The sequence below is a fragment of the Cucumis sativus genome, chromosome 5 (assembly GCF_000004075.3).
Source record: "Cucumis sativus cultivar 9930 chromosome 5, Cucumber_9930_V3, whole genome shotgun sequence".
NCBI classification, from domain to species: Eukaryota; Viridiplantae; Streptophyta; class Magnoliopsida; order Cucurbitales; family Cucurbitaceae; genus Cucumis; species Cucumis sativus.
The window spans coordinates 4,548,529-4,619,295 of record NC_026659.2 but is presented as its reverse complement, the minus strand read 5'-3'; the positions used below and the strand labels follow the sequence as shown (position 1 = coordinate 4,619,295).

Below are 70,767 nucleotides of genomic sequence, written 5' to 3'. Positions count from 1 at the left end.
CTTTGTAACCACTCAAATTATGCTAGAACATAAACCAAAGTCTAAGTTTGATTCAATAATACCAAAAAATCTTCAGAAGTAAATCTAAAATAGTATCGAACTTAATTTTTTTTCGTGTGTTAATTATTTAATTTCAAAGGTCCAATTTGACTAAATTTTGGCTTAATTTTGAGAATGTAAACGAAAATAATTGGAAAAATATAAATTTTATTTTTATTTTTTTATATGAATAGGAAAAGGGAAAGGAAGGACGCTGGAATGTTCGAGAAGATTTGATTCACTAAAAATGGAAAAATGGAAAAAGAAAAACAAGAAAAAACTTGAACTCGGCTACTCACTCAGTACAAAAAGAGCGTGTGAACTCAGCCACGCGGTTATGTTCTCATGCTGACGCGTTTATTTGATCTCTTTTGGTTAAAATGACAAAAGTACCCTCACTCGTTTTTTTATTTTCAAAATATTTTAATACCCCAACCTCTGGAGCTCTCCCTCTTTCTTTGGGTACAAGAAAGCAAGGGTAGAGATGTCATTTCACATTCTCAACTGACTTCTTATTCTCTCTCCTCACCTATATAAATATAACCACAACCATTCCAGTTCAAAAGTCTATTCCTTCACTCAATCGAAACCAAAAACGCCATTTCCGTTTCTAATTTTCTTCACACAAACAGAGAGAGAGAGAGAGAGAGAGAGGGAAATTACATTTTCCAATATTCCTTGCTACCTATCATCATGAAGAGAGAGAGAGAGCTCGAGAGCATAACAACCATGGCGAACTGCTTGATGTTACTTTCTCGTAACACTGCGCCAGATCATCATTTCGAATCATCTACTTCTTCATCTTCTCCCAATCGTGTTTTTGAGTGCAAGACTTGCAATCGGCAGTTTTCGTCGTTTCAGGCGCTTGGAGGACATCGTGCTAGTCACAAGAAGCCGCGGATTGTTGGAGGAGATGGTGGAAACTCTGATGGATCTTCATCGCAAGGTTCTCCTACTAAGCCGAAGACGCATGAGTGTAGTATTTGTGGATTAGAGTTTGCGATTGGTCAAGCGCTTGGAGGACATATGAGAAGACATAGAGCAACAACGCTGTTGAACGATGCTCGATTACTTACAAATCATCCTAGAAGTCCTCCTCCGCAGCAACCGCCTGTGGTGAAGAAGAGCAACGGCGGTGGGAGAATTCTGTGTTTGGATCTGAATTTGACTCCGTCTGAGAACGATAGTAGGTTTCTGCAGCTTGGAAAGAGTATTTCCATGGTTGATTGTTTCTTTTGATTCAATTTAGAGTACATATTCAAACAGATCTCGAAACAGGTTGAATATGAGTTTTTGTTTTCCCTTTTCTCTTTTTTGATACTGTAATCTTCATCTCTTTGTTCATTTACAATATATATGATATACAGTATATATATATATATATATGATTTTCATATAGTTCAATTCAATCTGATTCATCTGTGTGGCGTTTGGTTTAATTTTTGGATAATTCAATATGTGTATGGAAAAATCTGCTTTAGACGAGGACGATCAATTTGATGTACAGATCAAATCTGAATAAGCACTTCAAATTCAGAGGTGATTAATGCGTGCAATTAAATTAATTTGGTATGCGATCATTATACGATCTCTTCAAATTCAATTTTAATTCATTATTATGCTGTGTGTTTGGTAAAATTTGATATTCTATCATTATAGCATAAAAAATACTTTTAAATCCCTATTAATTTCAAGAAATAATTCATCCAATAATAATCAATTTCCCCCCATGATTTCTTCTTCAATTACATTGCACGTATATACTTTCAATTGTACTTCAGCATTTTATTTAATAAGGATTTTATTTTTTTAGAATCATTCAATACCTACTAACAATTTTTCCTTTTTTGTTCCTTATATGTATCTTCTAAGAATTTTATAAACTTTATTTATTTATTTATTTATTTATAAAACACATGGATTATACAGATCGAGTTACTAATCAGTAAAACTTTTGGTGTATTTTCTAAAAAAATTTACCAATCAATTTTAGATTAATCAAAAAAATTAATTTTAATTTTGAGGTTGTTTTTTTAATATTATTTTTTTAAAAATTAACGTAAATATTAATTAATTAATGTCACTTGACTGACTCCATTTCATAACGCTGAGTGGATAATTACTAAAAGACGGACTCTTAATTAATATTTGATTTTATGTGTTAATTAACTAACAATTCTAAACACTTTCATGATAATTAATGATTCTTTTTTTTTTTAAAAAAAAAAAAGTTAAAAACCAAACAACATAAAAGGAAAGTTGATTCACAAAGCTTAAGCTAATTAAAAATTATAAAATAAGAGATCTCATGATAATGCTTTCCAATTCCAAATATCAATTTCAGAAATAAAAATAAAATTATTAAGTGAGACTAAATATTTTAATAATTAAATCAACTCTACTCGAGGGAGGCAGTGATATATTATTTAGTCAAACGTATATATTTATTATTTAATTTTTTTTGGGTAGATATTGATTTAAAAGATTAGTAATATGAATTGGGTAGTTGCATATATATATATATATATATATATAAGTTATGAAATTAATTAAATTGTAAATTGGATATGATATATGGTAGCTGCACTATAATCCCAAACCCCTATACCTACGCCAACACTTAATATAACAAACCCTTTTCTCACACTAACCCAATTTCCAACCCTTTTCTTTTTCTTTCCAAAGTTTTGTTTAATTATTATATAATTTATGATTAGTAAGACTATTTCAATTCAAGGTCATTCCAACTACGGTTTTCTTTTTTCGTTTATTTATTCTTAATACACAACATATAAAGAGAGCGAATGGTAGAAAAATTGTCCAACCAAGTTTTATCACTATTTGATATTTATGATGAAAAGAGGGTTAGGGTTAGGGTTTTGTTGAATAGTAAAATATTATTAATATAATTACAGTACATTAGAAACATGACCTAATAATCTTGTTAGTCTGGTAATATATATATATATATATAATTAAATGACCAAAATACCAAAAGTATAGGTTTTATAAGAGTTGTGTGAAAGTGAGATTAAATTATATATGGATATTATGGATGGTAATTAGTGAGTTTTATTCACTAATATTTTATGGTCAAATTAGGTAGAGAGAAATTATAAATTAGAGTTTAGATATGAATTAAATGTAATTGATTAAATAATATAATCCAGACTGAAAAAGAAACCTAACTACTAACACATGACATGACGACTGAGACACCCTATAGGGGCTTTGATCTTCACATCAACTACAAAACCATATTTTATAATTTGGACAATGTATTTATTTTTTACAAATGAATTGTGCTTGTTGTTACTAATTTCTACCATTTCTTTGGTTTTGTTTTTTTAATTTAAATAATAGATAAATATGAAATTTTAATCCACAAAACTACAAAAAAGAAGAAGAATGATGTGTATCTTCTTTAATTTATTATGATTTATCTTTAGGTGCATATATGTGCTAACTTATCTTTAGAAACTAAAATAAGATATAAATAAATTATATAAAGGATATAGACTAAAGAAAAAATAAAGAGTTATATGTGATACGTAATGAATTGATGGTGAACAAACTTATATTGAAATCTCGGAGTGCTTGAAGCAACGAACGTTGTAATGGACTAGACCATGATCAAGCAGTAGCGTTTCCTTTCCAATTTACAAAAAATAATCCATGGTAGAGGGCATTCCATATATTCTTTTGAAGGAAAGACATTACCACACAAGACTTTATGTTAAGACGGTAACTGATACTCAATTTTTTGTTGAGTTATATTTGATCAATTTATCACCTAATATATATACATTTTACAAAGATAATGAAAAATGAAGCTCCAACTTTGGAGAAGAAGTGAATGTGAATTAAGAACTAAAGTCACTTTGAACAAATATTTAATTACGTAATGAATTGAGTTAGGGAGTAGTTTACTTTTCTTATTCAAAGAAGGTTAATTAGTGTAACATAATTGATAATACCTAATATTATTTAATACAAATGAATAAACTACTTCAGGTTAATTTGTCCCATAAATAATTACGCCTAATAATATCTTTACAAAAATATCTCCAACTTCAATTTTAGGTTTATTTATTTGAGAGATTAGGTACAAATCTCTAAGTTTTTCTATATATCCTATTCTCTTATTTTATCATCATAGCGTTTATCATACCAATTTCGAAGTTACAGATTTGATTCCTCCACTCAAATTATTACGTATCATTGTTATTTTCTTTCTTTTTTTGGTTTTGATGTATTTCTCAATTAAAAATAATTTTTTTTTAAAAGAAAAAAAGAATTAAACTCACTTGACAACTTAAATTTGTGTGTATATATATCTTAATTGGTACATGACTTTCTACCATTAAGGAACACTTGTGACCTTGTTGTTGCGCTTCGTTCTTTAACTCACTTAATGTACCATTCTTCGCGAGGTAAAATAACGTATTGATTATCTCGCCAAGCTGGCAAAATGCCTTGTGGTTAGAACACAAAGCTTCAAAAACGAAAATTAGTTAGAAGGTTTCACGCCTCTGCTTTTTTGTGCAAACAAAATTATAGCCTCGTCATCCCAGGACAAAACAACCTTTTGTTCTTCAATTGATTTTACATAGAAATCAATTGGAATCTCAACACTCAGATAAACACACACTAATGCTCGATAAACTCAAAGAAGAAGTTTTAGAGAGTTTTTTCTTGCTTATGAAAATTTCGTACCAAATGAAAGAATAAGGAAAGTGTATATAATGTGAGGAAATCAATAGATAGTTGGAAATTAATTTGTAATCTTTTTTTATTTATGGAGGAGTTATGTTGACTTATTAAATGTTAAACGGTAATAAAACGTTAGATTCTTTTAATCATGTGATAAAGATCATGACTTTAATATTTATCATCATATTTGACCATCTCGCCTAAAATGTCAACATATATAACATTTTCCATGTTATCTTGCATAGCTCATGTTATCACATAGTCATAATGAATATTACATAGTTGAAAAACTAAAACACGAATGACTCTCAAGTTTTCATTCGCATAGCTTAGTCTTCTCACATCACACAAAGAATTAGCATTTAAATCATAGCTATATTGCATAGCTTGGTTTTCTCGCATAATTTTTTTTTTTTCATTCAACAGACCTAAGTATCAAACAAAAACACTGACAATTGTTAAGTATTTGGGTGCATCGTGTATTACAACTATTTATAAAAAAAAGTTTACCACTTGACAAACTGTAACGAAACAACTAAAGGTATGTTGTGTAGGAAGTAAGTAAAATCCACGATACACCTCTATTTTGAAAACAAAGAAAATCCCCAAATAGAAGACAAAAGGAAAAAGGTCCAAACTTTAGGTTGCATGAATTTGTTAGAAACTCCATCATTAGTCACAACCAATAGATTCGCAGCATTTGTCGGTATCGAATTGGGTTATAAAAATATGTCATTTAGTAATAATATAGAAAGTGTGAGTTAGCTAAATAATTGGTGAAACTTCAAAAGAAGTCTCTTAGCTTTTTCTTTGGAAAAAGCCATTCTTCTAAATGGCTTAATGGTCAAGATCACCAACTCCATTTCCATCTCTATTCCATATTTGGTTTTGAGTTTGAGACAAGTTTTGAGTTTGGTAATTTGACAATCAATTATATTGTTATATAGTATTTTAGGGTTTACTCTTCTTTTCCAAAGTGCATTTAAACAAACGTTTCATATAAGATCAAGTAAATTATGCGTTTGTTTTAAGAGAAGAAATTTGATACAAATAAAAATTTAGAAACAATTATTAAAGATTGACCATCGACGTTTTTTTTTTTTAAATGCATAAAGATAAAAGAAAATAGAAACCAAAATAAAGAAATTAGAAGTATAATAATAAATTATATATGATGATTATAAATTACGCAAAAGAAATAATATTGGAAAGTTTTACACTCAAGAGTTAGATTCACCACCTCCATATTTCTTCTCTAATTAATAAATAATAAATACTAATTGGGTAAGTAGAAGAAATAATTTTAGAAAATATTGTTAATACATACATCACCTCATTAATATAATTATTATTAAATTATTGAAAGAATCATCTCATAATTAATTAGAAAAATTAGAGTTAAAAAATTACAAAATTAAAGCTGACTTTTTAGAGGATTTTTTTTAAATTTTAAATATCTAAAAGTAAGTAATGCCAAAAGTAAGCACTCACACGTGTATTGACATTAAACTTGGAATTCCTTTCAATATTAAATTTATATATATAAAAAAAGTTCCATAAATTATTTATTTTTTGACTATGTTAAAATCTTTGATTTAAAACACCCTATTAATTAATTGATTTCAATTATTTGTTAATTATAAAGAAATTTATGATAATTCTATGTATTTATTTGGTAGGAAGTGACCCACGTCAGGGCTAATTTGAAGTGAGCAAAACATTCAAACACATAATAATCTTTTCTTCAACCATCACTACCAAAGATCTTTCGATTTCATTTCTTCTTAATTTAACATCAACTATAAGATTTGCTCAAATCTTTTTAAGTTTCCTTTGGGATTTTTTTGTTGTTTTGTAACTTTTAGCTTTATAATAGAACAAGTTGGTTTACATCTGTTTGGGAAATAAATAATCTGCTTCTATAACTGAATCTAAAAACTACTAATTAAATAATTGATTTAAAAATTATGTGAAATGAACATGAGATTTAGGAGTGATTTCACTTAGATTTAATCATAGTTTTGATAAATATGTATTTTTTGTTGATAAGTTTTAAAAATAGACATTTTTAGTCTTTAAGTTTGTGATTACACATATTCATCAAAACCTATGAGCTAAAAAGGTAATTTTTCAAAATACTTTTTCTAAATATTATATAAAATAGAGATGTGAACATTTGAACTTAAAATCCTTAGTTAGATTAATCCTACCATGACATAAGAATGTAGGAAGCATATACTTTTTTTGGTACATATAGTATGAAAGTCGTGTTCCAAATTTATTAATTTCACTGACGTTGAATCTTAAAATTAATCCCAAGCAATAGTGTTAGTGTTGTTCCTTGTTAAATTTTATATCATCCATTAGCCTTCCCAATCAGTATCACATAAAAATTAACATCAAACAAAAACTTACCAATTGAACATTGAATATAATTAAAGGGGAAGTTTTCCAATACAAAGAAACAAAAAAAAAAAAAAAAAAAAAAACATTGGAGGATGAATGAAAGAAAGAAATAGTAACAAATAGAGGGAATCTGAAGCAAGTAGTGACGTTGAGAGTAGAAAAAAAATGAAAAAGCCAAAGACAAAAAGTAAACTCAGTAGTTTAGTCATTTATTGCCTATCAATGTGTATGACCACATAAACTGCTTCAATCAATACCTCCTTTTCTCAACTGTGTATCTTCTCTCTCACATCTTCCTCTCTCTCTTTCATCATTTTTTTCTTCTTAACCTCTTTCCAAGCATTACTAGGAAAACTCTCCTGTGTAAAAAATGACCAAACATCAATAAAACTCACACCCGGTTTGTACAAATACAATAGGCTACTGATATCATCGTGTTACTTGCGTTAGATGTTTAGGGGTGGGGGGGTGGGGGAGGCAAAAGCTGAAGTCAAAGAGAGGCTCTAAAAAAGTCAACTCTATGTGTTCATCAACAATTCATATTAGGATTGGTCCACATCATATAATTCTCATCTTATTTATTGGTGGCTTGGTGAGAGATATACATTGACTTAAAGCAAGTAGTACTGACTTTGGTGTCATTTACCACTAGGATTTTGAGTTTATCAAGTGTAGCTTTTATTTTCCAGTAAGCAAACTTTTTGTTCTTATCGATCAAATTGTTCCTAGAAGCCTATAATGACAATTCAGGTGATCTTAGCCTCATTTCCTTTCCATGGTCAAATGTCAATAAGCACAGTCCAAATTGTAATTGGACACTCCAATCTCCTAAAAACTAAGGGCAGCTACCACTTCTCATTACAAATGATCATCCAAGCAGGAAGTTTCAAAGGTTTTGACATCAAATAGAAAGATCAGAATTACTACTACCTGTTTCGCTGGTTGTCTCAAGATCTTTCGCAAACTGTTGATGTTAACGGGACGGTTTTGCCCTCAATTCTGGACTTTTAATATGGGTGGGTTGTTTAGCAGCACACCTGGAAAACAGTAACAACCAAACAAAGAAGGCTACTTTTTAAACTACCAGTTCACACAAATATAAACCAAAAGTCAATGGCAGTAAACAATTAAGCCACCTTTCTGGAATTTTCTACAAAAGGTACAAAAATAAGACTATAAACAATGGTAGTTGTAAATTTGTTGTTAAGTTCCCATTAAAAAAGAGAGATTTTATGACCATAGCCATGACACTACTCGCCAGTACTTGTATGACCACAAATTATGAATCAGTTGAAAAAAAAAATGAGTTACTTGGTCTTGCAAAGGTATATAATTAACATAAGGCTTAGCAAATGATTAAGTCCCTCGACACCATTTTTCAATTTTGTCTTTAATGATTCGAAAGTCTAGAAATTGACAAAATGGTACATACATGATAAACAAAATTGAAAAAATGGAATTATATGTTATGGCCTAGATCATATATCTAACCATACCAGATTGTTATTTTGGTTTATGTCACTTTGAATGCCCCAAAGGCCAAAAGTAGCTTTCATAAACAAACCTTTCAGGAATAAATACAAGAGGTCCAGTCTAACTTTACTATTAAACAAACGAAAGTCCTTAGTCTTAGGGGCCAAACATAGAGTTTCTAAGTTCCATATCACAAGGCAATACCATAAACATTTATAAAATTGGTTTAAACCTTGAAAATTATGTGAAGCTCCGTATCTTCCACGAAACAAAACTAATTCTAACTGCCTACTTTCCTCGTCTGTGATGAACGAACAATACCGTACGGACTCCCTTATTCAGCCATATAATACAAGAACGCCATCTTTCCTTGAACTGCAAAGTCAAACAAGAAAAGTTCCATAAATATCATCTACCCAACAACTAGCTTTTTTTTTTACCTTTACACACGCGACCCACACTCTCATGACACGGCTTTTATACAAAATAATGCATTCTTTCTTCCACCCTGTTTAAATAAAGTTCAATATAAAGAAGAGTGGTCAAATGTTCTTATCACCAATATTTGATCATCATACAACGCGTGACTATGTATTTTCTCACAACATTCCTCATACTTTTAACTAGTCTCTGTTCAGATTGATGACAACAGAAACCTGTCTCTTCCTTCACCAACTAGTTCCATCAGAAGAATTTTGCTTAATATGAATAAAACAAAACTTTGAGGCGGATTTCTTGATACCCCACCAAGAAAGAAGAGATTCATTAACCAAAACTAGGGATTTAACAAAGGCAAAACATGAGATAAACGAGAAAAGGGATGGGTGAAAAAAAAAAAGCACTTGTGATATTCAAACAAAGAAAACCCAGTTCCTGGTTCATGCTAACTTCAAATGGTAATTGGAAATTTGATGGTATTTTAGGACGATAATCAAATTGTGACATATGATTAGGTTTAATACCTAAAATCGGCCAAAAAATTCCAAGGGTGAGAGAAATTTGAAGCAAAAATTAACAACTCGATGGGGATTAAGAACAAAAGAGCTATAATTATGAGAGGAAAATGCGGGGAAAAAGAGAAAAGTGGTTTACTGGTAATTGACGACTTAGGCGGACTAGAAATTCTCGTCTTTCGTCAAATGCTAACATTACATGATACGGAAAACTTGAATGTTCAATCATCATCACAATAAATATCTTCGCAGCCTGGGAATTGTCCTTCCCTAATCCACGTTTCTTCCATTGATATCGTTTTTGAATTCGTTCATAGATCCCAAAATGAAATCGGGAAAATCGTACGGATAATCAAAATTTTGGGATGAACTTTATTTGATGTATTTTATAAAGCACAATCATTTTGGTTTTGTTTTTGAAAATTAACTCAATTTTCAAATTCTTAGATAACATTGTGTGATTAATTGATTATACTTGAATTTCATTTTCAACTTTCTAGTTTCTCATTTGTTTATACTTTGTTGATCAATTTGAAATTAAGCACCTACTAATGTTCTCATTCCGTTCTGGTCTTCCATTCCTATTCCTTCTTTTTCTGGAACTATAAACAAAAATGTGTTTGATAACGGTTTCTATTTTTGTTTTTTTTATTTCTTGTTTCTTGAAAAAAAGAAACAAAAATAGAAAATGTGTTTGATAACTGTTTCTTGTTTTCTGATTTTCTTTGATTTTTTATATTTTATTCACATTTAGTTCAATTAAACATCCAACAAAAATATATGTCCTCCATTAAATATTAAAAAAAAATTATCAAAGAACACCTTCTTGTAATCTTATGGAGAATGAGATGAGATTGAGATTTGAAAAATAGAGAGAGGAAGACAAAAACTCAAGGCTAAAATACAGATCTAACAAAAACCCACAAATTCGATGAAAGCGCACAGCTAAAAAATAATTCTAGAGGAAAACTCAGATCCAGTGAAGAGGAATTCATCGTGGAGAGAAAGACGATGAGAGGTGAAGAGGAAGACAACGAAGATGATGGTTATTTAGAAAAGACGATGGAGATAAGAGAAAGAAAAAAGAAACCACGTGAACACTGAGAGTTATTTGGGGAAGAAAATGGAAATAGGAGAGAAAAATGAAATCACACTAGCAAAATGAAATAGAAAAAGAAGGAAAATGAAACCAATAAAAAAAATTGAGAAAAAAACGAAAAAAATCAAGAAAAATAAAAAACCAATATAAATAATTGAGAAAAAGAAAAAAGAAATCAATTGAAATAATTGAAAGAAACTATTTTTTTTCCAATAATTCCTTATAAAATGATAAACGTTTCTACTTTTTTTTTTTAAACGAGAAACATGGAAAGTTACCAAATACTCCCATTTCTTAAAAAATGAAAACATAAACAAAATATAGAAAACGAGAATGTTACCAAACAGACTCTTAATTTTTATCTTTCACATCCTTCACTACTTGATACGTTTGGACGAATGAAGAACAAATTTTTTTTTGAAAGAATTGAAAAAGACAATTTAAAAATAATAATTGAGTAGGAAGAACTAAGAGTTTTAGTCCTCATGCATGCAAACAAAATTGCTCAATGTCAAAGATTCCAACTTTCACCTCTACAATAAAAAATAGTTGTAAAATTTACGTTTATCAAATTGCATTTGAAAGAAAAATATTTACTGAAATGGGTAATCTCTCTAATCCCTCATTGGGCTGGGCCTTTGAAAAGCCCATGAAGATGGCCTACTTAAACTCCCTTACCAAATTTTGAAAAATACCCCAAATATTCTTTTTCCTTATTTCTATTTCTTTCTAAAATTTGAGAATCTCTTTAGATTGAGTTGTAGTCGTTAGCTTTCAAAATTAGCTATAGAACTTTTGGAAATTGGATAAATTATCAATGAACTAAAAAGAAATTGTTAGGGTTAACTTATAAAACTAAAATTGCACCCCAACAAGAGGGGAAAAAAAATATATATATATATATATATATATATATTTTAAGGCCTACAATGGTAAATTAACCATTTTTGAAAAAAAAATTCAGATGTCTATTTGTTGATGTCACGATCACATGAAGTTACGATATTGTATTCTTTCTTGATATATTTTTTCTCTCTTCTTCTTCGGCCTTGCCTCGTCTTTCTCCTTTCCTTCTTTTCTTTCTTTGCCCATCGTCTTCTTCAGCACAACAAGTTCATATAAGCAGCTTTGATGCAACCAACTCTAGTTAGCAAAAGCTAGAGAAATTATCAAAGAGAGACAAAGAAAACGACATGACTGAAAGAGAGCAAATGATTTGTAAAGGAAAAAAGAAAAGAGAGAGCAAGATGAGAGAGAGAGACGAGCGATGGTTTGTGAGTAAGACAAGAGAGAGGGAGAGAAAGATGTTTTTCTCGGTGGGTGCAAGTATATTTTAGTAATTTCACTAGAATTTGTCAGCAGAAGGTCATTTAACATTAAAAAAAGAGAAAATAAACCTAGTTATTGGTCGTATGTTTCCAAATATAAACTATCTTATTACCACATGTATATCATTTATGAAATTGTTACAACTAAACCTACCTTGGAAAGGAAGGATTTAATTGCAATGTTTTTGTTCATGTATTGTAGTTGTATATTAAATTACAAAGTTCACTTTATCAATCCAATTGTAAAGGGCAAAAACTAATATAGCAACATGATCCACATACAATTTTGAATTAGAAAACACCTGTACAACATTCAAAACTTAAACTTCAACTTGAAGGAGAACACTTGTGTAAGAAATAAAATTATCAATCGGAGTTTAGCTCATAGGATAACCCACCTATTACCATCACAAAGCTTGATACTTCGATTTTAGAAATGCATTAAAATGTTAACACATAGAAAAATGCGGAAACAAAAAACTATCAGTGACACAAAGTTATAAAAACAAGCAAGTTGAAAGTGGAAATTATATCAGATGAACCATTGTGTAAGGGAAATTTCTTCACCTCAAAGCTCCAAACAATTTGCTTAGATCTCCAAATAAAATCTGAGATATCATAAATAATCAAAACAATAAAAAAGAGAAAAGGACCACAAACAGGACAATGACGAGCAATATAGATAATGAACTATGAATTAAATTTATGTCAACCATAACACTTACATTAGTGAATAACAATTTGGACAGAAAGAGCATCACAGTTTGAATAAGCAACAACACAAATCAATCTATCAAAAGGGAAGAAAGGGAGGAAAAGAATGTTCTCTTAGGGTGGTAGCTTTCCAGATAAGTACATGGAAAGCTTCTCCCTTGAAATAGAAGCGGTGTTGTCAACGAATTCGCAACTTTGTTGTCGGTAACTAGGGTCGTGATGATGAGACAAAGGCATTTCGTCTTGCACCTCATCCTCCATATCGATCACTATATTGTGAAGTAAGCAGCAAACAAGAATGATCCTTGGTAGCCTATGTTTGTCAGGCTTCCACATTACCCCTTTAATGATCTTCCACATCTCTTTCAACCTTGTCAATGCCCTTTGAGCCACCAACCTGGTGGCAAAATGCCGCTTATTGAACTCAGCTTGATAATCCGGAAGGCCTTTCCCTTGATAAGGAGTTAGTAGCCATGGCAAGAGGGGAAAACCAGAGTCTCCTATAATATACTCTCCTAGTTCTGAACTTTCCGAGAGCTTCATTTTTTTGCCGTTTAACCGTTCACCATCCTGTGAAAGTTTGAAGAATCCTGAACTTTGGAGCACAAGAGCGTCGCTCAAACTTCCTGGCCAACCTGTGATGATGTCACAGAATCTCATCTCTGGATCTACAATCACTTGCAGGATCATACTGCAGTTTTTCTCACGATCAAGCCAGATGCCGTTTGCAGATTCTGATGTTGGCAAAGTCATCATAATGTGTGTCGTTTCAACTACACCGCAACAATTAGGGAGACCTCTGATTTTCTTGAACTTGGACTTTATCTTATCCATATCTTCTTCTGTTGAAGGCCATGAGAGATGGTGGAGGCCTTTCTCTTCCATTGCCTCCACGAAACGCCAAGTTATTTGAGAAACCGATGATTGATTCAGTCCAAACGAATCACCAATGTTAGATAACGATTCACCGGAGCAAAGTCGCCTAAGAGCAACAGCAACTTGATCATTTAGAGACAAAGGCTTCCCATTTAAGTCGGTAAAACTTGAAGTTTTAGCCATCATAACTTCCTTAACTAGAGAACAGATATAGCTGAATGTCTTTCTGGAAATTTTGAAAACTGATTCAAATTTTGTATTCTTTGACTGAGATAATGGCCCTGATTAGAGGCAAAAACAACAATAAACGATATTATCAGTCCCTGCTGCAATTGTTCTGTTCCCAAGAAAAACTCTTTACTCCATGCCATTGCACTTTCTCAGGTAAGAAAAAATGAGAGATAATTCATAGTAAAGATGTAACATTTGACATTATTACTGAAGCTAACTAATATCAGATCATGTCATCCAACTTATTGATAACTAAATAAAGATTAAAGTAAAATTTTGTGACCAATAAACCAGAAGAAATGCTATAGTTATATTCAGATGAGAATCTGATGAAGCCATTCAATCACACGTTTAGTCAAATGCTTTTATTTAAACTAATAGTAAAGGTTGACTTATTGCATTGTAAATCGTGGACAGAACAAAGTAACTGCTAAATGTGATAAAGAGCCTATGTAGACTAATGCTACAGAAAAACTCTGATAATAAAAATTAAAAACCTTAACATGAATTAATATGTAGTGGACATTCAGTTTACGAAGTCCAAATCATTTTAAACTGTAACCAACATTTAAGAACCATGGAATAAGAAGATAGAATTACTAGTATCTAATAACACTGAACTTGCGCATGTGTTAGTTTTTGGTACCTGAAGCTAATTTGATCTTCTGATTTTACTAACGTGAAACAAAATCTACCCACTTTGATCATGCTGTTGGGTTATCTAGTAACTTAAAATCAAGAAAAATTAACCTACTGTTTCCGTTGCCAACTTTAAGTATTTCTGGGAATTTGGATTAAAATTTGCTCCATTGCTGTTTGGTTGTTAGCTCATCTAAGGTTTGTTATCTAAAAATACAATAGTCAACGCATATTAAAAAATGGTTGGGTCCCAATAGCATGAAAAAAAAAAATTCTTTGCTAAATAGGTGCATGAAGCATCTTTTTAGTATAATGGAGAGCAAACTGACATGGAAGAAGTATAGGTCCAATTTGAAAAGAAAGCTGACACACTAAAAAGACAATGGGGAAGAAAGGAGGAATAAACTAGATATAAAGGAAGAATGAAGGACATGAGACATGAAAAATGGAGGATTGATCATGATAAAGCTAATGATTACTGCTAATGGGGGAGAATCTATTGACTGATAGATTGTGTATAAACTATGACCTTACTTGAACATGATGCATTCAGGGCTGTACAATTCAGGGCTGTACTTACTTGAACAGATTATAAATAAAATATGCGTTTCAGAAATACCAAAAACAAATCTTGATCACTTATCCATATCAGTAGGTTGAAACAAATCTTGACCATGTGGAAGAGATCTCAAGAGTACGGTTTCTACGCTATTTTTTGCCTTGCAGCATTACTAAATTGAATCAAATTTGGACTTAAACATACCCTTTCCAAGATGCCTCTAAAACAACCAGATAATTAAGTTTATAAAGGGGTTGCCTAAGATACAAAACTCACAACAATTTCTCTAGAATAATATACTCAAATGCCACCTAAATCAGGTTGCATTATAGTATAAAAACTACATATAATGAATTGAATTTGACGGCCATCCACCACAATTATATTAACAATAGAACAAATAATACTAAGTACTATCTACAAAAAATTGGCTCTCTAGTTCTCATTGTTTAGCATGCCTTCCAAATTCTAACATACTATATTGACATGAACAACATATTAGTTTATTTCTCTTGTTTTCCACGGAGAACACATGCTTTTAGTCAAATCCTGTTCATCCCCCCTATATTATCTAAAATTCTACATTATTACTTTCAGAGTCATCCTTCGATTTCCACTGGCCTTCTTACAACTATCAGCAGATGACAGATTCTAACTTCAATATACCATACTCAAGATTGACATCTTTAATATGAATCATAAAGAAGAAAGCCAGAGTTGAGGATCACGGTGAACTCAGTTCCCTAAAGATGTTTATTGCCAGCAATGCTGAGACAAAAGATTTGTAGGAACTTTTAACTGATGACAGTGAACTTCTAACTTCTTACTGCACCATCTTCATTATCAAATTTCAACAGTTCAATTAGGAGAAAAAGAGAAGATCATCACAATACAACACAAGTTAACACTCTATAAACTAGCTAAGTGAGTAGCCACTACTTGTACGCATCAATTATCAAGTGAACTAACATATCTAAGTCAATAACTATTCCTCAACAGATTTGATCCATCTCCACAGAATTCCAAAAGCAGTACTACTTATAAGATCACTTCAACAGGCTGCCCCTTCTGACCCTCTCAAAGTTATAAGATGTCAGAAAGAGTTGAAGATTTTACAACGATATCACGGTTCTATAATCATAAAACTCAAAATTTAAACGCATAATCGAAGATATATGATTACTGAACACTACATTCAACCCCCGTCCAAAAACCTCACGAAACACGAGAATTCAGTCGAGAGGCCCAATAAGAGCAATGGCAATGGACAAATTGAACAAAAGAGCAAGAGAGAGTAAAATTAACAGGTAAAAAAACTAGTTTACCAGTAATCCTTTGGGAGAACTCATCCCACCAATCCAAAGGCTGGAGTTGAGACGATAGTGAAGCAGAAGCGAAGACATTTTGGTCAACCTTTTTCTCAACCTTCTTCTTCCTCTTGAACCCTCTAATGGGTCCCATTCGAAAGTCGAAAAAGAAGCAGAAATAAGGCAAAAGATGAAACACCCACAAAAACCCAGCAAGCGAATCGAAGAATAGAATAGAATTCACATGAAGAAAGGTCTCAGATTTGAAGTTAATAGAAGAAAAACAGAAAAGGGTAGCAAAAGAAGGAGAGAAGCATTTTGGAAAAACCAAGAGGGAAGGGGAAGATGAAGTAGTAGTGGGGTGTTTTGAGGCTATTTGGGTTAAAAAGATATGTTTGGTATTGATGGGTATGTGTTGTTTCTTCTGGTATTGATTTCAAAGCATGCAATAATAAATGGAAGAATATGAAATAGAGAGAGAGCTTGGAGAAAGGCAAAGGCAAAGGCAAAGGACTCAAAGGAAGTTGTAAAAACAAAAGAGAAGAAAAGTTATGCATTGGCCAATTACATCATGTTGGGGAAAGGACAATGTAGCCGAAGAAAAGGTTAAAAAAAGAAAATTGAAAAAACGAGAGACGGATATGGGCGACTTCATATCTCTCCTTCTTTCCTTCTTTCCTTCTTGTGTGCGTAGTTGTTCATCAAATTCCTTTCCTTTTTTCCTTTTTTTATCCCTATGTTCTTCTAATCTTTTCGTTGGCACAAAACTTATAAACTATACTTCAACAATTTTTTGTTGACATAATCATCCCAACACAATATCAATTTTATATAGTTTCACATTTTTGGAACCAGTCCTTCAAAAAATATTTTACAAATTTAAAATTAAAATCTTCCTTTTTGATGTTGATATTCATATTTTTATATTTCTAAAATATGGATATCATCAATTTTTTCTTTTTAAAATTTTAAAATAATATAAACATCACACACAATACATATATGATCAAATTGTTTTTACTTTTCAAACTAAGTTATATATCTTCTTATTAGTTTATATCTTCATACTGAGTTTATAAAAGAATTTGAAGTTTATAAATCAAAGATAAAGGTTAATATTTGAAATTGTTGTTGAACCCTCCTTTGGCTTTACATATATACCCACATATTTCAAGTATAAACATTATTGGTATTTCTTGTAATATAATGTTTTATAAAATAAACTTAAAGAAAAAGATGTTATTTGTTTTATTGAACCTACAATTTAGTAGGAGAGATGTAATGTATGTATCTATGAGGCTATGACTACTTCAATCATACTCTAATTCACATATAACGATATAAATACTGTTTTGTGAAGAAAATTTTAAAAGGATTTTGTTTTTTAATAAAGTTTTCTTCACATCACAATATGTTTCACATATTGATCACCTTTAATTTGAAATAATTGAAACTTCAATTTTGCAGTATACATATAGTTTTTTTTAATCATATTTACTTTATTTTAATGGTTACTTGTAGTTATGTGATGATATATATTAATAACATTTTTAATTTGTGATGGTATGAATTATATGATGTGTGAGCTTATATATATATATGATAAAATTGGGATGAAGAAAATTTTACTTAAATCATGAAAAAAAAAATATTTTTTAAAATAATGGTAATAATATAAAGATAAATTATGTATTGCTCTTTAATAAACATTATAAGTTGAAACTATATGCAATAATAATAAAAGTAGTTAAGATGGTATAATTATCGAAAGCTACATTTGTTTTTTAAACAACCTAGTCTTTCAATAAAATTGCTTTTGTAGGAAGGGGTTAATCCTATTCAAGGGTGCATTTATTAAGATGTGAAATTTAGTCCTACCATGATCGTTTTGCCCTTTATACATATGTCTTTTAGGTGTTAATACTAACAAGAGGAGTTGTCACGATAGTAGGAAAGAGAAAAATCAACGATTATCTCTTTTTAAACAATTTACATCCTCTACTATGTATTAGCAGGTCTTTGTTGTTTAGTCATTTAAATAGTCAATCTTAGACGACTTTTTCATTAGTAACTGATCAACGCATGTGTGTCAAGTAGTCTAGAGAAAAAAAAAACAAGATAGTAAAAGAAAATCATGCAAAAAGCAATGAGCCAACATAAAGAACCACACATACGTAACAACCGAGAGAGATCCCTATGAAGTGATCCATATGTACTGTAATCGTCCACTTTCTTGCATTACGATCAAAATATTAATTGAATTGCATCATATTAAGTTAACTATATATATAGATAGATATACATATATATACAAAGGGAGCCTTATCATGGTAATCGAAATCATTGTATATATCTTGCAAGTATATTAATGCCAAGAAATCATAAAACCATCTTTTTATTTTGTTGGGTCTAAATTTCATATCTTAAAATTACCTTTTGGAGGGGACTTATTCTGTTCTAAAAAACAAATGAGAGATCTTGATAATCATTATTAGTATTATGGTATAGTTTGATGATAAAAGTATTGTATTCAATTATTGTCAAACATAAAAGTAGAGAGGACGTCCTTGAAAACAAATGATACACATACACAACTTGTGAATCAACAACGTTTAAAGAGAATATCTAATTTATCTCCAACGATCATTTCTCAAAATAAAATTGAGTTAAAAGTATAACATTTTTCAAAATAAAATTTCTATAATTATTACCGATTTTACTAACTGTCGACCGAATGTCCCATTAGTCATTAAAATTTCTTTTTCAAAATTTGACCATCACAAATTTATTATCAAATAAGATATGTCAACTATCTTTTTTTCCTTCTCTTTCTTGTTTCATTATTGTGTATTATTTTATGGTGTTTTTTTTTTTATATATATTTTTGAAGCTGATTCGGGTGAACAGCCTAAAATCAAAGAAATAAAATTATATTTTCTTTTATTAAGATTCTATTTTTGTTAATATTAGCAAAATTTTGTAGTTAAACAAATCTTTTCTTATATTAGATTTTAAGAAGAAGAAAAAAATGAGGATTATTTGGCACCATTATTTTACTCAATTAATTTAACTTAAATTAAGAGTTATGTTATGATCCAACCGTAATACTATCTTGACATTAAATTTGATATATTTTTTATTACACATTCATCAAATCTTTAAAAGAAAAAAAAGGATTTATTATTGTTTATTCCTATATATATTTGGAAAAAAAAAATATTAGATATTCATAGTATCTTTGAAGTTTATAATTTGATCCATTGATAAAAGATAATACCCATCAAATCTTTTATGTTTAAACTTTCAACACTTTTAAAATACCCAAGTTAATTTTGATTAGGGGGAGAAGAGTGAGAGAAATTAAAAAAGTCTTCTCATTTAACTTAATCAAATTTAATAAATTCAAGAAATGTAAAACAAAAGTATTAATATTAATATCACATATATCTCAAAAAATTTATTTGGATTTATTCTTAAGTTTACTATAATAGTAATATTGGTGATGTTTAATTTATATATGTGTGAGGGTATAGTTTAACTTATTATTATTATTATTATTAATTCTTAGGTTAGATATTTATTATTTAAATTTTATACACTTTATATCCCATTTGTTTAAGAAATTTTAGCAACAAAAATTGATCTTATGTAGTCACGTGCATCCCACGTGTGTTAAAATTGGTTAAGTGTTTGTGAGTTAGTTGGGCTTTGGACCTTTTAACGCTGCTTCGACTTTGGGCACAATAACCTCAAACCTAATAAATTTTTGATACAGTTGTTCACATGGTTCATACCAATTTCCATTTTCAACTTTTAATTTCATGAAATTGAAGCTCTAAAACTTAGTTAATTGAAGGGAAAATTGATCTATTTCCTCTTGAATTAATTAAAAATACACATAAATAAGATTAGGTTTTTTTGTGGGTGTTTTTACTTAAAGGAAAGTCATACTTTAGTGTAGATGTAGAGAAGTGATTAACATAGTTGAGATGGAATGGATACTCAATCCATTCCAATTTAGGGCTTGTGTTATTCTACATATATGCTACCTATATAATTCTTCGACACCAGCCTGACGACGAGAACATGAGATCGAGTGAAACTTAGATGAGAAAGGAAATATTCTTTTGTAAAAAGAGATTGGTTAACAATTGTTAGTTTAAATAAATGCTTCCTTCCTCCAATTGGAAGGGAACATTGTATATATCAAGACATCAACTCATATTATGAGTATGCTTCTCTCCAACAGCTAAATTTTGATTCATAATCTTATTAATTCTTTATCCTAAGTCAACCCAGCTAGAAAGTATGTACACACTAATCTTTTGCACATTGTGAAAATGTTAGGTTGGAAATGATATTTTGGCCTTTTGGTTTTCCAACATGAGATAACTTAAACCGTTCACATGCAGTGGATCATTAAGTACATTAACTTAACCTGGCTGTGAATGAAAGTTGATCTTCTCCTCTCTTAAATTGGTGGACATTTAACATCGATAATACAATGGTAATTGTTAGTCAATCTAGTGGTATTGGTTAGGTACTCAGAGATCATTTCATCTATAGGGTTCATAAGTTCATCCATGGATACTCTAAAATCCAGAATCTGAAGGTTGGATCGACGACTATGAGACTGACTAATTGAAATGGTTCATCTCTTTCATGAAATATAATTACAATAGAGAGCTCTTTCTTAATCATATTTTAGAATAAGACAAAGGTTGAGTATTAACTTCTCTTAATCTTAACATAAAATTTGGTTATTTATCGAATGGATGACACCTAACATTTAATTTTGGATGTTACACTTCATCAACTGCATCAGAACCGTTGATGCTTTCCACCTGTTACTCTTCCTCCCCGTCCGATCCCTCAAATCCCCCGCTCCATCACAATCTACACTCTTCATCCTCTCCGTTTTTCCAATTCCAGATTTTGAAACTCCCTCCCCACCGCATTCCTCCGCCGCTACACTGTCCGTCCATCTCCGTCGCCTCTCACCCGTCTGCGTCCCCGCGTTCATCCCGCCTTCGCCTGATATTCTCGCTTTGTACACTACGTTCCGGCAAATATCTTCCACCGAATTCCACGACTGATTGCTCTTATTCACCCCGACGCCAACCTTCGAGTCCGTGCTCGAATTGTTCGTCTCTGAAGAAAATTTCGAGTCCGAAAATGACGATGACGTTTCACAAGATCGAAAACTCGAAGACCCCTCTAGCAATTGCACTTCCGATCCTTTGAGAATGTACTCCCGGCCTTGAGATGGATGTATCAAATCGTCGTCCGATAAGTCTTGCCATACATATCCGTTCTTGTACTGCCTGAAATCGTAACTAACTAACTCCTCTATCAATTGCAGTTTATGAATTTAATATTCATCTTCGATTTTAAGAAAAAAAAATCAGGAAATAAACACAGAATCTGAAAGGCGCAATTACCGCTTCGAAGACCAGGAATACAATCTGGAAAAGCCTTCTCCTCGGAGGATATCCAGTCGTTTGATCACATCTAAGAAGAAAATCAGAGTGGACTTTTTCTTTTTTTTTTTTTTGAAAATTTAAAGAAATGGTTTGATGAAGTGAAGAAAAGGTTGAGTTTTACCTTTGAGGAGGAGTCCTTGGGAAGAAGAAAGAGGAACTTCAAGCAAATGAGGATGCTGGAGTTGGCCATGTCGAGTGAGGTAGTAGATTACAGGGATAGTTTCGGTAGGCTCTGTTTTCAATTCTGTCATGGTTTTGGTTTCGGATTGTTCAGAATGATGATAGAGAATGGTTCCTCTGATTGGCCATTCACTTGATGTTAATGACTGTCTTCTTTCTTCCATATGGACCGCCATGAAAATGAAGAAGAAGAAGAGGTAATGAATAATTGTGAAGCTTTAGGGTTATAAATATTACTAACTTTGTGCCTATGAATGTATATTATTGACTATAATCCTAAATAGGATAGGGAAGATATGATTTATTTAAATATAAGTTTTCCTTATTTCCACCAAATACGAATATAAATGTTTATGTTGAACATAGTTTAATCATCAAGGCATCATCTTATATAGACTAAAGATATCTACACTAAACATTTAAAAGTTCGAACTTCTAATCATAGTGTTAACCTAGCTCAACTACAATAAATTTGTTCCTTTCGCCTCATATGTCAAAAAAAATATATATTTTCAATTTAAATTCATATCAAATAAATTTGTTAACTTTCTTTTCATTCATAAACACGATATTTGATATGGTATAAAAAACTTATGAACTTGAACGATGAACTCACAAGGATTGACTCAATTAAGAAGCATATTAAAAGTAAGGAGTGTGAATTGAAAGTGATAGTGATAGTGATAGGGAGTTTTGTTTGGTGAAGAACATGACACTAAAAATGAGGGTTTAGGATATTTGAAAAATCCCCAAAAGCTGAAAGTATGGAAGTTGATAGAACAAAATTCCAAATTAGAAAGGCATGCTCAAATTAGGGAACGCCGCACCCACCAACTTTCTTCTCAATTATATATATAAAAACCACACCTTATGTTTGTTACGTAGGTTTACTAATTCCAATTTTAGGGTCCGCTAATTATGATATCTTTTTGCAAAAGGCTAACTATTTAGATGTTTTAACTTTTTATTTTGAAATTGTATGTCAACCACTCCTAGATAACCCTTGAAATACTCTCAAATTTTATTTCAAAAAGAGTTTAAATAAATATTTCTTTTTCTTCTTAAAAAAACACCTTTGTGATTGAATTTAATTATTTGGAAGTGGTGATGTTAGATGATGGTAACTCTCTTTAGTTTGTTTATTTATTTGAACATGAAATAAAAAATAATCCAAGCAACCTTTTCACAAGGTCTTTTAAATATACTAGTTATCGGAGACGGATCTTGTTTGAGGACGATCGCTCTTGTGGAGATGTATGCAAAATGTGGAGTGATTCATATGACAAGTCACAACATAGAATGCGAAGGTAGATGGTGTGGAACACCTGTACTTGAAAAGGCTCCTCCATCTCTTTGATAAAATTAAAAAGAAGGAACAGCAGAGTCAAATTATATTACATTTTTATCTGTCACTCACGAGGATGAAAAAAAGACTATGGATTGGAGGCTTCAATGGATCACTACAGTGCTATGGTCGAGCTAGGAGGATCAAAGAAGTCTGGGATTTTATTGAAAACATGCCTATTGGTTTAGGGATTACTGTATATGGTGCTACGTTGGGTGCTTGTAACATTCACAAAAATGTTGAATCGGGGGAGAGCCGCTAACAAACTGTTTTGAGTTGAACCCTGATGAAGGTGAGCATAACTCATTCACAATTCAAGAGAACATATGCCTTTCTGGAAAAACTTGGGGATGAAATCAGTGTTCTTTGAAATAGTAGGCTCAATAACAACAAAAATGATCTCCAATTTGAAGATAATGATGCTGAAATTTAAACTATAAGAAGACTATTAACCTACAACTTTTTCAATCCTATAGAACAGAACTGGTTTCGGCTGTGACATTGCCTCGATATATGTCCATTAGCTTTGGTATTTCATCCAAATGCTTAAGAACATAATTCTCCACAAATTCACTCTCTCCTCGTACAAGGAGGGGAGCAATTTTTTTGTTCTTAAGAAGATTCTTGAGCTTCAAAAGCTCAAGAACTTTGTACCTTGGCCGGAGCCGCTTGTCGACTGAATACATGAATAACCTAGGATTAGAAATTACTGTTCCTGGATCCAATTTTATAGTGTTGAAACAGAAATCTGCAACATCCCTCAGTGCCTCCTCTGAACGAGCTAAAGACATTGGCTGTCTCTTAAATAGTGTAAAAATCTCATTCTCAGACCATCCTAAACTCTTCAAAACATCTATTTTCTTCTTCCAAGTTGATTCACTCATTGTACTCCTTACTTTCAGTGCATAAACAAACATACAGGCCTTTGGTTCAATGCCCAATTCTTTAACCGTTTTCACTACTTGGATCATTCTATCAACCTTTCGCATTATACTTCTAGGATTCAATACAATCAATTTTGCTATATTCCTAGAAGGTACTCCTTCACTAGCTAAGACATCAATGCTAGATTTTAAAACACCCTTAAAATCACAAGTTAGAAGAAATGGAGAATGAAGTATAGCAGCAGTTACTTGTTCATCCGATTCAAGCGTTTGCTTTAGGAAAAATAAATGATGGTTTTAACTGAGAATCTAACCTCCTGTGAAGAATCCAAGGGTTTGATAGAATTAGCTTAGAAAGTAAAGGACCGACGAACCCGATTTCCTGGAGGAACTCGAATTTAGGCTTCAGATTGGTGGACACTCTGGATTGAAGAACGAAAGGTCGCTTAGAGACCAACTTGGCGATCTGTGAAGGGGGGAAGAAGGAGATTCTGAAGAAAGGCCACATGAATTTTTGAGGAATTGGATGGTAGAAACAGAGGCCAAAGGCAACGTAGAAGTAGAAATGGTGTTCAGAAAACGTTTTTGAATGAAATGTAGAAGAAAAGTGGAGGAAACTTTTAACATTTTGGGGTTAGATTGAAGAAATTGAAGTAAGGGTTTGGGTAAGGGTTTTGAGCTTCACCGAACGTAGTCGTCACCACAGAGTGGAAGCCGGAAAGCCTCTTCACCGCTTCTCTATTAGGAATAATAAGAAGAATTTTGTTACTTACTGGAAACCTAAGTAGAATTCGTTTTTTCAACAGACGTATTTAGTACAAAGTGGGAAGCAAAGAGCAATAATTTTGAAGGGATTTGTTGTGGTTGTTTTGTTTACATTTAATTTAATAACTCCTCCTCGTAATTAAAATACTATTTGCCTATATATATTTTTAATTTTTTTTAAAAAAAGAATGATATTTAAACACTGTAAACTTTAATGTTAGTTAAATTATGTTATTGGTTTAATAAACATTAAAAAAAAAAAACCACACAAGAGTATGATTATCTAACTAACATATTTAATATTTTTGTAACATTTTCTTACAAGTTCTTGCTCTATTATTATTTTTTGGAGGTAAGTTTGACTCACAATCTAAAAAAGTTACAAGGCAAATAGTGTAAACCTAAATAGAATTGAATATTCAAATGTTTGTTAAAAAAAAACAAACACTTCTTTATATAATTGTAAAAGATAGAAAAAGTTATCATTCTTAAGTATTTTTTAAAAAAGGGTTTCATTGAGCATGTGAGGGTGGGTTTCTTTTTTCTTCTGATTATAAACCCACCAAAATAATTAATAAGAACAATTTAGGTCTAAAAACAAATAATAATGGTAAGGTTTAAGGTTTTAACAAATGGGTAAAATACGTACAAAATGATTCACTTCTTAACTAGTTTTTAAGATTAATTTGTATTTTTTTCCCCTATTCTTTTATTTTTTTCCCTATTTTTTTAATGTAGAACAAATTAAAATATGAAATAACAAAATTCTACGCTTTATTGGGTTAACCTCACAATTGAAGTTATATTATATACCATTTTCTTGCTCTCTTACATGAACAAAAAAAAACAATAATTGTAATCATACACTAACAAATTAAAAAAAAAAAAACTTTGCTTGTTAACAATTTAAACAATCTAATAGAAATTATAAGGTAAAAAGTGAGTAAAAAGAAGAAAATTAAAGCAAACATAAGTAGAACCGAATATTAAAATGTTGGTAAGAAATATGATTTAAAAGAGTCTTTTGAATAATTGACAAAAAAAAAACGAAGTTACATAAAAATTTAATCATTGAAATAAAAAGATAGATTTTTGACGTTATATCTTCTCTATCTCTTAAATTCTTACCAGTTAAGAAGGGTTGTGAAAATGAAAAAAGATAACAAATAATTAGATTTTTTTATCTAATTAATAATAGTAATAGTAATAATAAAATAATTTGAACTTAAAGTTTTAAAACAAAATATTAAAACTTAAAAGATTATAACTTTTATGCTACAAAAATCTAAACTTATGAACAAGTTCGAGATGAGATAATGAAGTATCAACTTTGGATGGCACGGCTGTTCCTCAGTTGTTGCAATGTTCATATTTATATTTCAATTGTTCACGTTAATAACACAAGTTTAAAGTATGTAAATTTAATCCAACGACATAATATAAACTCTACTTCAAGAAAAGCATAAGCTAAGACATAGATGGGAACAATTAACCTATGTTTCAAGAAGCATATTACAGTCAATTTGAATATACTTTCTATGTTATCTAAGAATATTGTTTTCTTTTCACTTAAAAGTTAAAAACACAGAAGGTCATTTCAAACATACCCTTTGCAGCCTAGGCCAAGTTTCGGATGAAGAAACAAATTCTTGAAACACATTATATTCTGAACTCATAGTCCACATGTAAATTAAAATGAGAGAAAAAATCAATATGAGATGGAACTAATTCAATGTAAAAATAATTTTTCTCCTAGCCAGATTAAATTTATATTAACCTTTCTATAAGTGAAATTCAAAACATCAGATTACAATTAGCATACAGTGCAAAAGAAAATTCTCAACAGTTCAATTTTGCTGCCAACAAGAAACAAAGAGAAGGCATTCATTGTACCTCAACTTGTAACTGAATCCGCAAGCTGCTTATTTGGGCAGTTGGAAGAAAGATGGCCTTTTTCACCACATTCGTAGCATGTTCTTCTTCTTATCTTACCACTAACAGCGCTTACTACACTTACAGCAGCTTCCTTCGTTTCCGGTATAGGCTCTGGATTCATTTCTGGATGCGTTTCTGCTCCTGCTACTGCTCCTCCTCCGCCGTTTTCTGTCCCTTTCTTTGGAACTGCGCATCTAATCTTGACAGGTCTACCGTGAATTATTTTCTGGTCTAACTTCAAAGCCGTTTTTAATGAGATACCGTCAGAGAAATCCACGTGGGCGTAGCCACGAAACTCCCCTGTTTCCTTGTCCATGCCAAAACGTATCGAAGCAATCTTGCAGTTTACAAATAGTTTCTTTAGATCATCCTCAGTTACATCCCACGAAAGATTCCCTATATAGATTCTGTTGTAGCCTTCCACAAGTCCTGGAGAGAAATCAGCTGCTCTATTCTTTCGTGTTCCTTTGTAGGGCTGTACTTTAAGGAAGAGTCCCCCCCTATATAAGAATAATTTGTAATAAGGTGGTGGAATTAAGTAAGAAAGTATAATGACGACAAGAGATCAAATTGTTCAGATTCTCACATGTCGGCTCCATCACAGGCTAGTGCTCGTTTCGCTGCAGCTTCTGTCTGTGAAAGGGAAACAGTGGTAAGGTAGCAATAAAACCAAAGGAATCTGGCCTCCGGAAATTCAAAATTGATTTTATGATAAATAAACATTTCACTGATAAACAAAGTCAAGGAAAACCCCAGAAAGCCTATAACAACTATAGGAGGTTACAAAAGAGATTGCCGATGGGTTACTAAGACAGCTGACTTAAGAGCCGGTCTCTGTCCTTATAATTGCTCAGTTAATTCAATCGTAGATATTAGCCAGTAGATGTACACTAGGCAAAAAGGGGGAGGAGATCTGGCCACTATCAGTTCAGGACAAAGCGAAGTACAAGTCCCAAGCTCTCAATTAGAACTTGACAGTCTGACTCTGACATGCTAATTACACAGAAATCAATTCAAATGACATACTATATGTTTTTTAGAATAAGAAAGCTAATTGTATGTTCAAGTGAATATTCTTTAGTAATGTTATATATATGACACAATATTTGGCTAAACTTTGGAAATCCTAGTGTCATAATGCCTTTTAAATCTCATTTCTAACCTCAATTAACTTTAAAACGGAAGTTGCACACTTGCAAGCAATTTGAGTGCCAACAGTTGCACCAACTCACACTCAGTAAGACTAAGATCTGGCACAAATCACCAATCATGAACCATTCAAAAGTTGTTTGATCTTCCCTACTAAGAGGAATGAAATTACATATTAATCAGATTACCATACCTTGAAACTCAATATAGCAATGCCTCTGAACTTGCCACTCTCTGGAAACTTCATACAATCAATTTCAGTAATAGTGCCACAGCTTTCAAAAAAGCTACAAATATCGTCCTCGGTTGAATAATATGGAATGCCTCCAACATACACTTTTGTAGCCAAATTTTCATCAAATTCACTGTAGAATATTGAAGAGCACTAATAAATATCAGCAAAAAGAAAAGTCCACTTTCACATTCTAATCAATCAAAAGGAGAAGGGCAGCGCTAAAGCATCTACCAATCTAGATGACACAGCTTGGACTAGGGCAATACCATTAAAAATTCCTCAGATCAATATAATAAACACTATTAGAGTATCAGATCCATAGACACTATTGTGCATACAATATCTACAAGGGAACTAACACGAGAAAGAGTTTTAACGCTTAATCAAACTCAAGCCATTCCCCTAAGAAAGCAGCAATTCATATTCGAAATGCAATTTCTCCCTCCTCGAGCATTGACAGTAAATCATCAAAGGCAAATCATTTCCAGATCAATGTCTAACACTAGCAGACTAAAACAATCAGAAGCATAGTCCCTCAGAGAAATTTTCATAAGCAATTAATCATAACTCATCAATGTCATTCAATCTAAGAGTTCAAAAGGAAATGTGAAGCTACTGAGATATATAACAGCTGAGGCAATAGCTTAAATGAACTACCTGCCTATATTATAATGAGTTTCTTCAACCTGCCCTTTCACGTCATTCCCACTTACATCTCCCTGCTTCTCCTTCTCCTTCTCCTTCTCCTTCTCCTTCTCCTCCTCGCCATTGTTTTCCTTCTTATTACTCTTCTTCTTCTTCATCTTCTTCTTCTGCTGCTGCTTCTTTTTATTCTTCAACTTTTTGGCCTTCTCATTATCCTCTTCCAACCCATCAACCGCATTCTTCTCCTTCACCCCTTCGTTTCTTTTCCTCTTCTTCTCTCCCAATCCCTGATTCTCATCTTCCTTCTTCTCCTTCTTATTTCCATCCGAACCCGTCAAAACGAGCGATTCTCTTCGTTTCTCTCGCTTGGACAATCTGGGCCCATTGCCACTAGCGGTGCCTAATAGCTCTTTGAGGGATTTTCGCGGAGATTCTGTATCCCGTTCACCGGAAACACCAAAGTTGGTATCCCTTCCGGCGACTGATGAAATCAACGACTCGGCTAGCTTCTCTCTCAATTTCTGCTTCAACTTTTTGTTTGATAAAACCATCTTCACAATGGTGGATTCATAAACGCCTGAAATTCGAACTTGGAGGGTTCCTAAGTTTCCTACTAAAACCTATTGGCAGCGGCCGGGGTTTATCCCTTTTAGTTTCTTTTAATTCCATATGGTTTAGCATTTTTTTTTAAAAAAAAAAAAAAATTAGTTTTGGGGAGGAAAAATAAAAGAAAAGAAAAACAATTTTAGTCATAAAACCAAAAATACAAATTTTAAATTTCATCCAATTCCACCATCTAATTAACTAAAATAAATGAAGTATTCCAATTTTAACCCTAACACTTCTAACTTCAAATTTCGTTAATTTTTTTTTTTTAATTTTATGTCAGATTATCGAAGCAATTATGGGTTATATTGTTATTTTCAATACATCATGTTTGAATTTGATTGTCTATAGGTCGTTAGTTAGCCTACTCATTAAAATTTTTCTTATGATATTTTTTCATAGGTTGTGTTGCAACTATGTATTGGCATATTTTTTCTCTTCTTTCTATATCAGTTTATACATGTTGATTTATATGTAGGCTTTGTTGTTGCTTATGTAAAAGAAAAAAAAAAAAAAATATATATATATATATATATATATATATATATATATATATATATATATATATATATATATATATATATATAACGTAAATGCAATTTGAAATTAATAAAGTGAGAGCTATTCTTGTATTGAAATTTGTGAATTTTAGTAGGTGAACTTATTTGACTAAATGATAGAAAACCATCTTTAACTTTGTACTAAACAAACATATTTACTCCGTAACAATAATTACACTATCAATATTCAGAACATGATTTGATTCTTCTATCTCGTATTTGAAAAAAAAAATTATTTGTAGTAAATTAAAAACTTTAATATTATAATATTTTAACAGTAAAAATGAGAGTTCGAACCTCTTATTTTATCACACATAGTTAAATTGTACTTAGTGCAAAATAGTAGAAGTTTTTTTTTCATCGATACGAACAAATGGAGTTTACATATGAATTATTCAAATATCTTTCCTTTCACTCAATCTATTTTCCTCTTTTTCAACATAAAATATGATATTAAATTAAAACAACTTGGCAAATCTTAATTAAATAAATGAATTTGACAATAATTAATTACAAAGCCTTTCTCATTTTGAAATATTATACTTCACTAGGAAACAATGACATAAAGACATTAACTTGGTCTTTTTTTTATATATACTTTTATTCACATATGCATGGGTGCAAATAATTAAACTAATTGCCCAAAGTTTAATAAAATAGTTATGTATTAACATAAACCATTTTCTTGAAAATTACAAAAGAAATGTTCACATTGTAAGAAAAAACAAAAGTGTCCAATCAAACTTGTTAAACGTATTTGTAGAAGTTGTGTGTGAACATGATCGTATGAGAGTTTTGCCACAGCTATTTGAACTAAGCCATTATATTCACAATTCATAGATTTGTTTGAGTTTAGAAAAACATCATTTACACTTTGGTTGAGAAGTTCTTTCAAATAATTAGTTCATTATGGAGCTATGTTTATAATGAGAGCATCTCACGTTGAGGAGTAGACTAAGGACAATATAGTTAAGATAGTCCTCTAACGATATAGTGACGAGCAAATCTCACACTTGGAGAGAGATTTTTAAGTTATCTTTCAGTGTAGAAGTTGTTCAATAAATGAGTACAACATTATAATTGTTTACTTTATATTAATAAAATATATATCTTATGCTCAAAAGTAGATGATGCTTGTAATACTAAATATGATTTGTGTAATTAGATACGTCTGCCATTGTTTTCAAACTTGAAAGGTTAAAAAGTTTGGAATTTCTAATCCCTAATATTCTTAATTCAACGCTAAAACTGCAACCATCGTAATCTACATATATTTTAATTACGTATTACATGATTGAAAATGCTTTTTTACGTAAGTATGTGAATGAAATAATTAAGTCTAATTAAAGTTGTATAAATATAAATTTACATAAACAAGTCCAAGCAAGCTATGACTCGTCCCTCGTGGCAATCACGTGACAATTTATATATTATTCGAACTTAAATGATAGTGTTGATGTTGAAAATTGGTACCAACAAAATATATTTACATAATAGACGAAAAACTAACAAGCTAAGGATGTGATGTTTGGTCACTAACAATTCAACAATCAAGTGAGTAGTCTATGATAGTTTTCATGTGTTAACTTCCATACTCAAACACTATGGCCTGATGATTGACTCTGTAGGTCAGTCTCCATACTTAAACATTATCTTTTTTAGGATTGACTTTAAGAATCGACCTCTACGAGCTTCTAATCAAATATTGAACTGTAATTTTATCAACGATAGACAAAAACAATAATATTATTCAAATGGTCTCGATACACCAAGAAACGTTAGATTTTATTATAGTATACAAGTTTTAAAACAAATAGTAAAACAAATTATTCTTGAAATTGGAATATTGTTGGATCACACAGTTTAAAAATACATAATGTAATATTGATGTAAATGGATTTGTTTTTATTTACAATATATCACACTCAACCTTGCTTTCATTCTATTAAGCGGTGATATAAAGTTAAAAAAATAAGTTGTAAAGGTCAAGGCAATTGAAGGAGTCAAAAACGTAAACATATATATAATTTTTTTAAAGTAGTAATCATGTATATAAAATGTTTGATTTCAAATTTTTGCTAACAAAAACTAGTAACGCCAACAATTGTAATTGCATAGTCGTGAATAAAAAAAAATTGAAAGTCTAAAAATTATTATAACTATTATAACCTAGGACTATAATAACTCACTATTTGTTTCAATTGTGCCCTAAAAAGGTGTTTCACGCTTTTAGCCATTGAAGTTGATAAATACAACTTATTTACGAAAACATAACCTTGTTTTACTTTTTCCAAATGTCATTAAGCATAGTTACTTAGCTACCATTAACTTAAAATCCTTTAATATTTTGCTATTTTCAACATTATAACATGTGTGTCAAGTATATATTGGGTGTATCAAACGTATATTGAATGCATTACGTGACAAAGTTATAAATTTTTAAACTCAAATTATTACCCAACGTGATTTTTTTTATATTAAAGGTTCTCTTTGTTTGCCAAACTGTGGAAGCTAACAAAAAAAACTTTTTTCCTTCTGATAATGGCCTTTAATAATAAAATTAATCACAAGGCTTTTCATTTTTTAAAAAACTAATAATCAATTTATAGACAATTCACGACTATTCGAATATGACCGTAAATTAGTTCACGGATATTTGTGTTATTTTCTCCTATCAAAATTTCATTAAAGTTAAAGTTTGTTTCACAAAATAATTTTTGTTTTATAATAAGATAAAAGTGAATTGACTAGAGTTAGATGGTTGTGTTTCCAATATTTATAAAGCAAATCTTTGAATCATTTCCGCAAGAAAAGATGTTCATAAGTCTTCATCTATTATCTTATTTGAAAGTCCAAGGGTCAACCATCTTCTTCAAGTTTGTTATTAAAAAAAATCCTCACCGACGGATTTTTAACTCCAAAACAAAGACGGTTGGTAGAGGATTGGATAAGACTTCTCTTCTTTTTGTGAACCTCTTTAAAAGCTGTATTCTCAATCCCAACTTCACCAACAATCCTTAAGATTCTCCAAACTCAGAAACAAGGTTTTTGATGGATCCAAATGAGAATGATTTGATAAGCAATTTACCTGATGAAGTTCTTTACAAAATTTCATCTTTTTTACCCTTTGAATCAGTTCTTCAAACCACTTTCCTTTCAAAAAGGTGGAGAAATCTTTGGAATAAGATCTCTGTCCAAAATGGAGCTCTTGAAGATCTTCCAAATGCAGCTATAAACTTCCTTATTCATTACTTCAATCACTTCAATCCATTGAATTATTTCAGAAAGCTCCAATATCAGTTTGACAATGGCAAAGCTCTCTTTCTGTCTGTTTTGTCAAATCAAAAACTTCACTTACATTTCTCTTCTCATAAACATGAAGTTCCAAGTGAGTTCGATTGGAAATTGAATCTGAATTATGATCACCACCAGCTTTCTCATTCGACTTTCTTTGTCAAAACTCTCTGTCTTAAATCGGTAAGCCGTCTCACGACCGAGGCGGTTTCCTCCTTGGTTTCAAGTATTTATTCCCTTGAAAGCTTGAAACTTATTGAATGCAATGGATTGCAATCATTTTCAGTCAGTTCTAGTTCAAAGCTGCGAAGCTTGACCATCTTAGATTGTTTGCAGTTGGAGTTTCTTCACATTGGATCCTCGAAACTCCGGTCGTTTCGATATAGAGGGTCGTTTCCTCGCATTCAACTTGATTATCATTTTAACATGGAAGATGTTATGCTTGACTGCAGACAAGGTCCTGGATACCTGTATAAGAGTAATGAGTTTGATCCAATTTTGTTGACAGTGAAGAATGCCGAAACACTCACCATATGTAAATGGACTTTTGAGGTATTTCTTACTTTATTTTGCACCTCAACTAGTGTTTGTCTTTTCTTTCTTTTCATCTGCTGGGTTTGTTTGAGTTGTGAAAGATATTCTTGGGGATGTGTAGCCTTTGGTCCGAGTAGATTTTTAGACCAAGCAATCACTAAACTGACTATAGTCAGTCTAGTAAATGTTTAAACCGAGTTAGACCGTCAATGACTAATAGTTAATCAATTTTAGTTGGTCGGTTTTACTCTTTATTAAGTATGTTTAAACTTGTCCGTTTGGATTTTTTCCTCTATCAAACCAAGTTTTTAGTTTATCATGTTCACTTCTAGTTGTTGTTGTTGCAGGCTTTGATATTTCCTTCTCTTTCTTGGAACTTCCAGTTCTATAAGTTGAAAGAGTTGTGGTGGATTGATGACTTAAAAGAAAACTTCAATGTCAAACCATTGATTGCTATCATCAAATTATGTCCTACTTTGGAACGTCTATTTGTTACGGTACTACGTTAGGCGTTTTTAAAAGTTTTTATATATTTGAAAGAGCAAGTGTGAAAACGACTTTTCAAGTTGAATACAACCTATAGTTAACTAATATTGTATGTAATTTTTTTTTACTGTGTAGTTTGATCCTGAAAGTTACCGCATTTCAAGCACAGACAAAGAAGTTCGACTCGAGCAACTCAAAGTTGTAATCTTGAAAGGGTTTACAGGCCAAGAGGATGGTTCCTCATCAGAAGAGAAACTAAAAATTGGAAATTTCTTTATGAATTTTACTGAAGTTTCTCCATTGCAACTAAAGTTGAAAGACGTGAGTAACTTGAAAGTAGGTCAAATATGGTCGGAAAGGATTGAGTCATTTCCTAAACATTCTCATTTAAACATATGGGGAGATACTAAAGTTTTAGATTGACGTGTTTGAAGAGTTTATGTTTCTTTAGGACCTGCAATAATGTCTTGATGCATACTAGTTTAACTCTTAATAGGAACTATATTGTTGGGCATTTGCCTCCAACCTTAAGATAAGAAGACTCTTCTATTGTTGTTAAACATTTGAACTATAAATGTTGATACTCTCGATGATTCAAAAATTAGCTTTTTCATTTTTTTTAGAATAGAGATTTTGTAAAAACATGGATAATTGTCATTTGGGTTTTAAAACCTCGGTTTGGTCCGTAAAAATTACAAATTGATCTTCGGATTTTTGGTTTCCAACTATTTAGTTCTTAAACTAATTTTTTTCCTTTTAGTCTTTGTAATCGACACTTATAACCTATTGCATTTAAGTTAATGGTAAATCTATTTATTTTCATCTACTCATGAAATAATATATTCTAAGACAATATGACTTGAATCAAACTTTGTGTTTCTTCAAATACGTTTACCGTTAATTTTACCAACTCGTTATTCGCCGAGTTCCAAACCAAGTATTTTTCAACTAAAAAATTTCAACTATATCATTAACATATTTTAAACTTCAATGACATATTTGACCTGTACTTATTTTATGCTAATCATATGATTGTCTAGATAATAAATTTATGATCAAATCACACAAATATTAGAAAATTTGAAAGGAGAAAAAGAATAAAAATTTAATAACCCAAAGTCTTTCAACATAATATTTAATGTTTTACTGATAAATTTTAAATTTAATTTCTACCTGAACTTTTAAAATATAAAGATTTTAAGATTGATTTTAATTTGGTTTCTATATATCAAATTGTAACATTTTAATATTTAAAACTTTACTATCAAAAGGAAACTAAAATAGAAATTGAACATTATTTTAGAACTTAGTCACTAAGTATGTTTGTTGGTGATATAATTGAGTTTAATAAAAGTTATTAAAATATAACATAGTGTCACTCTTGTGAATCTTACCGATTGCGTGACAAAATTTTATATATATTAGTATCAAACTATATTTTATCGTTAATAAATCATATAATAAATTTAAGTGTTATGAGTTTTTGTTTTTTAGTAGTTTTATTTATCGAAAAATGTAAATAGTTTGTATCTTTTAATTATTTTTAAAAAATTATTATTATATAACATAAATTTACTAATTTTTTTTCATATTCAAACTTGCCCAAGTTGCATTATCAATTCATCATGCTATCCAAAATACCATAAAGAAGGAAGTGTTGGGTTAAAGAGTTGGAAGAGTGGAAATTGAAAATAGTCTAGTTGTGAGCTTTACTTCTCCAAGAGTTCCTTGGGTTTGACGATTAAAATTTATTAACTATATATTTTCTTAATTTTTTACATCGTGGATTTCAAGAGTTTACATCTCTCCTATTCGTTTCAAACCTAAATGTTTTTTAGTACAACGTATCTATGATCAATGGACAACATACTACAAAACTTAAAATTTTCATTATTACCTTTTAAATAGTATGAATTTGAAAGAAAAAAATCATTTAAAAAAAGTTTGAGATGTCTCGTAATTTTTCAAAATGAGATGAAAAAATAATCTAACAAAATTTTGAGAAAATAGATTTTAAAACAAATTTATGTGTATAAATATTTATAAAAAAATATAATTAAACATGTGGGTGGTTAAATTTTAAAGTAAAGTGAAGACTATTTTTGAAATAATCTGCATTATTGCATTATTGAAGGGTGGAAGTTAAATTAATGGGATAAAAAAGAAGTTAGTAATTTCTATTCTAAATCATTGTCACATAGGTCTTTTTTTTTCCTTTTTTATTTGGTGAATGAAAAATCAAATGTCAGATTATGGGATTAAAAATAAAATATTTGGAGGGATTTGTTTTAATGTCACAAACTGTCACATTCAATATTTGTTTAATTGTATTAAGCGATGGAGAAAGTCAAGCCATTTGAAGGCGTCAATAAAAAAAAAAGTCCAGCTCAGATGCACCCAGGATTTTCGTCGGATATGAATCGGACGGTTGTGATCGACCCAGATCACTATTGGGGCAAATCTCATCATAGCAAGACCAACCAAATGCACCAGCCGGGAATTGAACCCGGGTCTGTACCGTGGCAGGGTACTATTCTACCACTAGACCACTGGTGCTTCTTGTTTGTAAATTAACCTTGTATTTATATATTTCTTACATCTTTGTAAATCATCCCCTACGAATTTATTTGACACAGAATGAAGTTTAAGCTTTTATTCAATATTATATCTAACAAATAAGTTTTTCTTTCTTTTTCTTTCCTTTTATATAGAACTCTTCAATACAATGTTTGAAACAAAAAACTAACTTCAACCAAGGTTCTCGTCAAGAACAGTAGACTATTACAGCAAGAGTCGAGCAATCCACAAAAGTACTAGAAAGCATAATTATAGGTTTTTTTGGGTTCTTAGAAAATTCTTTTTCTACACTTCCAGTTTACTTCATTTTCTTGAGTTGAATTTTGTTCTCTTTCTTGTTTAATAAAATATAGATTTTTAGGCTTAGGCTATATTGTATTTATATATGATTTAGAATGGATCAATATTAGTATAGTTCATACTTAAACTTATAATTGTTGTCTAAGTTTTGACATACGCCCATTTCTCTGACTCTATTTATTTATTTCATTTCACATTTGAATAATATAATACTGTTTCTTGCTTTCAAGTTAACATTGAACTTATGCCGTTTCTAGCTACCTCTCCAACAAAAACCTATTATTGGAGAAAGATTGCAACTTAAAATATAAGGTTAACAAAAACACAAACACTTTGAAAATCTACTAATATGAACAACGTAAGAATACAAACATTTCGAAACAAATGAACCAAATTGAACTAAAACCAAATGCAAAGCCCAAGCTAATATTAATTACGACTCAATAGTAATATATATGATTGCAGAACACTAGACAATTTCTATCTTTGCATACTTCATGTTCTTTACGTATAAATAAAATCGAAAAAACAAATTTCGAGGGTGGAGTTGAAAACATTAGTTCTCTGACACTGAAGCCTAACTATAAAAATCCTAATACAGCACTTCAAGGGAAAGACCCACTACATAATTCAATTAGCATATTGTTATGTTAATCACTAATAACATTATACTCTATAGTACATTCATACAGCACAGAACAATCCCCAAACATTAGGATAAAGTGCTTGGTGACCAAACAATTGGATGGATACTATATATTGAAGAACCAAAGAGAAGATGTAAAGACCAAAAATTCAGTAATGATGTAATGGAGTCTGAAGCAAACTATAATGAAAATGGTTGGAATGCATGTTCCAACGTTCCAAGTATTGTGAACCCAGTCTATCTGAGCAAACAAATACCAATACATATTAAAAAGGAAGCTAAAACAAAACTAGGGTCCTCCTACTACAAAATCCTCTCCAAAATTTAAACATGTAACAAATTGCAATTAAAATGCTGGCTCCAAGCTCTGAAGTTTAGATGATACCAATCTTGTTCGCCACATCAAGAGCATCATAATCTGGAGTTAACCTAACATATGCCTTCTTCGTTCCGTCGGGTCTGCATACCAGGAATGTTGAAGCATACATTAAGTCATAAATCAATCATCATCACAATGGATCAATCAATAGAGTATTTGTACATTTAAAGGTGTTAAGCAAGATAATAAACAAAATCAGGCTCAAACAACAAATGATTCGTAGGTACCTGATTAAAGTGTTAACTTTCTTGGTCTGAATATCATACATCTTCTTCACAGCATCTTTAATATTTTTCTTGTTGGCACGAATGTCAACAATAAAGACGAGGGTGTTATTGTCCTCAATCTTCTTCATTGCAGACTCTGTGGTCAATGGATATTTCAGAATTTGATACTGATCCAACTTGTTCCTTGGAGTAACACTGATTCTAGGATACTTGGGATTCCTATCCTTCTTCAATGTCTTTGGCCTATGGAATGTGACTGAAGTTCTAATCTTCTTAGCCTTCTTCTTGAAAGTTGGGCCAGACTTGACTGCCTTAGCAGTCTTCAAGGCTTGAGCCTTGGGATCAGCCTTTTTGCTACTATCAGCTGCAAAAGAAGAAACAAAAAGCCTTACATTAACAACAGAAAGAGAATCAAAAGCTCAAAACTACCCATCGTAGTCTAGATAGCTCAGATTCAATTGAATACAATTCACACATATAAAAACTCAAGTAAACCTTCTCAAAATGTTGTTCTTCCATCTAAAACGCTTGAAAAGAGGTGAATTAAATAAAACAAAATAAAATAAAAGATTTGCATACAAAGCAAACTGCAAAATCTAGATGGGGTTTGCTCACTTCAACTAGTTTCTCTCCTCCAGTTCTCCTTTGCTATACAATACTAAAATGTCATTCAACAATCACTAGTTCTTTTAGTTCAGAACAAAAGTAGATTTAAGAAACTAGATTCCGTATATCGAGAACGTATTTACGACATCCAGCTTCGATTGAAACGAATGGAAGCAGAAATTGAAATAAACGAACATCGAGTGCTCAAACAAACACAATATCAGAATGAGAGCATGCATACCTTTAGGTGCCATTGCTGAAGATCCTTGACCAGAAAAACTTACCTGATAGCAGCAAAAGAAACAATCAAAAGGGGAAGGCAAAACAAAATAAAGGAAGAAATATGCAAAAATTTAGAGCAGTGGAAGGAAGAAGGCAGATTCATACCTGCGAAGAGAGGAATGGCGAGATGGAAGGCTGCGGCCGAATTAGGGTTTCTAAAATGGAGCTATTAGATATGGCCTTCAATAGTGAGCTTGGGTATTGGGCCTGACCATTATTTTCTTCAAGTATGGGCCTGGCCCCTTTATGTAATTAATTGTCAAATCAGCTGGCCCATGTACGTGTTTGAACCCGAATTAACTCGAGAACACGTCTAATTTGATATTACACAAATTTCTTAAAATCTCCTTTATTTTGACCGATTTGTCTATTACATTGATTTTTAAATATTATATATTTTCAAAAATATATATGATCTATTGTGATAAATAATTTATTTTACATTTATTTTTTGTACTAAAACTTAACCTTAATTTTTATAAATGTACCCGAATAAAAAAGTTGATTAAGTTACGAATTTTGTGAAGTATTCCAAGTTTGCTCTTTCTTTTCATATCTTATTTCTTCTATTCTTTTTGCGACAAATAAAAAAAATCGTGAAAAAAAAATCGTTGAGATATTGGATAGCGAAATCTAAACGTAAAATAAATCAAAACATGTACCAAAACATCTTAAAAAATTGTTTAGATTTAACTGTCTAAATTTAAACGATCGTGTATCAAATCTAAATGATCGTATAAAAAAAATTAGTCAAATTATACCAAATAATCTTTTAAAAAATCGACCAAATCTAAACAACCCACCATCTTTTACAACCGCTGGTGACCACCACAACCCACCATTTTCATGTGAATATGAGATGAGGATGCGGGTTTTCCCTCGCTCTACCACACCTTTGTTGCCAAACCATTTGATCAACTTCTAATCACCATTTTCAGTGACCACCACAATCCACCATTTTAGACATCAGTTGGTGCCCAACTTTTGAATAAAAACTTTTTTTAAAAACAAAGACTAAAATTCAATTTAAAATATTTAAAAATAATTTTTAAATTACTCGAACTAAACAAATTAAATTTGATTCTTAGAAATCAACACGAACTAAATCTTTTTTTTATTTCCAATTATCACTCGGTTGCAATCAAATTACCATTAAGACTCTCAAACTATGTCCTTAATCCGCCCAACTCAACTCACTGTCAAATTGCAAACACCAAAATTTGAAAATTATTTTGAACTCCATTTTTCCATTTAAAAAAAGTTAATTAATTAATTAATTGCATGCGAGATTTGTTTTAATTATAGCGTTAGAAGACCCTAATGTATAACCGCCTCCCTTTACAACTCTCCTTCCCCATTTCTTTATCGCTGCATTACACTCTCTCATTCTCCCGGTGCCCTTGGCCGCCGTCCCCGTTATTCTTCTATCGGTAACTTTAGGTGAAATCCTCTACTTTACTATCATTGAAAAAGAAGCTAGCTCTGCAATCCATAATATTTTAGGGACAAGTATGAATTATTTGATTTGTGATGAACAAGTAGTTATTCAGTTTATAGGAATCAAACTGAAAATTTGAAGAGTGGATTTTTTTGTTGAGAGGGGTTGCCAATAAGCAGTGTATATTAAGGTAAAGACATATGGCATATATACCCAATGAAACTTACAGAAAACAAGACTTGGAGATGACAATTAGGGTTGTTGTTTCCATTATAATATAATTTCAAGACCACAATGGATTTACAGCAAAATGGTATAAAAAGTTCATTGATCTCACTGAACAAAAAACAACATAGGATTACTTATGGCTACCCAAACCATTGAGGATACAGTTCTAGATCTAGACTAAGATGACCTACTTGTACTTTACCTTTTATTTTGCATTGCATTTTAGTATGTTTATTGGTATGGTTGATATTTATTAAAGGAATTAAAAATTGGGTTGCCCATTTTGAAGGTCGACAACAATGGAACAAACGGATGTGACATTGAAGCTTCTGATTGACAAGAAAACAGAAAGAGTTCTTTACGGTGAAGCAGACAAGAAGTTCATAGACTTTCTTGTCAATGTACTTTCCCTCCCACTTGGGGGTGTAATTAGGCTGTTGAAAAAGGATGGCATGGTGGGGTGTTTGGGAAATCTGTACGAAAGTGTAGAAACGTTGAACAATTCCTATTTGCAGCCAAATCAAAGCAGAGATATAGTCCTAAAACCAAAAATCGTATTCAATTCTTTCACCAAACTTATGCCTAATGTTGATGTCGTCCCTGCTGCAGCAACACCGCCTGCTATATTTTATTGCGTCACTGGATCATATTGCCGTGGTTATGTTTCTTATTCTTGTAGTGCATTTTGTCCGAGTTGTAGCAAAAACTTGAGTCAAGCTTGTCGATATGTGACGCCTCCAAAAGCAGGAAATCAGCCAGCTCCTGATCGGGGCTTTGTTAAGGATTTGGCCACTTACATAGTCACGGATGACCTCACTGTCAAGCACATTTCTGATTTCTCCATTACAACTCTTTTGAAGAAGTTCAATATCAAAGATGTGGATTCTTTGGAGGAGAAAGTCATCACTTTGGATGTTAATGAGGTAATTTATATATATCCACTCCTTTTCATTCGGTTGGTTATTTTAGGGTAAAATGTTGACGAATTTCATCTATGTGGTTTTGGGCAGAGGTTCTATATTTCGTTGCTATTTTTTTCCTCTGGAGTTCATATTCAAAAGTTTCAATTTTTGTCTCTTTCAGTTTAGTCAAACTTCCAAGTTCCAAAATCATCACTATCATTTATTAAATCCTAATGAATTTGTATTTATAGTTTGTGAGTTATTATAATTGTGTTCGAGGTGCATTTTAAGTCTGGATATGGTAATAAACATTATAACAAGAAAAAAAGAGAGTGCGGAAAGGAGATCATTAATATGTATGGATTTGAAAGAGTAAAGTAGTTAATTATAAGTTATAATAGTTGAGGTAACCGGAAAAAATTAAATGAATCAGGTTATGCAATGTCAATGTGCAGGAACAATTTAATAAAACTACAAAGACCAAATAAAAAACATTTAAGCCTACAAGGACCAGAGACTACTAAAGTTGAAGTCCAAATCATGGTGACTAATTACTTAAATCGAAAACTCTAAATTATAGAGATGAAATTGAAACTTTTTTCAAATGATGGACCAAATCTATAGTTCAACTGGGTTATTTTATGTCATTATGAGTCCATGTTGGAAATTTTGATGAACAAGGTTAGTTTTTGTTACAGGGTGTGGAATTGCTAGAGGCTTCTTTGCAGTCGAAGACAGTTCTAACAAATGCGTTTCTGAAAAGACGAAGATCACACATTGACAATGATGTTAAGCTTTCTGGATCTCTGAGCCCTTCTGTTTAATTGAGGGCTTGTAGGGTTATGTGAATCAATCAAATCAACTTTTCTGTTTGGTAAATACTTCATTTTGTTGATTGTTTTGAAAGCTGATCAGATCAATTAGATTAGACATTAGTAATGTATTCCACAAGATGATAACCATATCATTTCATTTAAAAGCTTTAGTCTACAATCAATTTCTTCAAAGAATTTTGAGTTGTAGCCCTATCCTCACGGATTACTGTATAGTTATGGACAAATACTGACTTTCGAAAATCGATATTTTCATTATTTTAACTTGGGAAGTTTTCCACCCTAATGTTTCAAAATTGTCTTAAATTTTGATTTAGTTACAAACTTTGTAGGTTAAAATTCAGTCTCATCGTTTAAAAGTAGAGATTTTATGGACTATTCAGAGGGTTTATCAAACCCTAGGGATTGACTATTTAGGAACCAACCATATATTTTAAATTTATAATTAAACCCAAAATTTTGTACTATTCTTAGTTTTTTTCTCTTGAGTTATTCACACGTTCATTTCTTTCAATTATATCTTACTTCCAAAATTTTAGAGTCAGATTAGTAAATGTTAATGGTTGTTTTTAAATATAGCAATAAAATGTCTCTGTCATAATGCTCTATATTCATAAATATTTTTTCTAGAATCAAACATTAGTAATAATCAAAACTAAAATAAATTAAATCCATTAGAATGATAAATATATTTTTTTTGTATGAAAGAAATTTATGTGAATGATATATTTATAATAGGTTTTGGATCGGATTAGATATTAAAAAATAGAACATTTGACAATAAATCAAGTGTTGGGTAATTTTTTTTCTATTTGTTAAAGAACTTCTTATTAATATGATTTTTTCTTAATGATTTAAATGTAAAATTAATCCTAGAACTTGTAACCATCGACTACTTAAAAGAGGGCATGGGTAAATCAAATAATTATCCCAATTACTATATAATCGTTGAGACAGGAGAGAAAAATTGGTGAAGATTTAATTCCAAATAAGAGCATAAGTGGAATAAAGAAAATAAATAATCCATATAATTACAATAGTTGCTATAAATACTGATTGAGAAAAATTATATATATATAATATAAATATTAATCTTAATTTTCAAAGAATAAAATTTAAAGTTTATAAATTATAAAATCTGATTTTACGTAAATCTAAAAGAACAAATCTTATTTTATTTGATGTTTGATATAAAAGAATTTATTAGTGATAGATATTGTGTAATAGAAATTATTTTTAAAATATTCTCATTCAACCCATCATAAATGAATGATAAATCCTAATTTACATCTCTTGATCCTCATCTTCCTTTCTTTCTCAGTACACTCATATAATTGAGGCTGCACATTTATTAAACTTTATACAACAATTTGACTCCTCCCCGTATGAAGATAAACTCATATCTTACCTCAATCTAAGCTTTTCAATTTTTAGCCAACAAATTTACAAAACTCACACTTTTGCCCATAGCCATAATCCCTATTAATTTTCATCTATGTTTCGTCTATTTGTGTCAGATGTCCCCTTCAATTGTTGAGATTATATTCGCAACGTCTTTATCCCGATTGTCTAGGATCATTTGCAAACACAACTTGGCATTGCCCATAAAAAAGTTTATTGATTCCACTGGCTTTTGAAATCGTTTGAAGTTTAAATTTTAAATCTAATAAAATGAATAGAAATTTGGTTATAAGGTAGAAGATATAACAAGTTTATTCACAAGGAATTTTGCCGTAAATCTTGTTAATCTTTTGTTTTGACATTCTTACAAATCATCTCTAGAAGTTGCCATATGATCAAGTGTCTCTAAAAGAACACCTCGTAAATTATGATTGCAACGACGTATTATCTGACTTTCAATCCATTTTGAAAGATTGTGGATCCTGATCAATATATGATCTCTTTACATTGTCCCACCATTATTCTTGAGAACAACAATTTAATGCCTTTTTAGGAACCCTAAACATTTTTAATTTCTTGGACAAAGCGACGACCTTCACACTTCCCATGCAAATTAATTAATAGTTCTCTCTATATCGATCTTGCATGCATCAACAAAATCATAGTATATTTTACAGCCAATGCCAATCACTTTACTAATTTCCCTTCAACAAAGGCCTAACAATAGTTCTTTGGTTAGCCCCATTTTGAAAGATATGGCTTCATCACTGGCAATTGCCGATGTGAAATTAAAGCTTTTGGTTGACTCCAAGTCAAAGAGAGTTCTTTTTGGTGAAGCTGTTGACAAGAACTCCACCCTTTTTCTTTTCCATATACTTAACCTTCCTCTTGTTGAAAAGGGTTTGTTGACTTCCATGGTGATCATGGACGACATGTCGGTCAAGCCCATGTCTCCTATCTCTACTTTGGAGATATCAATAAGGTAATATTGTTCATGCCTTTTTTTTTCTTCGTAAAGCTACTGCCTTGTTTGAAGACCCGATATACTTCCAAAAACTTATTATGAAATCATCTGGGCTATATGATTAATTAAGGTTTTGGTCTGCTAATAGTTATTTAAAATATGGTTGATCTGGTATTTTTGATAACGCGATTTTTGGTTCCTGATAGTGATTCAACACCTTAATTTGTGCACCGAGATATCAAATTTCATTTTAAATATGAAACTCACTCTAACCCATTAATTTAAATTATTTGGTTTGTAGGCTGTGGAGTTGTTGAAGAGATCTGTTAACTCAACCACAGTTCTTACCGATGTCTTTCTTAAGAAGAAGTCTCTGCCGCCCACTTTTAAGGCTAATTTGCCTTATCCGCTTAAGTGCTTCTTCATTATGTTGTTTTTTGTTTATGTTTCTTCAAAAATAATGTCCCAAGTCGTTTAGTATTTTTTTTATTTTGTGTGTTATGATGATGGGTTGAATTAACAAACACACACACATATATACACTAGCAATTTTATCAATCCATCTAACAGAGATGTTTTCTCTTTTAACAAGCTTTTCTTTATCCCTTTATTCATGTTTTTGGGTAAAATACTTGTTACTTCCTAGGTTTAGGATTTAGTTGTTTCTACTTTGAACTATGTTTCAATATCTAATGGGCGTCTGGGTTTTTCTTTTTTTTTTTGGATAACTGGGTTGTTTTTTGTAAAAAAATTGAGGTAAAGGGGTGGGATTGAAACAATTAGGTCAGAGTTTAAATCTTCTATATATAAAACTAAAATTAGGGTTTTCTCAAATTTTACCTAACTTGGGGAACTGTTTGTTTGGATTAACTATACGTTACTGTAAAAGACACTTTTTTATATAAATGTAATTATATGTTCATTGATTTTAAACATTGTTCATTAACTTTTCTCTTTAGATTCCCTTTTTTTATTTATTTGTTATAGTATAATAATTTTAATAATATTAGTCTGTAATTATATGTTTTCCCTTACATGCGTACTCCAAAAATAAAATAAATTAGTGAAAACTAACGAAATGAGTGTTGTAATTAAGAAGATTAAAAAATTTAATTTGAAGCAAAATTTTGTATTTTAATGAAAAATATATATGCATGTATGAAAAAAATAATTAGTGCAAAAAGAAGTCCAAAACCTTATTTATCATATGAGTATAGTAATTAAAAAGATTTTTTCATTTGATGTATCATATATATATGCATGAAAAAAAATGTAGTGAAAATAACGTTTTAATAATAGTAGTTTTAATTTATGAAATGAATGTTGTAATTAAGATAGGTGAAAATGCTTTTAAGAAAAATGTTGCATTTCATGTCAAATATATATGCATGGACAAAAAGATTAGTGGAAATGGAAATGTTGTAATTTGAAGCTTGTTTAATTTGATGTACAAAATATAAATGCAAAAAAAAATGATGAAACATCATGATTAATGTTAAATTTATTAAATAAATATCATAATCAAAATTATTTAATAAAATCAATTTATGAAAATTGTTTATTACATCTAGTTAAAAAACTGAGTGAAAAACTAGTTTGTAATCGTCTACTCCTCAAACAATGTTTATCACATCACATATTATGATAGTTTGTACTCCAAATGCAGACTATCATAACATATATTATAATACTTTTTGTTTTTAAAGGCAGACTATCATAATTAAAACTATAACACTCTTCAATCTAAACACAAACTAATATAAGACTTTTCCTAGTATGATTTAGATTAGTTTTAAATCAAAATATATTATGAACTCAAGAGACTTCTTTTAATAAAAAAATGGTTGTCCTTTGTCTGCCCTTTCTTCCTATCTTCATCTCCTCTCTCTACTCTCTCTTCCATCTCCATATAATCTAAGAAGGTTTATGCTAAACAAACACACGAAGTAACGAAGGAAGACACAGCAAAGGGATTTGTTTTGCTCTTAAGCTTTCAAAAATGTTGGATTTCTTGAGAGGAAGATGATAGTCAATGGTCTTTTTCTGTGTGTGATTTTATAATAAAACTTTGCATTCGATAGGACGTACTTAGTTTAGTTTGAGGCTCATGTTCATTCATACGCTCCACACAACAACCTTGTATTGAGAAAACACTTTCTTAATTTGATGTTGGAGAGAAGAGAGGAGAGGAGATGAAGAGGAAAACGAAGGACGAGAACAGAATAATGAAGGTGGAAAATATTAAAAACATTGATTTCGAAAAAGTGTATTTGAGTTTCTTTTTCTTTTACTATTTTTTGTTTTATGTTTACATGAACATTTTGTCTATAAATAGTTTTCTAAAGAACAGTGTAATATAATTTATCCGTTGTTAATTTTGGGTTAATTGATTAACAGATTGGTGATGTTGCATTTCATTTTAGATATAAAAAGAAATGTCTTTGTTTTTATTACTTCTTAGTGAGAGAAATGAATAAGAAAAAAACTGTAATAAAAAATGATAGAAAGAGATTAAGAAGAGTAACATTATCAATAACTTGTAACTGTACGGAATGATGAGAATGAGAAAAAATAGAGAAAATGTGTTGTTGAAGAGTTGATACATAGACTGGTTCCAAGATTCAGACACAAGATTTAGGGGATCTATAACTTTGAAGAAGAGTAATGGGAAAAGAGAAAATAAATTAAACTTTTTTTTTAAAAAAATGAAATCTCACACTTCTCAAGAATCATTCAGTTCATGAGATGATCATATTCAAACTGTACGGTTCAAAATAACCAAAGGACAACACATGGTGGGAAGCTTAGGAAATCTCTACAAAAGTGTAGTATAGAAACCTTATCAATTCTTCAATCAAACGTATGCCCTATATCAGTCCTGCTGCTGCATTAAATAATTTCGTACAACTATTAAGTGACAGATATATGCTATGATCATTATGTTTCTAGTAGTAGTTCTACTAAAGTAAAATTTTCAAATGCTTTTGGTGGGATGAGTATTCAAATGTCTGGTCCGTCTGTGAGGGTTCAATTTTTTAATTTTGGTGTTCTTAGGCTTTAAAGGTGTGGTTTAGAAACCAAAATAACTTTTACAAAACATCTCAAGAAAATTAAATCGGAAAATGTAATGGTGACTAATTGGAAAATGACTTTCTTTATATCTCTATTTTGGTGGCTATGGATTGAACTTGCTTTAAATTTAGTGCGTACATAGATTGATTCAAAAGTGTTATTTTGGCCTGCTTCCAGTTGAGTCAAACTTCCATTATATCAGTAGTCAATTTGTTTTCTTAAAACGAATCATGTTGATTTTTAAAGTGGGTAGAATTTCTCTTATTGCTAATAGAAGTAGTCAATTAATATTAAAATTTTTAAATGCTTGTTCAAGTGAGTGATAAGCAAAAATATCTGAAAGATTGGTGTTTCGAGAGAAGTGCACCTAAGGATTATCATTTCTTTTTAGTTATAGTTAGCTATTTATAATCATCAATATACTTTAATTATAAATAACCAATATCATAAGTTGAATTATATATATATATTAAAAGAAGACTATATATGTAATCTTTTGGTAAAGCTGGGGGGAGGATTAGTAAATAACAAAGAAAGTTAAATATAATTATATTTGAAGATTAACTACATCACCCAAACTGAATTTGTTTGAACTTAGAAGTTAAAACATTCCAATCCATATATATATATATATAACAAAAACAGATTTACATAGTTAGTAATCAAAAGGAATGTTTATACTAGATACTATCCATTGTCTGATACATTCATCAAACTTACAAACAAAACATATAATAAAGAACTTTTAACGTTGGTTCTAAAATAATTAGAGGGAGCATCTTGTTTATCAAAGGAAGACATCAGTGAGGACAGTGTTGGATTGTAGAGAAGCCTTCAGCAGCTTCACTCCCTACCAAATTAAACCAACAAAACACAAATAAATAAATTACAAGCCTAGTCATAAACATTTCATAATAAATTCAAGTTCTCTATAAAAATTGATGAAATTTGATTCTATGTTTCGTAGGTTTGGACAAAAATATACAAAATGAAAATCATCAAAGTTATACTTTCTTCATATGGCAATGAACAATTTTCCTTCACTTAGGGGTCGGGTTCTCCTTTTCTCTAGTACATGGTTCAAAAAAGAAAAAAAAAATGTAAATCTAGACAGAAGTACCTGATTGGCGGTCAAAGTGACGAGTTTCTCTTCCAAAGCATTCACATTTTTTATATTGAAGTTGTTCAAGAGAGTAATGGTAGAGATAGTGGACATTGGTTTAACACTCAAATCATCCTTAACCATATAAGTAACCACGTCCTTCACATACCCTCCCTCTTCTTTATTATCAGTACCAAATGTACTAACTGACTTACAGCTTCCACCTGGCGGAGGCTTAACATAAGTTGCCTCTAGGTTCATGTACTTATTACAATTTGGACAAATTGCGTAAGGGTTAGTCGAAATGTAGTACTCACAAGAGGTACGACAGCCATAACAGTCAGGACTACTACTCCCATTATTACGACTACACATGTAAACTTTAGGTAAATCTGGGGGATCAGAATAAGGCAGGGACAAAGTTGAATCACAAACTGACACAACTTTGGGATTCAAAAGAGTTTTTGCGTTATTGTTTGGTTGCAAATAAGTTTGGTTCAAACTTTCAACACTTTGACGCAGATTTCCCAAACTGCCTATCATGCCTTGTTGTTTGAGGAGCTTACAAACAGTTACAAGTGGAAGGGAAAGTTGATGGAAAAGGAAGTCCACAAATGTTTTATCTGCTTCGCCATATACAACTCTTTGCCCTTTCTTGTCTATTAGAAGCTTCATACTCACAACCCTTCGAGCCATTCTTTTCAACTTTTAAATGCTCAGCTACTTTGTCATTGGACATTTGATTTTATAGTGATCTTGACCTTGCCCATGCATGTTCTCAAACAAATATAATATTTTGGTTAAATTATCAAATTGTCTAATATATTTTTTTTGTGCAAAATGACGTTACTTTGTTTAAAAAATAATTTTGAACGTAAGTACTACACTTACAAAAGACTTCAAAAATATCTCCATCCATGTTATTAAATAAAACTCTTAATTTCTCGTTACAAATGATTTAAAAAAAAGTTAAAAAATAGCTCCTATCGTTAATGTAGTGAACGATTTGTTTGAAATTTTTTTAGGTTTGAAGATAACTAATTTTAAAATCTATTATATAGATAAAAAAAATTCTTTTGCACGTACGTACTCTTATTTACTACACAGACAATTGAGCTATATTGACCATCTTTTATTTCATGCTATAAAAAATGATATTCGAAAAAAATATACATTTATGGAATGTTTAAGAAAAATCTTTGAAAAATATATATATACATTAAAAGATCTTTTGAAAATTTTCAAAAGAAAAAATTCTACTTCTTATGAAAGGTTAATAAAATTATTTGAAGAAATATAGATTTTATCAAATCTTATCATCGAAAAAACAGAAAAATAAAATTACAATATTTTATCAAAGGTGGAGTGTTACCATGGAAGAATAGAAAAACAAATTGGTTATTCAAATCAAACTATAAAATTACAAATATTTTGATATATACTCTTTAAATTATGATATTTTTATAGATATTTTGATATAGATCTAAGTTTTCCAAAAACAAATTGTTGTTTAAAAGTTGAAAAACTAAATTAAAATAGAACAAATTACAAAATTTAAGTTGGGTTGAGGGAAGGAAAGAGTAATAGGAAAAGAGAAAATAAATTGAACTTTTTTCTTAGAAAATGAAAACTCAAACTTCTCAAGAATCAATCAGTTCATGAGATGATCATATTCAAACTGTACGGTTCATAACCAAAGGATCAGTAATGGGAAAAGAGAAAATAAATTACACTTTTTTTTTTTTTGGAAAATGAAAACTCACACATCTCAAGAATCAATCAGTTCATGAGATGATCATATTCAAACTGTACGGTTCATAACCAAAGGATCAGTAGTGGGAAAAGAGAAAATAAACTAAAGTTTTTTTGGAAAATGAAAACTCACACTTCTCAAGAATCAATCAGTTCATGGGATGATCATATTTAAACTGTGCCGTTCATAACCAAAGCACAACACATGGTGGGAAGCTTAATTAGGAAATCTGTACAAGAGTGTAGTGTAGTTACCTTAAACGAATCATATATGCAACCAACCAAATCAAAGTATATCAGATATAATCACAAAAAAACCGAAACTTTTGCCTAATATATAAGCCCCTGCTGCTGCATTGAATAATTTCCAACAAGTATTAAGTGACAGATATATGCTATGATCATTAATGTTAATGTATTTGTTTATGCTCATTAATCCATTTAGTTCTTTAAATGATATGGATTGTTTACCTAATATCTTCCATTAATTCAAGAATTTAAGAGTTCTTTAAATTATATCTTTTGTAATTATTTTTATTCTAACTTATTATTTTTATAAAAAATTTGAGGAAAGAACCTACAAATTTTGGAAGTTCAATTTTCTAGAATTGTTAAGATGAAAAATTGATTATTTGAAAGTTTTAATGATCTCCAATATATGTTTATTAAAATCTCAATCTACCGAACTAATGCAACAAACGTTTCATGAAGAGTACAAAGTCCAACACTTAATTCCATTCTCAGAAACTGCATTTACATTCTGCATACCCATAGGATTTAGAAAAATACATATCTGGAAATTTGTAAACAAAAATTATAATGGGACCAAAACAAGTTTTACTTTGTTAGGAAAAAATGTATCCCACACGTCTACATGACAATGGGATGGAGCAAGAGTACAGATACACCTAATTTAGTAAAGGAATAGACACCCCCACACATACATAGATAAAGAAACCAGAGACTTCAATACAGTCAATGTAACGTTATACATTTCCCTGCCTTCTGCTAACCAAGTGAGCATGCGAAGGATATATTAGAGGAGAAAACTTCATCATCGAATTAAACATCAATAATAAGCCAAGTTTTAAGAACGGAAAAGAGAAAAAAAGGGTTAAAGATGTACTCCCACTTATCCTTCTCAAATGCAAACAAAAGCAAGTTGGGATAACACTCAAAACAGATTTAAGATTTGACCTTAATGTGTATGCACCACACAACATGTGAATTCGACCAAAGTCCCACGTAGGTTAGAAAAATGGATGATCTTGGTTTGAGGTCTTTTGGAATGGTACCAAAAGCAAAACCATGAGAGTGAATACTAAAAGTGAACAATATCATACCATTATGAAGATATTTGTAAGGTTTGTTGTTCTAACAAGTGGTATCAAAGAGGTGCCTCAATCAGGATAACTACCTCTCTATTGGTACAAGGTCTTTTGGAATGATACCAAAAGCAAAATCATGAGGGTGTAAACCCAAATTGCATAGTATATATGCTACCATTACCAACAGATTTTTTCTGTCTTTGTTGTGCTATTTACTTTATATAGCTTTGGTTAACACTGTGTTTTTAAACTGAATAGATTAAGGTAAATTTAATTATATTTCTATTCACTAATTTAATCCAACTATTTTTTTAAAAAATTTCTTATTCTAGGAGGAACTTAATTACAGATACCACTACATTTCAACAGTAATTCTTGCAATTTTTTAATAAAAGATTGGAACAATTAGCTATACATAAATGGATGTTAGAAGTTGATAACGATTTTTTCTTTACTAAAATGAATTTGGTTTAGTGGTGTTAACCTGAGTTCTATCTCTTGAAACTTAGGTTATTTCTCACGTTTCATATATAAAAGGACTACCCTTCATTTAATATTAAATGAATCAGGATTTTGTAAATTTTGCTTAGAAAATGTATATAGTTTACATTGTGGTTTTTCTCTTTTCTTTTTAAATGTAATTTAAAGTTGTTGAACTATTACAAATATTCAATGATCAAGACTTTTGTAAAATTAATATTTAAATGAAAAAAATATGGTCTAGATTTGGCTTAGTAATAAGGTTGGAATGTGACCGAAATTTCACGTTAATTAGATAAATGAAACGATTCTAGGTGTACAAGTGAAGGGCAAAACAACTAACTTCATTGTTGGTATGAGGTCTTTTAGGTGGTATAAAAGTGAAGCCATAAAAGATGTGTTTTCATGATGAACAATATCATATTATTAGGAAGATATTTTGAAAGATTTATTGTTTTACCAAGGGAGGTTCGACAAAGCACCCAAATCTTTGATATCAAACTTGTTCAAGAGAGTAATGCCTGAAATGGTGGACATGGACCTCACACTCGAATCATCCATAACCATGTAGCTCACCACACTTTTGTGTTTGACGAACCCCGAAACATCTTTCCCACTACTTGGCTGTCGTATTGTTGCACTTTTACTTTCACTCTCGCTTTCACTTTCGCTTTTAGTACCTTCTCTTTTTCTTTCACTTTCACTTTCGTCACTGTGACTGTCTGGCTTCACATACGTACCCACTTTGTTCATGTAGCAATTACAAGAGGGACAAATCGCATTAACACCATGCGAAACCGAGTACAGACATTTAGCATACGTATTTGTGCATACAAATAATGTTTTTGCAGTAGTTGAGGAATTAGAAACAATGTCAGGCAAAAGGATGGACATCGAACATCAAATGGAGGCTTTAGGCTTCAAAAGTACATCTTTATTTTGGCCTGCCAGCATATATTCATCACTCAAGGTTTGTACCCTCTCCTACACATTTCCTAAGCTTCCTACCATGGTTTGGTTTTTGAGAACCCTTATGACAGTCCCAAGCAGGAGAAGAGAGAGTAGATTGAAAAGAAAGTCTACGAAGTTCTTGTCTGCTTCACCAAAAAGAACTCTTCGTTCTTTTCTGTCAATCAAAAGCTTCAATCTCATAGTGGATGGTTGGGCCATAGTTGATGTATGTATATGCCAGCAGCGACTTTCAAAAAGGTTACGAGGGAATTGGATATATAAGTAGTGTTTTGGGGATGACGATTTGAATGGCCACCTTGTTCGTGAAATTTTTAATGCATTTTGTTCTTTTCAGTCGCCAAGAAAAAAAAATATTTATTCCATAATCATCATTGATTACCTTTTTGTTTTCGAGGCAGCTCCAGTGGGTAGTTTTTCCATAAATTATTTATTACATACTTGAATGTTGCAATATTAGCATGGAAACAACAAAGTTTTTGTTTATTTACTAATTTTTTATAACTAAATTACTTACTTCTTTTTCTAAGTCAAAAGAATTGATGGGTTTGATAGTTGCAAATTTAGCAATTAAATTTAAAACAATTAAATATATATTAAAATTTTAAAAATTATAAATATAGAAAAATTTGTCAAATTCAATCAATAATAGAAGTCTATCACCGATACACCATATTGGTCTACAAGTGATAATACGAGTCTATTGTCGATACAAGTTTATCAACGATAATTTTGCTATATTTGTAATTTTTTTAGAATGTTACTATATTTTTAGTTATTATTCTTCAAATGATCATCAATTACATCTACTCAATAAATTGTATGGTGTTCAAATTTTATTCGAACTAACAAAAGTGTGAAACTCAAACCAAAAAATCACTCCTTAGGGCTCGATTAAGCATGAGAAGAGGAGAGTTTTTGTTGCAAATCCATATTGACCTTCTTAGGATGGGGACAGACTGATTTTTCACATTTGATGAATGAGACATATTGTGATTTATTTGAGCCTCTAAAAAAATTAGTATGGGCTGAGAGCCCAAATGAGTTCTTCACCCTTGACCTGAGGGGAGACGAGGCTGAGGTTAACCTTCCCTTTGAAACTCATTTACACATTTGGCTCAAGGATTACTCTAATTATCTTACATGAAAATTGTATAATGGATGTCCTAGATCAATTTATTAAGTAGTACTTAACTGTGGCTTCAGAATAAAATAATCAATTGTCATTCTTAAACTCTTGCAGGTCACATCTTACTAACTTAAGGCATTGAACTTCCTGCTATAATGAAAGTTTCAATTGGACTGTATTTGGCACCGCATAATTGCCTTTCTGCTCGTATTGAGAGATCGAGGATGAGCACTCAACCCAGTGCTAATAGATATTATAATTTATAAAACACTTCTTTTGGCCGATCATATATTGGAAATTAGTAAAGGAAGGAAGGAGAATCTGCACAAAATATAATATTTACTGTTCATATGCTGGAAAGTTACGAGACATTAAAAAGCTGATAAATCAAATCAAATCAAACAGTGTTGTTATTTTTATTTGTAACCAAATTATACTTTTAATAATCCTTTCAGCCATGTTTCTGTTTAGGTATTGAGATTTTAAGATGAACCTTTTCTAATTCCCAAATTTAATTGTTCTAAACGGTCTATAAATCAATTTGACTTGGATCATAATCCAATGAAAATAAATCAATTTCTCTTTGTTTATTTGTTTTGTACATTCATGCGCTTGAGCCTCGGTTTAAATTCATAAACAAAGTCCTAATTTCATTGACAAGACTATCGTAGGTAGTAATTCATAAACTGGGAATTTTTAAATCTTTCCTTTCCAGACGAAAGTTATGCAAGACTATAATAACCACAGCTACATAAAATATTATTTAAAAACCTAAATTAATTATAGTAAACATTCATTACTTTCTTTTTGTTATTTGGTATGATGTTTACTATTTAATTTATTTTTCAAATTAAAATAATTCACAAATCACAAACGCAGGTATGGTTATAATCCAAACTAAAATAATTTAGATTTGAAACACAAATTATCATGGGATTGAGGGGCAGGGAGAGGGAGTGGCATCCACATTCAAACTCAAACTCAGATCGAAAGCGAATCGATAGCGATAGACAAAAAAAGGAAGAAGATTCTATATGCTGAAGCTGACAAGAAATTTGTAGACTTCCTCTTCACGATACTTGCTCTTCCTGTTGGAACCATGGTTAAGTTGGTATCCAGTAGCAGCAACCCAGACAACAAACCCATGGCTGCAGCTGGTTCTCTGGAAAGCCTCTACCGCAGCGTGGGGAGCTTAAGTTTAACAATTTTGATGCACACCACAACAAAGAGAGCCTCCTGAATCCTCAGCTCCCAACACCCACTGCTGAATCCCATATTCAAAGCCTTTTACAAATCCAATCTCCTTCGTCTTCACAACTAAAAGGCCTATTACACATGTCCAATTCATTATGATCGTTCTAATCTTGTTATTACCGAAAACTGTCTTACTTTTACTGTGACAAGTGGCACGAAATGTCTAAGATGCGGCAAATCCATGACGACTATTGCAAGTTATGTACATGGAATGGGTGAAGCAAAGCCTGTTGTGGGAGGTTATGTGAAAGGAGGGAACGCGGTAACGTACATGGTGATGGATGATCTCAGTGTTAAACCCATGTCGTGTTCCACTATGTCCATCATTTCGGTCTTGAAGGAGTTGAATGTGGAGAATGTTGACCATGTATCACAAGCTTATTCATTTCAACGTCCAACATGTATGTGATTATTGAATTCTAAATTTTGTGCTCCATATGCTCATAAACGCTTCATTTGATTATTGTATTTGATTCTTAAAACTTTCAATTTGATATCTACTTAGGTTTTTAGATTTTTATTTGGCCATATAGGTCTAGGGTGACTCTTTTGGATTTCAGATATGCCCCCAATGTGATTCTTTTGGTTTCACTATTTTTGATGATTGGATCTCAATTTTCTTTGGACCGAGTAATATGGATGAAGCTTTGTGGGCTGATTTCATAGTTGAAAGTATTGGATTTCAACTCAAAATCAATTTGCAATAGAAGACTTGATTGATTTCTGAAACGTGGTATACTCAATAATTTAAACATTGTTTAGATTTTAGATTTGTCAAAGACTCATAACAAGTAGCACACCATATTCAATGCTACATAAATATAAATATATATTAAGCACTTGTGTCTATATATATATATAAATATATACACACACACTAGGATCAAATCAGGCAGATCTGAAAGCTAATCGAAGAGATTTGTAATTTTTTGTTTGAGATTTTAATTAATAAATTTATATTGATTTGGTCTGGTTATGTTGGGTTTATGTAGGCTGCGAAGTTGCTAAGGGCTTCTCTTCACTCATCGACTGTTCTAACTGACCTCTTTCTTTCCAGCATTGACTTCTCTCAATATTTTTCTGATATTTCTCCTTCCTCAATAGTTTTCTCATATTTCTCCTTCTAAATTCCAGGTTAATCTTTAAATTCTATTTTGGTTTCTATTAAACTTTCAATCTTATTTTATTTGGTTTGGAAACTTTTTATAAGGTCTATTTTATTCATAGGAAAATATGTTACTTTGATCTTGCTATTTATTAAGTTTCCCGAGGTTGGTGTATATTTTTACATGGCTAGGCACTAAAAAAGATAAAAGTTGAAATTATCTTCTCCCAAATCCTATCAAATTTTAAAATTGAGGAGAACGTGTGGCGTATCTAGAAATCATATGTAAGGAGACACGATTAACATAAAAAAATTTGTAGACCTTGGAGAGCACAACTACTATACCAACAACATAATATAGTAAAAAAATACATTTTTAAAAATATATTGTAATTTAACACTTCAAAACAAATATTAAAATATAATAATCAGAAATGTGAGGACACGTGCCCCTAATCCCTTAATAGATCCGTCTATGGTAGAATCTAAAAGGGTCGTTTAGGGTTGTTGCATGTGATATTTCAATGGCAGGGTTGTTCCCTGACCCCATAAGCTATATATATATATATTTTGGTGTGTTTTTTTAGGGCCTGATTATGTCTCGTATATATATTTTTTCAGAAACCATTATGAAGGATAAGTGGATGGAGGACAAAGTTGAACAAAAGAAATGATTTAATTTGCTGATCATTACCGAACCGAAAGGTTGCTGCTATACAAGACTTTTCTTCTTTCCCCCTTTTGAATTCCTTGTTTTTAATATTGTTTTTGTTTTTCTATCAGATCACTTTTCTTTCATTAATTACATGAATGGATTATAATTTAAATATATTTTGAAAGATTAATTGCAATACTCCAACAGGTTGAAATTTGAATTCTAAACATTTCAATCAAAATAACTTGTTGATAGTAGCCGATAGGGAGTTGATACAGTCCAACAAAACAAAACAGATCGTAATAATAATTTTTTCTCAAAATAGATTAATTGCAATACTCCAACAGGTTGAAATTTGAATTCTAAACATTTCAATCAAAAATTGATTGATTTCTGAAACGTGGTAAACTCGATAATTTTAAATTTCTTCCAAGGAAGACATCCGTAAGAACAGTCTTGGATTGCAGGGAGGCCTTCAGCAGCTTCAATCCCTATCATACCAACAGAGAACATATTCAAAATGCTATGAAGCTAAAATATGAGCCACCATTTATAAAAATTGATTCCCGAAAATAAGTTACTATATAATAAAAATATATAAATGTTGTTATCAAATGTAACCAAATAAATTAATATATTTACAAATAAAATAAAGTAGATTTAATTCATCCTAATACAATTTAAACTATTTTACTTTCGTCATTTTTTATTATTTGTAAGCATTTTTACTATTTCTGTATCAAGTAAAACATTTTACACTATAAACACATGTCAAACTAGAATGATTTAAACTTTAAACATAAATTATTTTAAATCCTACTGTAATAACCTTTTTTTTTATAAAATGACCATCAACCTAGAAGTTGTTACTGTTAAAAATGAAAAATGTAATAATTTGACCAAATAATACTAATTAAAAATGTACCTGACTAACATCCAAAGTAACGACTTTTTCCTCCAAAGCACCAACTTCTTTAATATTAAACTTGTTCAAGAGAGTAATACTAGAAATGGTGGACATTGGTTTGACACTCAAATCATCCATCACCATATAAGTTACCACACCTTTCACAAATCCTCCAAATTCTCCCACATCTTGTGTTGCCTGTGCATTTGCACTTGGTGGATTTACAAATCCACATTCTCGACTCATTGCACTCCTACAATTCGGACAAACCGCCGTAGGGTTACTAGCAACGTTATAGCCACATTTATTACCACATAAGTACAGCTTCTTTTGGTCAGCAAACGATTCAATGTTTGGCAAAAGCAAGGTAGAGGCAGAGAATGAAACTTTAGGCTTTAAGAGGCTGTCTTTGCTCTGATTTGGCTGCAAATACGTGTCATTCAAAGCTTCAACACTCCCATACAAATTAGCCAAGCTTCCAGCCATGTCTTTTTTCAAAAGCCTAATCACAGTCCCAAGCGGAAGGGAAAGGAGATTGAAAAGAAAATCAATCATGTTCTTGTCTGCTTCACCAAAAAGAACTCTTTTTTCTTTTGAATCTATAAGAAGCTTTAATTTCACTTCACCACTTGACCCTGCCATATTTTAGTTTATTGAGGACGAAGTTTTGAAATTATATGGAATTTTGTTTTGTTTGGAACATATTTGGGTTCATTTGTGTGCTAGTGTATATATGTACTATGTAGTGTTGACGATTGGAATTTTGCATGGCTTCACATTCAGCGCCCTGATTGATATGTCCAACAGAAAATGTATCAATTTCCTATAGGAAAAATTAAATGCTTAATTAATTCTTTATTTTCTTTTAATCGATGCGAAACTAATAGTTGCTCTTTAGTCTCCCAGTAATTTCTTATGTTTGATGGCTTTAAATGTCGATGTTGATGAAGGATGACATTTAAAAAGGTTTCTCAATTTTATGGAAACATCAATAGTGTTAATGAACTTTTTAGAAAAACTGTAAAAACGACAAATTCTAAATAAATATTTAAACTAATAAACTAATATGTTTATGAACGATGTTTGAACTCAAGTGCACAATTTAATTGATCGAGAGAGTATAGCCTAAAAATTTTATCCATCACACCTACATGTTGAACCCGAAAAATAAAAACAGAAGAACTGTAGCTTATATACTATTCATTTTATGTTATTGAGTTCGATTGTTGTTTTATGTATAAAGAACAATAAAAAGAAGTATTCACAAAGGAAACAAGCATATAAGAGATTGTTGAATCAACCTTGATCTTATAACTTAATAAGTTTGATTAGTTAATTGTAAGTTTAATTTTAAATAAATAAAAAAGGGACCTCAGAACGTTTATACTGATACACATGCATAGTTTTTTTCATGTCAGTTAGTTTTGAGATTGAAATTCTTTTTTACTAACATGGTATTATAGTCTATGGTTTTAAACGAGTATTTGTCCAAAAACCAAATATTAGAATACGATCTCTGAACGGTTAAAGAGGCATGATCTGAAAAGGGAAAATAATACTTCAAACTTAGTTGATTATCTTGGTGCACCTAATCCCGATTTCTCGTATTTTATATTAAAAAATCACCATGAGAAGCCATGTTGAATATTCCAAAGAAAAAATAAATATATTATCACATTGCATAAGTTATGGTAAATTTAATTGTAACAAAAACTCTTACAAAGTAACAACCATTAAGACAGACATCCCAACATTAATGTTGAATTTGATCGCACAACCAACTGATCCAATCGACTAGCACCTAAACCTCTTGATTTTTTAATGTGAAATTCTCAACATGTATTTCAAAATTGTACTCATATTCTTTTTTGATTGGACATAATATCCATTTAAGGTTTATGGACTCTAATCAAATGAAATTTCATCTCAAAACCAAACGACATTAGGAGGAGTAGAGCAACTCCAAACCGTTTGAATTCTTTTTTTCGAATGTGAGATATTCTTAATGTTTCTCTCACAAGTCAAATTTTACTCCTATTATGCAATGAAGAAAGATAGTGGATGTCAATTTGAGTTCAAGAACTTGCAACATTGTCACACAATTTTCTTATTTTTAAAACATGGCGGCCAAAAGAAAGTAATGACAGCCTAAGTGATACACCGTACCCAATGCACCTAATACACACGATTTACACTTAAATAAACTAAATATAAAAAAAAAGTATAACAAATCGACAAAATATTTACACTGTATAAAACAATTTTGAAAAAAAAAAAATTCACAAACTCACCATGAAAAAACAAAAAATGTGCTAGTCAACACGCGATTAATTGGCTACTCACGAGATAAATATATTTGGTACACAATCTTGTACCAAAATTGTTTAGATTTGGCTCTTTCAAATCGAAACGATTTTTTTAAAGATTCTTTTGTTCATCGTTTAGATTTGGGTTAAGATTATTTGCTACAAGATCGTTTAAATTTGACTATTATTTGCGACACGATAGTTTAGATTTGATCGTATCCAAATCTAAACATTTTTTTTTTTCAAAATCTTTTATATTTGTTAGATTTGATTGTAGATCCTTTTATATTTGTTATATTTGGTTGTAGACAAATTCAAACGTGTATCAATATCCAACGATTTTTGTTTAAGATCGTGTACTAAGATCTTTTATATTTGGTACACCATCTAGAACACCCAAATAACCATTTGAAAAAAAAATAGATATTTTATATTTGGTACAATACCTAATCAAATAACAATTAAAAAAATAAAAGAAAATTGCAGAAAAAGAAGAGAAAAAAACGATTGAAAGCAAAATAAAAGAAAAATTGTCGTAGAAGAAAGAGAAGAAATAAGATGAAAAGAAAGGCAAACCTATAATATTAAAAAAATGGTCGGCTTCATTGATTTATATATTTTGTTACACGAACTATAAATATTTTGGTGTTTTGTTAAATTTCTTAATAATTTCCAATATTTATATACATAAATGTTAAATTGAAAAAATATTAAAGGATTTTAATTTATTGGCAGTTGAGTAAATATGCCTAATGGTATTTGGGTAAAATAAAACAATCTGTATTTTTGTAAACAAGTTGATCTTAATCAACTTTAGAGTAAAGTGTTTTTTAGTAGACCTTTGAGGTAATTAGTGAATTATTATAGTCATAGGTTATTATAATTGAGTTATAATAATTTGATTTTAGTGTGTAGATTATTTTAATTTCCGGTATAATAGTATGTATTTGTGGTTTTATATTTTTCTTTTCTCAATCCTTTAACAAAAATTCAAAACATTTTATTAAAAATCCAAATATTTAATATTTCAAGTGTGTATTAAATGTGTACCAACCGTAAATCAAGTGTTCATTAAATATACATTATATATTACTATCACGTGTATCAAATGTATATTATTAATCATGTATCATGTGACTAGTGATATATCAAGGTGTATCCATGTGTACTAGATGTATTAGGTGTATCATGTGATTTTTTTTTCTTTCCATTTTTTTAAAAGTAAATAAGTTTGTACTATACATCTAATTTATTAAACTTATTTTACTAGACATGCAAGAATTCCAAAAAAATGAAAAACAAAATCCAAGTTTTTCTTTGACAATTTTGACACAACTTAATTGCTCTTTCCAACTCTTATATATATATATATATGTATATATATATGCATAATTGTAAACATCACCATATTTGGTGATATTTTAGAAGTAGTTTTTATTTTTTTATTTTTAAAATAAAAATATGCGAACTAGACGGTGAAACTATTTGAAGGTTTATTTTATTTTTAAAATAAACTGACTTCATAGTTTATTTTATTTTACACTTCTATTTTATGTAAAATAACTTCAAAACACGGTTTAATTAATAAACTAAAATTAATTTGATATTTAATCTTACTATCTTAGATACACTTTTATAATAATAATACTAATATCGAATTATTAAAAATATATTCAAGTAATCTTGACACAAAAGCTATCTTAAATTCACTCTCAAACATTCTGTACAATACTCATGAATTATTGTTAATTTTAATTACATCAATGTTGAAGATTCTACTTGATAAAAATTAAATAGATGCTTGGTTTCAATAAAAAAAGAAAAAGAAAAAAGAGAGATTAGAATGCCATACAAAACTTGCAACTCAAAGTGACATAATATTGAGAAGTCATATCGACATTGTTGGAACAATCAAGATGGACATCAAAGTTCATAAAGGCCAAAAGAGAATTCAAGTTTTGGTAAATTTAATTCGATAAACACTTTAATAGAGGCAATAATCTCAAAATGAACAGTTGATAGTCGTTGGATAATTAAGAAAGGAGCAATGCTTACTCATTTGCATATGTTTCTCACTTTAATCACATACAGAGAAAACCAAAAGTACTTTTTCCAAAACAAAAAAGTAAGAAGATTTTGTCAAAATGACAAACAATAATCACAAGCACAAAACTAAATATTTGTCTAAGATGCAACTGAAACCCAAACCAAACTAAACCAAAAAAAGAAAAAGATACAGATTATTTCCTTCTCTTCCTTTTTACTGTAACTTTTGGAGTGGGTTTCTTTCCATTCGAAACAGTTTTTGGAGGACTTAAAACTTTTCCAAGAAAGACATCGGTGAGCGCTGTCTTGGACTCGAGAGAAGCCTTTAACAATTTCACTCCCTTCATAAAAAGATAACCACAAACTGTGACCTTAATAACAAATTAAAAATATACCTCATTGGATATTTAATTTTCTAGTCCACATTTCATTTGTTCACCTAATGAATTTATTTTAGTAAATACTAGTGGAAATTCATATTATAAAGGAACTTGTCACATAATAATTTATGGACAATTTGGCCCGATATGTGATACCAAAAATGCACCAAAGTATTTTTTATACCAAAAATTCAACACATGCTTTAAAAGCTATAACGTTGTACTTTGTTTATTTCTTTTAAAAAAAAGTTCTTAAAAATTATTTTTTATGCATACAGAAGAACATAAACTGCACGCTACAGCCTATATTATAATTAAGAATTGTTCAAATAATATATATTACCTCATTGAAATTGAAAGTGATGAGCTTCTCCTCCAAAGCAGCCATCTCTTTGATATTGAACTTTTTCAAGAGAGTAATGGTGGGGATACTAGACATGGGCATAATACTTAAATCATCCATCACGATGTAAGTCACCAAATCCTTCACATAGCCTAAATCCTCACAGTAAGATATTGGCTTTACACAAGTAATCTCTCGACTCATGTGCAGCCCACAATTAGAACAAAGTGCTTTAGGATCATTAGACACATAAAAACGGCAACTATAGCTATAATCAGAATTGCAAACATAAAACTTTGGCAAAGGTGAGGGATCAGAAGTATAGGGCAACCCCACTGAAGTATTACCACAAGAAATGACTTTGGGTTCCAAGAAGGTTTGTATGTTACTGTTTGGTTGCAAATAATTTTGGTTCAAAGTTTCAACACTTCGATACAAATTCCCCAAACAACCAACCATATTTTGGCCTTTCAGCAGCTCACACACACTTCCAAGTGGAAAAGAAAGTAAATGGAAAAGGAAATCCACTATGGTTTTATCTGCTTCTCCAAATAAAACTCTTTGGCCTTTTGTGTCTATTAGAAGTTTCAATCTGATCACATGATTTTGTTCCATTGTTTTTATTTGATGTCTATAAGAAGTTTAAGATCTCCATCATGATATATATAATAATGTTTTTTAATTAATGTTTTTTAATTAATTAATTAACATTATTATATTAATGAATTGAAAACTTCCAAATTAGGGTAAGTTAATTGCAAATTAGGATATTAATTTGTTTAAAGGTTATTTTGGTTCGGCCATTCGAATTTCCTCGTGGGGTGTTATTAATCGTCAAAAATCATGCACACAGAAACAAGTAATTGATAGAGACATCATTATCCTTATTTGAAAAATATATCAAGTTTCCAACTCCTTGTTAAATGTTATTAATTATTGGAGTGCAGATTCAAACGTGGTCAATTATGGGAAACATTGAACGTATACCTATACTCATCAACTTTAATAATGGTTTCAATTTTAAAATTTGGGAGTTAAACTATCAATTTAATCAATTTAAACTTTAAATTAATAAAAATTATCTCAATTTAAACTCTTACAGTATCAATATAAATCTTGATACAATTATTAATTTGAGGTTTAAATGATATACAAGACGAAAGTTAGAAGTTAGAGTTTAAATTGATACACATTAATTTTGAGTTTATATTGATGCAACCTCCAAATAGAAATTATTAGGTGTATCCTATATCCATCTCATTATTCCTGCATATAGTAGAAAAGTAGGTTTAATAATTCCATGAAATTAAAAAAAAAACAAACATATTTTAAATTGATGTTTTATTGGAAAACCCATAAACTACTCCTCCTCCTCCTCCCTCCTCCTCCTCCTCCTCCTCCTCCTCCTCTAATTGTTTGTTTGTTGGAATACTATCACGAGTTTGGAGAAGAAACACTTCAGTGAGCACAGTGGACGTGTGGAAGGAAGCTTTCAGCAAATTCGAACCCTAAAAGGGATTAAATAATTAAAATTAAAAATTGTATTATTAAATCTTAATTTTACACAATTACAACTATTTCATTGATAATCAACGACCAAACCCTGATTCTCTAAATTGCCTTTCATTGACTATTTCTAAATAAAAAAATACTTTGGAATAATACACCCTCAACGTTACCTACCTATCTTCGTGTATCTCATCAAATTATCCTATCAACAAATTCTTTTTATTTATTTTATGAAATATTTTAATTTTTTTGTTTGATGTGAGTAATAATGAGGAGGGGATGTAGAAAGATAGTGCAATCGGGAATCAAGTATTACCCTCTTAAATATGCTACTCAACCACAGTTTTTTTCAAAATCCATAAATCACTTTAGTTTCGTTAATTAAAAAAGGAGAAAAAAAAGTATATCACAATCTAAGGCAGGAGAAAAAAAAGCATATCACAATCTAAGGGCCTGTTTTCTTTGTAACCATTAACTATTTTTTCTCTAAATATATTATGTTAAAGTTTTCTAAAAAAATTCAATAAAAGAACATATACTTGCAAGGGATGCATTATAAGAAAGTGTTTTATAAGAAAGTGTTCTTTGGTATTATGAGTAAAGATAGTGTTTTATATAAAATACTTTTGAACAAAATTCAACAAGTTGAGGAATTAGGAGATGTATCAAAACATCTCAACTACATTGATATTGATACGGCTTTAGAACCTTTATCACCTCCGATCTAAAAGGGATGCATTAATCAGGAAATTAAGTTATACAAAAGAGAGAGCTGAAAAAATCTGAAGGTTCATATCAAGGCGAAGAGGCTAGAAAAAAAAGTCTTCCTGTTCAGCAAATAGAAAAGAGTTCATAGTTATTCTATTTATACACAAGAAACTCAACCTAGTCGAGATGCACTTTGTTATCAAAAGTATTTTTAAAATACAACAGAATAAATACACAACTCAACTTTTTAAATACACTATTCCTGATTTGCACTCCTAAAGTGATAACAATTGATCATTATCGTGAATTTTCTCATCGCAATAATCCATGAGGAAAAATAAGTGTTTTGAGGTTAACAAAAAAGGGATAAAGTAAGCAAAACCAAAACATTGAAACATGTAAGTGGTTAAAAAGTATAAATATTAAGCATTAAAGAACTAAAAAGTATGAATATTAAGCATTAAAGAACTAAAAAGCAAAAGCAAGAAAGGAAAACCTCTTTGATGTCCAAACGAATAAGCTTGTCCTCAATCTGGGAAATATCATCTACATTCAACTCATTCAAAACAGAAATGGTGGACATGGAAGAGTAGGCCATGGGTTTCACAGTAAGATCATCCATCACCATATACTTACCCATCCCTGTCACATAACCTCCTTCAATAAGCTTTTCTTCCTCATCCACATAAACATAAGCTAAATTGATAGTCATGTATCCTCCGCAGTTGGGACATTTTGTGCCATGTGTACTACTAACACTGTGACAAGAGGACTGCTTTCTATAATTGTTATTACATAAATAATAGGTCTTTGGGTTTAGTAGATTTTGTAGACGCCGCTTTGGTTCAAAATAGTTGATCGTGTTCAAGGAGTCCATACTACAGTAGAGATTTGAGAGGGGGCCAGGCAGCATGGGTTCTGTGGATTGAAGCTTAATCACAGTTCCAACAGGAAGAGCAAGTATAGTAAAAAGAAAGTCGATGAATTCCTTGTCTGCTTCACCATATAGAACCCTCTTCCTTTTCTTGTCTATAACAAGTTTCAAACTCACCTTGTATACTTCCGCCATTTTCTGGACTACAGAATACTGTTTGTTTCTTTTACGCTTTGATTACTTAGAATAAGAAAAGGCAAACACATGCGCGCGCACAAATGTATATACACGCACACACGTTTGTGACTCTTCATGTTGAATACGCGTAATATCATTTAATGCCATTGCCGGTCGAGCTTCATTCCAATAACGAGGGCTGTACGTACATGCTTAAATTACCATTTTTACTGATTTTTGTAATTTAGGAGTCGCTTGGATTGAGAGGTTTTGGATGAAAATAAAACTGCTGAAAATGAAAATTAAGAACACCTATGTTTGGTTGTGTATAGAAATGTATACGAAAATAAATTCTTGTTGTATTTCATTTACAAAATTAATCCTAAAAACTATATAAATTTTTAAAATATTAATTGATAAACAACCTGTTGCATTTTTTTTGTCAAGACTTTAAATAGTTTCTTTTTATTTAAAGTAGATAAAATATCTTTTGGTGTAAAGAAAAGATAAAAGATTTCTTTAAATACTTAAAGAAAAGATAAAGATAAAAGATTTTTCTCATTTTAGTAATTATCTTTTATCTTAATTAGAGCTCCTCCGTTTTCTCTAAATAAAAAGTCTTCTCAGCACTAAAAGAAGAAGTCCTCTGTTCGTCCGGTTTATTCCTGATATCTTCATTGATTGGTTCTATTGTATATATGATAAGAGAGATATAAACAGATTGAAATATTAGATTATGGGTCATCTAATTCAGAAAACTTGGATTTATCTTATTAGTAGATTAATTCAAACACAATTTAGGAAAGCTGGATAATTTTTAGTTATTTTTGAAAGAAAGTCGTTGATATAGTACAACTTATTAAGAGTTAATTTATTGGGTCGGTTCTTTTACCATTTATTTAAAAGAAAGTCGTTGATTGGGAAAAGGGGTATGCGAGATTTCGGGATATGAAGCTTAGGCTTTAGCAAATTGTTTTTTAAATGGTTTTCTTGAAAATAGTTGACTGCATCCAAGTTTTCGACGCTATTGTAAAGATTTGTAAATGGGCCAGCTTTGGCTCCAACAGGTACAAGGCCGAGGATTGAGGAGATGGGAAGAGTGAGGATGGCGAAAAGGAAGTCGATGAAGCTCTTGTCCGCCTCAGCGAATAGAATCTTTCGCTTAGATTTGTCTATAAAAAGCTTCAAACTCATTTCTTCTTTAGAATTAGAAGTAGAAGACATCTCCTCTTCTTCTTTGTTTTTTACAGAAATAAGATTGATTTCTTGTAACTAAGAAATGCACTACTGTTGTGTTGTACATATGCTGTTTTGTTTGACGCTTCGATTACGATACCATGGGGAAACCAAAGAGTACAGTTGGGACGAAGTAAGAGAGAAGTAAGAGATGTAGGGGAGACGATCTATATTCATATTGCCTTTAGTTTGATGGCGATTAGGAAAAATGGATGATTTTAAAATAAAATTGGAGAACATGGTAGTTTTGAAACTATTTGGAGGATAGTGTAGATTTTTTTTCCTACAAATTTTTTAGTGCCATAAACTATTGATTGAAGTGTTTTTTTTCTCTTTCTCCTAATTCTTTCTTTTTTCTTCCTCTTTTTTTGTTTTTTGGTTTGTGTTTTTTTTTCTCTTTCTTCTAATTCATTTTTTTCTTCTTCTTTTTTGTTTGTTGGCTTTGTGATACAATGTGAGAATTTTTATTTGTAATTAGGTAGATTTTATTTTATACATGTGTTTTTGTAATTGTTGAATCTTACACCAATCTTGATCGTATGTTTACCGCTTAAATCAATTTTGGTGTAGTGATTTGCCTAAAAGTTCGAAAAATATCAAAAACCATAATTTAATTTAATAATATTATAATCAAACAAAGTCTACCTACTGTCTAATTAGTCAAAACCTAACCTCAAATTTAATAATTTAAGTTTTCATTCCAAAATATGCCAGACTTGAAAGTTTAAAAATTTACATATTAACACGTCAAACTCCAATGTCCTATTTATGAAACAAAAATGCAAAATCATAAAATCAAATAATCAAATATTTACCCAATATAATTCTATGAATTTAAGAAAACAAAAAAGAAGTTTTTCATTGCACCATTTTGAGAGTGGGCATAGGCACATCAATGGCGACACAATCATCTGATGTGAAATTGAAGCTACTAATCGACACAAAAAAACAAAGAGTTCTTTTTGGTGAAGCTGACAAGATGTTCATAGACTTTATCTTCAATCTACTTTCTCTCCCACTTGGGACTGTCGTCACTCTTCTCAAAAACCAAACCGTGCTAGGAAGCTTAGAAAATGTGTACGAGAGCGTTCAAACGTTGAGCGATACATATATGAAGCCAGGTCAAAATAAAGACATACTTTTGAAGCCTAAAGCCTCCATTTATTGTTCAACAACGACCAAACTTTTGCCTGATATTGTTATTGATTCCTCAACTACTGCAAAATCATTTTATTTATGCAATACAAAGAAGTATGCTACTTGTGGGCACTCGGTATCTGATGGTGTTGATGCGATTTGTCCCTCTTGTTCTAACTATATGGACCAAGTGGGTACGTATGTGCAGCCCCCAAGTGATTGGAATGCAACTACACAACAGACAAGTAATAGTGGAGAAGACAATGGATTAGGGTTTGTAAAGGATGTGGTGACGTACATGGTGATGTGATTTGAGTGTCAAACCAATGTCCTCCATTTCAAGCATTACTCTCTTGAAGGAGTTTAATATCGGAGATGTGGGTGTTTTGGAGGAGAAGCTCATCACTTTGGATGTCAATGAGGTAAAATGTATATATTATTTATTACCTTTTTTTATTTGATGAGACGTTGGATTGGGAAATCATAATACACATTTCTTAATTGACATAAAAGTTGTATTTGAAGTTTTTACTCCTTTGATAAGTATTTGGTATAGATTTTTATTTTTAAAAACTTAAATTTGGTAAACACTACTGGCATAAACATGAAATTTATCTTTCTTTTTAGAAAAGAATATATACGAACGGTCAGGAGTATACTTAAACATCTTCATTAGAAGGTATTCATTAAACACATAGAAATACAAAAAAAGTTCAGGACTAGGGATAAGCTCATTACAAATGTCCTATAGATTGCAGAAAGCATGAGTTTTGATAGTTATGTGAGCAGCATTGTAATCTTGAAAGAGTTTGTTTTTGTGAGACCAAACCTCCAACCAACAGATTTCCTCCAATGTGTTTAGAAGGCTATTTTCGGTGTCCTTGAAATTACATTTGTTATGTTCATTATATATGGGTCCATTAGGCAGCAGTGACCAATTAATTCGAATTGGATGATATCGTTGGTGTTGGAATAGCGGTTGTGACAAATGCTGGAGCAGAGATCAAAGAATGTTGTGATCACTGTCGTTTTTCCACTCTGTTGTGCTTGTTGTCTTTTTCCAAAATAACCTTGTCA

The 70,767-nt window shown here is 30.8% G+C and overlaps 11 protein-coding genes, 1 long non-coding RNA gene and 2 other non-coding genes across 15 annotated transcripts; 4 read left to right on the top strand and 10 right to left on the bottom strand.

Moving 5' to 3' along the window:
• Positions 1-592: 592 nt before the first annotated feature.
• Positions 593-1,455, top strand: LOC101222263 (zinc finger protein ZAT12). The gene has a single exon (XM_004147651.3). The coding sequence runs from the start codon at positions 733-735 to the stop codon at positions 1,276-1,278; it is 546 nt and encodes a 181-aa protein (XP_004147699.1). The 5' UTR covers positions 593-732; the 3' UTR covers positions 1,279-1,455.
• A 5,796-nt stretch (positions 1,456-7,251) lies between these two features.
• Positions 7,252-9,966, bottom strand: LOC105435458. The gene is made up of 4 exons (XR_969485.2): positions 9,724-9,966; positions 8,864-9,006; positions 8,089-8,195; positions 7,252-7,517 (listed from the first exon to the last, which is right to left on the bottom strand). It is a non-coding gene; the product is annotated as an uncharacterized LOC105435458 (long non-coding RNA).
• A 2,712-nt stretch (positions 9,967-12,678) lies between these two features.
• Positions 12,679-17,018, bottom strand: LOC101222499 (protein ALP1-like). The gene is made up of 2 exons (XM_004147652.3): positions 16,356-17,018; positions 12,679-13,882 (listed from the first exon to the last, which is right to left on the bottom strand). The coding sequence occupies exons 1-2, from the start codon at positions 16,489-16,491 to the stop codon at positions 12,840-12,842; spliced, it is 1,179 nt and encodes a 392-aa protein (XP_004147700.1). The 5' UTR covers positions 16,492-17,018; the 3' UTR covers positions 12,679-12,839.
• Positions 17,019-20,971: 3,953 nt separating this feature from the next.
• Positions 20,972-24,986, bottom strand: LOC101206550 (hypothetical protein). 2 transcript variants are annotated; one of them, XM_031886318.1, is made up of 4 exons: positions 24,544-24,986; positions 21,942-22,157; positions 21,779-21,848; positions 20,972-21,661 (listed from the first exon to the last, which is right to left on the bottom strand). In XM_031886318.1, the coding sequence occupies exons 2-4, from the start codon at positions 22,069-22,071 to the stop codon at positions 21,127-21,129; spliced, it is 735 nt and encodes a 244-aa protein (XP_031742178.1). In that variant the 5' UTR covers positions 22,072-22,157; positions 24,544-24,986; the 3' UTR covers positions 20,972-21,126. The 2 variants fall into 2 exon arrangements, with proteins under 2 accessions (XP_031742178.1, XP_004147719.1); XM_004147671.3 differs by lacking the exon at positions 24,544-24,986 and having other exon boundaries at positions 21,942-22,949.
• On the bottom strand, positions 23,816-24,737 carry LOC116403807 (transcription termination factor MTERF5, chloroplastic-like). Its single transcript, XM_031885386.1, has 2 exons — positions 24,544-24,737; positions 23,816-24,410 (listed from the first exon to the last, which is right to left on the bottom strand). The coding sequence occupies exons 1-2, from the start codon at positions 24,735-24,737 to the stop codon at positions 23,816-23,818; spliced, it is 789 nt and encodes a 262-aa protein (XP_031741246.1).
• A 1,654-nt stretch (positions 24,987-26,640) lies between the features above and the next one.
• LOC101222737 (protein gar2) lies at positions 26,641-29,597 on the bottom strand. The gene is made up of 4 exons (XM_031886447.1): positions 28,971-29,597; positions 28,272-28,443; positions 27,516-27,562; positions 26,641-27,429 (listed from the first exon to the last, which is right to left on the bottom strand). Exons 1-4 carry the CDS (start codon positions 29,507-29,509, stop codon positions 26,889-26,891), a joined length of 1,299 nt encoding a protein of 432 aa, XP_031742307.1. The 5' UTR covers positions 29,510-29,597; the 3' UTR covers positions 26,641-26,888.
• Positions 29,598-33,088: 3,491 nt separating this feature from the next.
• LOC101206795 (F-box protein At2g39490) lies at positions 33,089-35,163 on the top strand. The gene is made up of 3 exons (XM_004147672.3): positions 33,089-33,970; positions 34,300-34,449; positions 34,574-35,163. Exons 1-3 carry the CDS (start codon positions 33,176-33,178, stop codon positions 34,859-34,861), a joined length of 1,233 nt encoding a protein of 410 aa, XP_004147720.1. The 5' UTR covers positions 33,089-33,175; the 3' UTR covers positions 34,862-35,163.
• A 1,658-nt stretch (positions 35,164-36,821) lies between these two features.
• On the bottom strand, positions 36,822-36,912 carry LOC116404167. The gene has a single exon (XR_004217108.1). It is a non-coding gene; the product is annotated as a small nucleolar RNA snoR114 (small nucleolar RNA).
• Positions 36,913-36,923: 11 nt separating this feature from the next.
• On the bottom strand, positions 36,924-36,994 carry TRNAG-GCC. The gene has a single exon. It is a non-coding gene; the product is annotated as a tRNA-Gly (tRNA).
• Positions 36,995-38,089: 1,095 nt separating this feature from the next.
• Positions 38,090-39,675, bottom strand: LOC101222977 (60S ribosomal protein L23a). The gene is made up of 4 exons (XM_004147654.3): positions 39,561-39,675; positions 39,415-39,457; positions 38,568-38,931; positions 38,090-38,420 (listed from the first exon to the last, which is right to left on the bottom strand). The coding sequence occupies exons 2-4, from the start codon at positions 39,425-39,427 to the stop codon at positions 38,336-38,338; spliced, it is 462 nt and encodes a 153-aa protein (XP_004147702.1). The 5' UTR covers positions 39,428-39,457; positions 39,561-39,675; the 3' UTR covers positions 38,090-38,335.
• Positions 39,676-41,420: 1,745 nt separating this feature from the next.
• Positions 41,421-42,847, top strand: LOC105435653. The gene is made up of 2 exons (XM_031885385.1): positions 41,421-42,044; positions 42,722-42,847. Exons 1-2 carry the CDS (start codon positions 41,421-41,423, stop codon positions 42,845-42,847), a joined length of 750 nt encoding a protein of 249 aa, XP_031741245.1.
• A 15,591-nt stretch (positions 42,848-58,438) lies between these two features.
• LOC101207526 lies at positions 58,439-59,616 on the bottom strand. Its single transcript, XM_004147675.1, has 2 exons — positions 58,993-59,616; positions 58,439-58,558 (listed from the first exon to the last, which is right to left on the bottom strand). Exons 1-2 carry the CDS (start codon positions 59,614-59,616, stop codon positions 58,439-58,441), a joined length of 744 nt encoding a protein of 247 aa, XP_004147723.1.
• Positions 59,617-66,726: 7,110 nt separating this feature from the next.
• Positions 66,727-67,335, bottom strand: LOC101207769. Its single transcript, XM_031885383.1, has one exon. It carries the CDS (start codon positions 67,333-67,335, stop codon positions 66,727-66,729), a length of 609 nt encoding a protein of 202 aa, XP_031741243.1.
• Positions 67,336-69,448: 2,113 nt separating this feature from the next.
• On the top strand, positions 69,449-70,000 carry LOC101208014. Its single transcript, XM_004147677.1, has one exon. It carries the CDS (start codon positions 69,449-69,451, stop codon positions 69,998-70,000), a length of 552 nt encoding a protein of 183 aa, XP_004147725.1.
• Positions 70,001-70,767: the final 767 nt, after the last annotated feature.

Coding starts and splice junctions, on each gene's coding strand:
- LOC116403807 (XM_031885386.1), bottom strand. CDS start 24,737: ATGTGGCCTTTCTTCAGAATCTCCTTCTTCCCCCCTTCACAGATCGCC. Junction 24,411..24,543: donor CCTTGGATTCTTCACAGGAG/GTTAGATTCTCA, acceptor TTTAAAATCTAG/CATTGATGTCTTAGCTAGTG.
- LOC101206795 (XM_004147672.3), top strand. CDS start 33,176: ATGGATCCAAATGAGAATGATTTGATAAGCAATTTACCTGATGAAGTT. Junction 33,971..34,299: donor TATGTAAATGGACTTTTGAG/GTATTTCTTACT, acceptor TTGTTGTTGCAG/GCTTTGATATTTCCTTCTCT. Junction 34,450..34,573: donor TGGAACGTCTATTTGTTACG/GTACTACGTTAG, acceptor TTTACTGTGTAG/TTTGATCCTGAAAGTTACCG.
- LOC105435653 (XM_031885385.1), top strand. CDS start 41,421: ATGGAACAAACGGATGTGACATTGAAGCTTCTGATTGACAAGAAAACA. Junction 42,045..42,721: donor TCACTTTGGATGTTAATGAG/GTAATTTATATA, acceptor TTTTTGTTACAG/GGTGTGGAATTGCTAGAGGC.
- LOC101222737 (XM_031886447.1), bottom strand. CDS start 29,509: ATGGTTTTATCAAACAAAAAGTTGAAGCAGAAATTGAGAGAGAAGCTA. Junction 27,563..28,271: donor TTGCTATATTGAGTTTCAAG/GTATGGTAATCT, acceptor TCCCTTTCACAG/ACAGAAGCTGCAGCGAAACG. Junction 27,430..27,515: donor GCCTGTGATGGAGCCGACAT/GTGAGAATCTGA, acceptor ATTCTTATATAG/GGGGGGACTCTTCCTTAAAG.
- LOC101222977 (XM_004147654.3), bottom strand. Junction 38,421..38,567: donor AAAGTTAACACTTTAATCAG/GTACCTACGAAT, acceptor CCTGGTATGCAG/ACCCGACGGAACGAAGAAGG.
- LOC101207769 (XM_031885383.1), bottom strand. CDS start 67,335: ATGGCGGAAGTATACAAGGTGAGTTTGAAACTTGTTATAGACAAGAAA.
- LOC101206550 (XM_004147671.3), bottom strand. CDS start 22,176: ATGGCGGTCCATATGGAAGAAAGAAGACAGTCATTAACATCAAGTGAA. Junction 21,849..21,941: donor CCAAGGACTCCTCCTCAAAG/GTAAAACTCAAC, acceptor TTTTCTTCTTAG/ATGTGATCAAACGACTGGAT. Junction 21,662..21,778: donor TATTCCTGGTCTTCGAAGCG/GTAATTGCGCCT, acceptor TTACGATTTCAG/GCAGTACAAGAACGGATATG.
- LOC101208014 (XM_004147677.1), top strand. CDS start 69,449: ATGGCGACACAATCATCTGATGTGAAATTGAAGCTACTAATCGACACA.
- LOC101207526 (XM_004147675.1), bottom strand. CDS start 59,616: ATGGCAGGGTCAAGTGGTGAAGTGAAATTAAAGCTTCTTATAGATTCA. Junction 58,559..58,992: donor TTACTTTGGATGTTAGTCAG/GTACATTTTTAA, acceptor TTGGTATGATAG/GGATTGAAGCTGCTGAAGGC.
- LOC101222499 (XM_004147652.3), bottom strand. CDS start 16,491: ATGGGACCCATTAGAGGGTTCAAGAGGAAGAAGAAGGTTGAGAAAAAG. Junction 13,883..16,355: donor GTTCTCCCAAAGGATTACTG/GTAAACTAGTTT, acceptor GCCTCTAATCAG/GGCCATTATCTCAGTCAAAG.
- LOC101222263 (XM_004147651.3), top strand. CDS start 733: ATGAAGAGAGAGAGAGAGCTCGAGAGCATAACAACCATGGCGAACTGC.